General features: G+C 42.4%; 4 protein-coding genes across 5 annotated transcripts in view; 1 reads left to right on the top strand and 3 right to left on the bottom strand.

Moving 5' to 3' along the window:
* Positions 1 to 30202, top strand: part of LOC138946935 (dual oxidase 1-like) — a 42120-nt gene extending 11918 nt beyond the window's left edge. Inside the window, exons 9-33 of one of the 2 annotated variants that reach the window (XM_070318350.1) lie at positions 1295 to 1391; positions 1990 to 2053; positions 2391 to 2493; positions 3167 to 3354; positions 5588 to 5766; positions 6312 to 6448; positions 6803 to 6937; positions 7253 to 7381; positions 7665 to 7873; positions 10306 to 10494; positions 11198 to 11290; positions 11668 to 11803; positions 14244 to 14337; positions 15851 to 16026; positions 16621 to 16681; positions 16860 to 17098; positions 18502 to 18732; positions 19821 to 19961; positions 20562 to 20843; positions 22161 to 22393; positions 23910 to 24074; positions 24597 to 24752; positions 25089 to 25220; positions 26827 to 26916; positions 26992 to 30202. In XM_070318350.1, the coding sequence (XP_070174451.1) occupies positions 1295 to 1391; positions 1990 to 2053; positions 2391 to 2493; positions 3167 to 3354; positions 5588 to 5766; positions 6312 to 6448; positions 6803 to 6937; positions 7253 to 7381; positions 7665 to 7873; positions 10306 to 10494; positions 11198 to 11290; positions 11668 to 11803; positions 14244 to 14337; positions 15851 to 16026; positions 16621 to 16681; positions 16860 to 17098; positions 18502 to 18732; positions 19821 to 19961; positions 20562 to 20843; positions 22161 to 22393; positions 23910 to 24074; positions 24597 to 24752; positions 25089 to 25220; positions 26827 to 26916; positions 26992 to 27024 (3692 nt within the window). In that variant the 3' untranslated portion in view covers positions 27025 to 30202. Of the gene's footprint in view, positions 1 to 1294; positions 1392 to 1989; positions 2054 to 2390; positions 2494 to 3166; positions 3355 to 5587; positions 5767 to 6311; positions 6449 to 6802; positions 6938 to 7252; positions 7382 to 7664; positions 7874 to 10305; positions 10495 to 11197; positions 11291 to 11667; positions 11804 to 14243; positions 14338 to 15850; positions 16027 to 16620; positions 16682 to 16859; positions 17099 to 18501; positions 18733 to 19820; positions 19962 to 20561; positions 20844 to 22160; positions 22394 to 23909; positions 24075 to 24596; positions 24753 to 25088; positions 25221 to 26826 lie in introns of both variants that reach the window. The other variant, XM_070318349.1, reaches the window with a different exon arrangement.
* Positions 30203 to 35323: 5121 nt separating this feature from the next.
* Positions 35324 to 41829, bottom strand: LOC138946934 (uncharacterized). The gene is made up of 3 exons (XM_070318348.1): positions 41760 to 41829; positions 40092 to 40446; positions 35324 to 37989 (listed from the first exon to the last, which is right to left on the bottom strand). The coding sequence occupies exons 2-3, from the start codon at positions 40426 to 40428 to the stop codon at positions 37826 to 37828; spliced, it is 501 nt and encodes a 166-aa protein (XP_070174449.1). The 5' UTR covers positions 40429 to 40446; positions 41760 to 41829; the 3' UTR covers positions 35324 to 37825.
* Positions 41830 to 42744: 915 nt separating this feature from the next.
* Positions 42745 to 51949, bottom strand: LOC138946933 (perlucin-like). The gene is made up of 5 exons (XM_070318347.1): positions 51775 to 51949; positions 47340 to 47446; positions 45604 to 45760; positions 44560 to 44788; positions 42745 to 42947 (listed from the first exon to the last, which is right to left on the bottom strand). Exons 1-5 carry the CDS (start codon positions 51842 to 51844, stop codon positions 42914 to 42916), a joined length of 597 nt encoding a protein of 198 aa, XP_070174448.1. The 5' UTR covers positions 51845 to 51949; the 3' UTR covers positions 42745 to 42913.
* A 1275-nt stretch (positions 51950 to 53224) lies between these two features.
* LOC138946808 (solute carrier family 49 member 4-like) lies at positions 53225 to 62107 on the bottom strand. Its single transcript, XM_070318210.1, has 6 exons — positions 62093 to 62107; positions 59973 to 60104; positions 57100 to 57167; positions 56487 to 56605; positions 55999 to 56181; positions 53225 to 53968 (listed from the first exon to the last, which is right to left on the bottom strand). The coding sequence occupies exons 1-6, from the start codon at positions 62105 to 62107 to the stop codon at positions 53784 to 53786; spliced, it is 702 nt and encodes a 233-aa protein (XP_070174311.1). The 3' UTR covers positions 53225 to 53783.
* Between the last annotated feature and the right edge of the window lie 9107 nt (positions 62108 to 71214).

The raw sequence follows: 71214 nt of genomic DNA, 5'->3' as shown, positions 1-71214 counted from the left end.
CGATGTTGACCAAGTTTTATTTAGCCTAGACCAGCTGTGCTGCAGCAGGTCACTCAGAATTGTAGTAACTATGTTGTAAATGTGTATCAACATGCTGGAATGCAGGCGTTTTATCGACGTTACAGGAAGCGACTGAAGCTAACAGTCTGAGCGGATATATCCGTACCTGGTCAGATAGTCATATGAGTGGGTACGGATATATCCGTACCTGGGAGACAATGAGTTAAAGAACAAAACATTTGTTAATTATGGTGAATATTCTTTTCTCAAAGCAGCGCATGAATGAAGCTACTTGTTTTTAGTTTCATTTTGAGTAACAATACAGTCTTTGATATATATGTTGTTGGAATCTGTTGGGTCTACTTGGCAAGTGGTCGAGCCAGTGGGTGGATGGGTTGATTGGAATCTGTTGGGTCTACTTGGCAAGTGGTCGAGCCAGTGGGTGGATGGGTTGATTGGAATCTGTTGGGTCTACTTGGCAAGTGGTCGAGCCAGTGGGTGGATGGGTTGATTGCTTGGCTGGTTGATTCATTGGTGTACGGATTGAAATATTGCTTCGTTGGTGGTTGGGTTGGTGTATTGGATGATTGATTGACTGATGAAACAGTAGCTGCAGGGGTTGGTGTATTGGATGATTGATTGACTGATGAAACAGTAGCTGCAGGGGTTGGTGTATTGGATGATTGATTGACTGATGAAACAGTAGCTGCAGGGGTTGGTGTATTGGATGATTGATTGACTGATGAAACAGTAGCTGCAGGGGTTGGTGTATTGGATGATTGATTGACTGATGAAACAGTAGCTGCAGGGGTTGGTGTATTGGATGATTGATTGACTGATGAAACAGTAGCTGCAGGGGTTGGTGTATTGGATGATTGATTGACTGATGAAACAGTAGCTGCAGGGGTTGGTGTATTGGATGATTGATTGACTGATGAAACAGTAGCTGCAGGGGTTGGTGTATTGGATGATTGATTGACTGATGAAACAGTAGCTGCAGGGGTTGGTGTATTGGATGATTGATTGACTGATGAAACAGTAGCTGCAGGGGTTGGTGTATTGGATGATTGATTGACTGATGAAACAGTGGCCGCATGGGGAGAACTTACGTTCAGATTGATTTTCTGCTCTCGATTTAGTCAGGTTGTGTTTATGTCAACATTATTTATTTTCTTCTTGGTTTGATGTAGAATGTTTTGTTGTATTTGTCCTGTTTCTATTTTCTCCGTCCAGAAGTGGTTATTGCTACCGGAAAAAGACAAAAAGATTGTGTGTGTGTGTGTGTGTGTTTCAGGCTACAAACCCAGAGTGAACAGCGAAATAACGGATCTGTTTGATGCTGCAGCCATTAACTACATCATGACACTCATACCTTCTGCTGTCTACAAATAGTGAGTGCCTCTATGTTTTTTTTGGTTGTTTTTTTTGTATTTGCCAAGCACATCATTGTGGGGCTTTTAATCAATAACATGCATCCGTCTACAATGTATCATCATTCATCCTTCAACATGTATAATAAATATGTAAATGGCAAGTATACAAGACATATATAATTATACAACATTAGGACATAACAGACAGACGGACATATAACATACCGTTCGCCTACAAGTAAGGCCGGAGCATAACATAACATGCAGATTACAATACTGATAAAAAGAGAGAGAGAGAGAGAGAGAGAGAGAGAGAGAGAGAGAGAGAGAGAGAGAGAGAGAGAAAGAGATTGAGAAAGAGATTGAGAAAGAGATTGAGAGAGAGAGAAGAGAGAGAGAGAGAGAGAGAGAGAGAGAGAGAGAGAGAGAGAGAGAGAGAGAGAGAGAGAGACTGAGAGGTGTTTTTTTTTACTTGGGTGTTCCTGTCAGTGTATGCCTGTGTGTGTGTGTGCGTGTGTGTGTGTGTGTGCGTGCGTGCGTGCGTGCGTGTATTTATGCATATGGTGTGTGTCAGTGTGTGCGATTGCCTGTTTAAATGTTGTTTTCTTTATTCCAGTAATAGTTTCTGCAAGGTCATCGGGGAACCAATACGCCTGTGTCACACATACTGGAATGGAATGGTTAGTACTCACTCACACAAGGAACACTGCAATGTTAACCACCTCAAAACAATGTTAACCACCTCAAAACAATGTTAACCACCTCAAAACAATGTTAACCACCTCAAAACAAAACGTGCACGTTAATGCCCTAAGCATGTACTGCGTTGTGTTCAAAAACAGTTGAAGTAACTTGAAAAATGACTACTTATCACCGCGCAAGAACATGCTCTCTCTCTCTCTCTCTCTCTCTCCCTCTCTCTCTCTCTCTCTCTCTCTCTCTCTCTCTCTCTCTCTCTCTCTCTCTCTCTCTCTCTCTTATCCACTGGCCTGACGCAATTGCTTTTGTCTGTTACAGCAAATAGTTGATCAAACGCAGGATTCCGTGGAAGAAATATGGCGGGGAATGACGTCACAGCTTGCCGAAGCAGACGACATCTATGTGGTAGAAGACATTCGTAGTGAGTCCTCTCTTCCTCACCCCTCTCTTCCTCATGTCGCCAGCATCGCAAGTCTACACTCTTCTCCTATTCTCAAAACATTCATTTCTCATACTTCGTATTAAATGTAAATTCTTTCTTTCTTTCTTTCTTTCTTTCTTTCTTTATTTGGTGTTTAACGTCGTTTTCAACCATTCAAGGTATTAAATGTAAAGCTGAAAGTCAATTGTTCATTTCTATATTTGTTGTTTTCTCCGCTGTCTGGAGATTGGCTCGGCATGATTCTCACTGACCCTTGGTGCACATGTCCTATACATTTAGATCGCTTACGTCCCTTTGTTTCTTCGATATTGTTATGTCGCCCTGCATCATTGGATTGACAGTAACCTGCTGCTTTAGAAAAGTTAAATATGGAAAGAAGTTATATTTTGGAATATTATTGGAATTTGAGTTAAATATAAGAAGTACGTTTATGTGTTGTAGTATAAAAGAGTTAAGAATTTCATTCAAAACAAAAAAGGCAAGTGAAGAAGGATGCTCTCCGTCAAAAAAAAAAAAAAAAAAAAAAAAGCACAACAAAAAAGAAGAAACAACGGAATTAGGTCAAACAGATAGGGTGAAGCAACCTGCATGCAACTGAGGTAAAAAAAACAAAATCGTCTACAAGTTAATTCTGTCTGCCACCCTCTGCCAGGCAAATTCTACGGGCCTCTGTTCTACTCGCGTCACGACGCTGTGGTGCTGACCATCATGAAGGGGCGAGACTATGGCCTGCCCGACTACAACACCGCCAGGCGGGAGATGGGGCTGACCCCGCTCAACAACATCTCAGACTTTCTCGTCATCAACCCCGAACTCAACGAGACCCAGGCGGGACAAGATGTAAGTCTTTTCTTTATTATTTCCCTTCTTTTTCTCCGTGACGTAACGGTGGAAATTAGTTTTTGATGCTGCAAGCAATCTTAAGACATTCAGGTTTTAACAGGGAAGGAGTTGGGGGAAGTGTGGGGATCTGTATCGGGAGATCTGAAGATCAGAAGATTGTTACTCTATTGTATGTGTTTCTTCCTCGTCTATGACGCAGCAGCCTAGTAACCGCATCACGTACACAAGAGGAGTAAGTCAATTAAAGTAACCCGACCCTAGCCTCACAAGGAGTGCCTTTTTACCCAAATTGTATGAAGCTTTTAACCCCCCGCGGGTTAGGGGGAGCCTCATATTGATTAGGACGAGAAAGAATTTACCCGATGCTCCCCAGCATGTCGTAAGAGGCGACTAACGGATTCTGTTTCTCCTTTTACCCTTGTTAAGTGTTTCTTGTATAGAATATAGTCAATGTTTGTAAAGATTTTAGTCAAGCAGTATGTAAGAAATGTTTAGTCTTTTGTACTGGAAACTTGCATTCTCCCAGTAAGGTCATATATTGTACTCGATCGGTGCAACTGAATTTCACGCACTTTTGAATTTCACGCTATGAATTTCTCGCATTTCTTAACACATGAATTTCACGCAGGTTTCCAGTTATAACCTCTCCTTACTTGTCAGTTGAATTTCACGCACACGCATGCACACGCATGCACGTATCCCCCTGTCCCGTGTATAGACGCGTGAATACAAATCACAATTCAGCAAGACACGAATACATGGGAAATCCGTGGGAGTTTATACGTCACGACGGTTCGCTCACAACTCACAAATCACAATTCAGTTCAACTACACGGCTCATTTCGCCATGGCACAGCAAGAGACGAGCATCACGATAACAACAACCAACAGGGGAAATCCGGCAATTCTCAGCCGTGGGAGTTTATACGTCATATTCTTACATGTATTTTATTCTGATTTACAATTAAACTGTGATTATTTGAATTATTTTTCCTCTCCTTGATGTGTGTGCATGTGTGTGTGTGTGTGTGTGTGTGTGTGTGGACTGGGTGGCCTAGTGGTAACGCGCTTGCGCTCGGAAGCGAGAGGTTGCGAGTTCGACCCTGGGTCAGGGCGTTAGCAATTTTCTCCCCCCTTTCCTAACCTAGGTGGTGGGTTCAAGTGCTAGTCCTTCGGATGAGACGAAAAACCGAGGTCCCTTCGTGTACACTACATTGGGGTGTGCACGTTAAAGATCCCACGATTGACAAAAGGGTCTTTCCTGGCAAAATTGTATAGGCATAGATAAAAAGAATGTCCACCAAAATACCCGTGTGACTTGGAATAATAGGCCGTGAAAAGTAGGATATGCGCCGAAATGGCTGCGATCTGCTGGTCGATGTGAATGCGTGATGTATTGTGTAAAAAATTCCATCTCACACGGCATAAATAGATCCCTGCGCCTTGAGTCCGAGTCTGGAAATACGCGTGCGATATAAGACTTCATATATATATATGTGTATGTGTGTGTATGTGTGTGTATGTATGTGTGTGTGTGTGTGTGAGTGTGTGAAGAGGTACATGTGTATATTTGTTTTACTGTAAAAATGGCTTGAGTATGTGAAAGAATTGAAGACATGTGTCAGAACGATTCTTCATTCACCTCTTGAAGAATTTACCATCTCATCTAATAGAAAACTTAAATGTTTCAACTCATTTCAAGGTGAATTGAGACTCATCATCGGTCACGAGCAACTCTATCTCATATACACACACCCCAACGCATACACTACATGCGTGATTTTCAAAAGCCCACATGCGTGAATTTCAAAAGCCCACATGCGTGAATTTCAAAAGCTCACATGCGTGAAATTCAAACCACCAAATGCGGGAAAATCAAATGCGGGAAGACGAAAACATTTTTCAAATGCGTGAACTTCAAATGCACCCAAGGTAATATATTGTACTACGTTGCAAGCCCCTGGAGCAAATTTTTGATTAGTGCTTTTGTGAACAAGAAACAATTGACAAGTGGCTCTATCCCATCTCCCCCCTTTCCCTGTCACGATATAACCTTCGTGGTTGAAAACGACGTTAAACACCAAATAAAGAAAGAATGAAGCTTTTAAAGCATTACTGTATCTGCAACGCACAATCTTATGGCGTAACTTTGGAAGCGATCTAATACTTATAAAGACCTTTTTTTCTAAATCTGTATCCTTTTAACGTCTTTCTTCTTTGCGTGTGACAGTTGGTGAAGAGACTGGAGATGCTTCACAAGGGCCGGGTGGACCACATGGACATCTTTGTGGGAGGCATGATGGAGACGACCTCCAGCGGCCCGGGCCCTCTCTTCACCGCCATCCTGCTGGACCAGATGTACCGGGTTCGGGACGGCGACAGGTTCTGGTTCCAGAACAAAGACAACGGGTAGGTCTGCAGCACACTGCATTTCTTGAACATGTGTACAAAACGGCCATAGACGTAAACACCCACTCGTGAAAAAAATAAAAATAAATAAGTACCTCGGAGTTGCAGTCCATGAATGGAGCAGAAGACGTGACTGATGGTGGGAATGGGTGGGGAGCAGAGTGGAGGGGGGGGGGGAGGAGGGAGGGGGTTGCTGGTCATTACAAAAGAAACAACTGTTATAATGGTTGGAAGACGACTGCGGTGATGAGGGTGGTGATAATGATAATGACGACGATGATGACGAGGACGACTAAGATGATGACAACGACGATGATGATGATGATAATGACTACTACGACGACGCTACTGACGACGAGTCGCTGTAACAGAAGCAATACGATAATGACCTGTGTTCCGTGTGACTTTCAGCCTGCTGACGACGAGTCGCTGTAACAGAAGCAATACGATAATGACCTGTGTTCCGTGTGACTTTCAGCCTGCTGACGACGAGTCGCTGTAACAGAAGCAATACGATAATGACCTGTGTTCCGTGTGACTTTCAGCCTGCTGACGGACAAAGAGGTGGACACCATCATGAACACGACGGTCAAGGACCTCCTGATGGCGGTCACTGGCGGCATGATCAAGTCCATGAACCCTCCCAACGAGCTGCCCGACAACGTCTTCCTCATGGCGCACGGTCAGTTTTCATCTGTCTGTCTGTCTGTCTGTCTGTCTGCCTGCCTGCCTGCCTGCCTGCCTGCCTGCCTGCCTGCCTATGTCTGTGTACTGTGTATCTTCAGCAGTTCCGTCAAACTTTTTTTACGGGGAAGCTAAATCGCTTTAAACTTTGGACAATTTGGGAAAACTGTTAGGCCAAAATTGTCTTCGCGAGGTCTTTTTCCCGACAAATTCAGTGCCAAAGCTTCGTGCAGTCAGCTTCACAAAGTCGACTGCGCCCAGTTACTCACAGGCTTCAGGGCAATTTCGGCGAATTTGCTGAAGAACGTTATTTTCATCAACATCCTTATTAATACCATAACTGTATTTTCAGATCACGTCTGCGAGCATCAGGCGCCCAACATCAGCGCGTTAGCCCCGTGTCCCGAGCACGAGGGCTTTGACTTCTTCGCCGGCAGCGAGATCCCCTACATCATCATCTGGACATGCCTGGGACTGCTGCCGCTAGGTGAGAGGCAATAAGATGTAAAGATTGTGTGTGTGTTGCCGATTGCACAGGGGTGTTGGGGGAGTGGGATGGGGGTTTGGGCTAACGTTCTGTATGTGTATGTGTGTGGGGGGGGGGGGTAGGGGGTCGGAAGGTCTGTATCTGTCTTTGTTTAGTCAATTATTCCGAAATATATCGACACTGTATTCTGGATAGGCTACTAGCAAAGTGGGTACAATGGTGTTCCTGTGTACAAATGATAACGTATTAATTCATAGTAAAATTGGGTATTATCAGAGTGCCAAAAGCCTTACAGCTTCATGAATTGTGTTTCAGTGGTGATCTTGTGTGCCTACGTGTTCACCAAGTGCCGCCAGTGGCGCTACAACAGACGCCGCCAGGAGGCGCGCCAGGAGAAGGAACGACGTCGTATTCTGCGCAGAACTATGTCCAGCAGTATCTCGGGTGAGTCACGTGCTGCTCTAGAAAAAAACAGGACCTCATTCGTGTGAAATTTAGCTGCGTGATTTTGGATGCTTTGATACCTTCTTTGTAGTGTAAACGATCAGGTAACCTACTGAAGATCTAATGAGATAATAGCTGATAAAGACGAAAGTCGAAACTAGTCCATGTTCATTTGTTCTTGTTGCTGTTTTCTGATGAGTAAATTTGGATTATTCGAGAAAATAATCATTTGAAAATGACATCCTAGATGGTATAATAATGTTAAAAATGCCCGTGTTTTTAGTGATGGACGCCAAAGAGTGGCGAGGCAAGGAGGCCCCCCGGACCATAGAGCTGCACCTGACGACCAAGGGCACCCTGGAGGTCTTCACCACCATGGGCTCTCACCTGCGCTCCATCAAGCTGTCCGCCATGTCGGCAGTCAACGTCAAGCTGTCGGCCAACAAGAAGCGCAACACAGTGCTCGTGCAGGTCCCCCAGGAGTATGACCTGGTGAGTGCGGTTAAGGCCATATTGGCGAAGTGATCTAATAATAATAATAATAATGGAAACTTATAGAGCGCTTACCTAGAAGCTCCAAGCGCTTTACAATGACATTATTATACACATGTACAAAAACCAAAATACAAGCATTAAGACACAAAAAGAACAGGAGTACAAAAGCAAATTCATCGTTTAAATCCATGCAGTCACAAACACACGCGTGCGCACGCACATACGCGTGCGCATACACACACACATGCTATCACCACACACTTGCACAGATACACACAGACACACAGATACACATTCACACACACGCACACGCACACACACACACACACACACACACACACACACACACACACACACACACGCATACAGACAGGCAAACACACACATACACATACACTCACACATGAATACTAATATACCTACACAAATCTGCATACATGGCGTACACACAAAAATCGCAAATATAATCACATATAATCTATTCATGAGCGTTTGTGTGGATCCACAGCAGCATCTTTTTTCGGTGTTTTCTTATCAATTAGTTTATTATCGAGTAAAGCGTGCTTATTCAATGGCTGGATCTGAGGGGGGGGGGGGACTTGAGCCCCCACTCCCACCCCCTCCCTTTCCCGGAAAATGTACTTTTGTTTCCTCAAGGAGAGACTCAACATCCCTCTCTCAAATGCTAAATGTCAACGGCATCTGGGGGGGGGGGGGGGGGGGTCTTGATCTTTGTTGGACTGGGTGGCCGAGAGGTAACGCACTTGCGCTCGGTAGCAAGAGGTTGCGTGTTCAGGCCTGGGTCAGGCCGCAATTTTCTCCCCCCTTTCCTAACCTAGGTGGTGGGTTCAAGTGCTAGTCTTTCGGATGAGACGAAAAACCGAGGTCCCTTCGTGTACACTACATTGGGGTGTGCACGTTAAAGATCCCACGATTGACAAAAGGGTCTTTCCTGGCAAAATTGTATAGGCATAGATAAAAATGTCCATCAAATACCCGTGGGACTTGGAATAAAGTAAAAAAATTCCATCTCACACGGCATTAAGTCTCAGGAAACATGAATACACGCATGCAGGAAAAAAAAATATGGGTAGCGCCGTATGTATGGCAGCTCGCTTTCCCCGGGGAGAAAGCAGCCCGAATTTCCATGAGGGTAACCTCACTGGACTGTAAATCTTATCCAATCCAATCCAATATATTCCGGAGAATTGTAAAGCCGTGTTGTCCCACGACATCTCTACCTTTCAAGTGGTGATGTTCGTGAACAGATTATAGAGGCGGCTGCCTGGTGGGTTAAATGTGGAGATTTGTCCAATCTCACAGGTCAACTTATGTGCAGACCTGCTAGTGGATTATATATATATGTACACGCAAGCACAAGACCAAGTGCGCGCGGAAAAGATCCTGAAGTCCATGTCAGAGTTCGGTGGGTTATAGAAACACGAAAATACCCAGCATGCTAATACACGTAAAAATCCACTCGTGCAAAAAATATGAGTGAACGTGGGAGTTTCAGCCCATGAACGAAGGCGGAGAAGAAAAAGAAGCCACAAAAACCTTTGTCATTTCCTGCATATTGTCTCGTTTAGACTATTGTAATGCCCTGTTGATTGGATGTTCTTCGTTAGTTATCCAACCTCTCCAAACTGTTCAAAATGCTGCAGCCCGCATCATCTTTAGGTCAAAGAAAACACAGCATGTCACTCCCCTGCTATACACACTCCACTGGCTGCCGGTGGAACAGCGTATCAAGTACAAAGTCGCTTGTCTGTGTTTCAAGGTCTTCTCAGGAAGTGCCCCTCAGTACCTTTCTGAACTCCTGTACATATACACCCCATCACGCACACTCAGATCATCCGCTGACACCAGGCTACTGAAAGTTGAGCGCTTCAACAGGAAGCAGCACGGAGCAAGAAGCTTCTGTTGTGCTGCACCACCACTCTGGAACTCTCTTCCCTTCTCTGTCAGACACTGCACCTCTCTCAGCTCTTTTAAACAACAGTTGAACACTTTCTTTTTCACAGAATATTACACCAATCTGGCCTAATGTCTTCTTCATTCCATTTCTGCACATACTCCTCTCCCATAAAGTTGTTATGATTGTTGAGAGTGTTAGCTGTGTATGTTTGTATATATATAGTGTGTATTGCATATATGATTATTGTGTGAACAGTACATGTGGTGATTTGTGTCTGTATGATTAATTTGTTTTATGTAGGTTGTACTTTTAATTGTTCTATTCTGTATATATATATATGTTCTTTTGTAAAGGGCCTAGAGCCATAGGTTAGGCACTTAAAAATGTCCAGTTATTATTATTATTATTATAAGATCGTGCTATCCACTACCTTGCAGACCGCCCTGATATGGCCCTTCGTGGTCGGCTGGGCGTTAAGCAAAAAACAAACAAACAAAAAACTACCTTGCAGGTGGTGATGTTCCTGAACGAGGAGGAGCGCAACATCTTCATGGACTCCCTGGCGGAGTTCGTGTCGGGCTACGAGCTGGTTGACCTGGTCAGCTTCGAGATCCGCGAGACGGACCTGCTCAACCTCGCCACCACTAAGGAGAAACGCAACGCCATGCTGGAGAAGTTCTTCAAGACTATCTTCAAGGAGGTGAGAGAGATATATGAGCAAGATCTAGATGTGGCTTTTTCAGCACGTGTACGTGTACGGGTAACGTCATTAAATCTAGTTTTTACGTCATGGGTTTGCCAAGATCTGCAGTCTTGGTGGGAGCAAAACAACGTATGATTTGGAACATTGGAGAGAAAAAGTGAGTCAAGGGTGACGCAATATCTACACGTAGGCGTACAGGTCTTTGCCACACGTTCGATCATCTAGAACACTGTATAAACTGTTGGGTCACTGTCGCCTGTCATCAGTTTGGGTATCTGTCAGATCTTCCTCATATATCTGTCAAAAGCCAAATGGAAACTTTGCAATCTTGTCTGTGTCCCTGCCTGTTTCTATGCTGGAGAAGTTCTTCAATACCATCTTCAAGGTGGTTAGAGACAAGAAGAACTTGTGGTTGGGAGCCAAAACAAATATATGTGGGGGTGGCCATTTGTGCTTTTGATGAAGGGCACAAGGAGGCTTGTGTTTTTTCGGCTCATTAGGTGCAAGCACCAAAGCCGTGTATATGTGTGACTGTTTCTCTTTTTTGTCTGGTCATATTGAAGGGAACCGTAGGGTAAGCTATAGCTAGACATTTACCAACAGTGGCAGTCCTAGACCAACTTGACACCTAATGTATAATGGTTGTACGTTTGTACTTTTGTTGTGAAGTTGTAACCACTTTGTTTTTTGCTGCTTACAGGCGTTCCAGATGGACTATGACCCGGCCCTGGACAACGCTCAGCTGGACATGAGGAAACAGAGCAAGGAGATCCTGGAGATTGAACTGTCCAAGGTACGTGATGCTTCTTGTCGTCTGTGGCGTCTTTATCGTTGTCGTTTTCCGACTCACGTTTTGCTCCTCCTTTTTTTCCTCGTCTCCATCATCATCATTATCACCATCGTCGCCGTCGTCGCCATCATCATCATCATCATCATCATCATCATCATCATCATCATCATCATCATCTTGTTGTTCTTCTTGTTGTTCGTGTTACAACAATCCTATTGGTGACAGTGAATATCAAAATGTGGCAAACAATTCAAAATGGAAAGATTTTGCATCATACAAAACGAAGTTTATTAAACCTCTTCCTGCAACCAATGTAACATGGTTCATCCTTCATTTCCTTGGCATACAGAGTTTAAAGTCGTTTGTCTCTGACTTTACAGGAAGAGTTTGCCGAGGCGATAGGAGTGAAGGCCAACTCAGACTTCGTGGAGCACTTCTTCAGCCTCATCGACTCTGACAGGAACGGCTACATCTCTTTCAGGGAATTCCTCAACGCCGTCGTGCTCTTCTCCAAAGGTGAGGCTGGGCATGCTGTGACACCGTGAGCGGAGAACTGCCACCCCCACACCATCAACTGAAGGGCTCCACTCTTGAACACACTGGTTTGAACACACTTGTTTGAACACACTTGTTTGAACACACTTGTTTGAACACACTTTTCGTAAGCAGTTGTGAACATACTGACTGTGTAAAAAACTATGATTCTACTATACTAGCAAAAGTAGCGCATATGGTGTTTACCGTGTGTGCTACTTTTTCCATGAGAATGATATAGTTCGTCACACAGTCTTCACAACAGGTTACTACAAGTGTGTTTTCAAAAGTGGAACACTTCAGTTGACGGTGTGGGTGTGACATTTCTACGGTAGAGACTGTTTGACTGAATCTCAGCGCATGTTGGTTTGTTGTTTTTTAACGTCCCTTCCATCTATATGGCTATGCGAGACTCACTGATGCAAGTTTGTTGTTTTTAACGTCCCTTCCATCTATATTGCTATGCGGGACTCACTGATGCAAGTTTGTTGTTTTTAACGTCCCTTCCATCTATATGGCTATGCGGGACTCACTGATGCAAGTTTGTTGTTTTTAACGTCCCTTCCATCTATATGGCTATGCGGGACTCACTGATGCAAGTTTGTTGTTTTTTAACGTCCCTTCCATCTATATGGCTATGCGGGACTCACTGATGCAAGTTTGTTGTTTTTTAACGTCCCTTCCATCTATATGGCTATGCGGGACTCACTGATGCAAGTTTGTTGTTTTTTAACGTCCCTTCCATGTATATGGCTATGCGGGACTCACTGATGCAAGTTTGTTGTTTTTAACGTCCCTTCCATCTATATGGCTATGCGGGACTCACTCATGCAAGTTTGTTGTTTTTAACGTCCCTTCCATCTATATTGCTATGCGGGACTCACTGATGCAAGTTTGTTGTTTTTAACGTCCCTTCCATCTATATGGCTATGCGGGACTCACTGATGCAAGTTTGTTGTTTTTTAACGTCCCTTCCATCTATATGGCTATGCGGGACTCACTGATGCAAGTTTGTTGTTTTTAACGTCCCTTCCATCTATATGGCTATGCGGGACTCACTGATGCAAGTTTGTTGTTTTTAACGTCCCTTCCATCTATATGGCTATGCGGGACTCACTGATGCAAGTTTGTTGTTTTTAACGTCCCTTCCATCTATATGGCTATGCGGGACTCACTGATGCAAGTTTGTTGTTTTTTAAAGTCCCTTCCATCTATATGGCTATGCGGGACTCACTGATGCAAGTTTGTTGTTTTTAACGTCCCTTCCATCTATATGGCTATGCGGGACTCACTGATGCTAGTTTGTTGTTTTTTAACGTCCCTTCCATCTATATGGCTATGCGGGACTCACTGATGCAAGTTTGTTGTTTTTTAACGTCCCTTCCATCTATATGGCTATGCGGGACTCACTGATGCAAGTTTGTTGTTTTTTAACGTCCCTTCCATGTATATGGCTATGCGGGACTCACTGATGCAAGTTTGTTGTTTTTTAAAGTCCCTTCCATCTATATGGCTATGCGGGACTCACTGATGCAAGTTTGTTGTTTTTAACGTCCCTTCCATCTATATGGCTATGCGGGACTCACTGATGCTAGTTTGTTGTTTTTTAACGTCCCTTCCATCTATATGGCTATGCGGGACTCACTGATGCAAGTTTGTTGTTTTTTAACGTCCCTTCCATCTATATGGCTATGCGGGACTCACTGATGCTAGTTTGTTTCCTTTCTCAGTTTATACTCAGCGCATGTGAAGTCAAATGTATTATCGTTTAGCTTCAGTGAAAACTTTAAGTGAAACTAGAGGGTTGTTTTTGTTCCTACGTGGTCCAGACTCGAGTCACCAATATTCTGTAGGTTTTATTACCCCCCCGCGGGTTAGGGGGAAGAATTTACCCGATGCTCCCCAGCATGTCGTAAGAGGCGACTAACGGATTCTGTTTCTCTTTTTACCCTTAAGTGTTTCTTGTATAGAATATAGTACATTTTTGTAAAGATTTTAGTCAAGCAGTATGTAAGAAATGTTAAGTCCTTTGTACTGGAAACTTGCATTCTCCCAGTAAGGTCATACATTGTACTACGTTGCAAGCCCCTGGAGCAAATGTTTGATTAGTGCTTTTGTGAACAAGAAACAATTGACAAGTGGCTCTATCCCATCTCCCCCCTTTCCCCGTCGCGATATAACCTTTGTGGTTGAAAACGACGTTAAACACCAAATAAAGAAAGAAAGATGTAGGTTTTATTGTCTTTCTCTGTTTCTCCTCTTTGAAGGGTCAAAATGTGCCCAGAACGCTAAAAATGATGTTGAATGATGTTACTAATTTGCTATTTACCTTGAAGTCCCATTCCCAGCCAAAGAATCGTTTAACAATAGAGCAATGGTGAGGTGACAGTTACAGCAACTTGAATGTGTCTATTCATTTCAGGGTCGTGTCAGGACAAGCTGCAGACCATGTTCTACATGTACGATATCGACGGCTCTGGTGTGATGAGTAAGGCCGCCATAGGACAGATGTTCAGGTAGGTCACTTATCTCACACTGTCCCTTGCTGTTTGTTCCATCTCCAAGGTACACTTATCTCACACTGTCCCATGCTGTTTGTTCCATCTCCAAGGTACACTTATCTCACACTGTCCTATGCTGTTTGTTCCATCTCCAAGGTACACTTATCTCACACTGTCCTATGCTGTTTGTTCCATCTCCAAGGTACACTTATCTCACACTGCCCCATGCTGTTTGTTCCATCTCCAAGGTACACTTATCTCACACTGGCCTATGCTGTTTGTTCCATCTCCAAGGTACACTTATCTCACACTGCCCCATGCTGTTTGTTCCATCTCCAAGGTACACTTATCTCACACTGCCCCATGCTGTTTGTTCCATCTCCAAGGTACACTTATCTCACACTGCCCCATGCTGTTTGTTCCATCTCCAAGGTACACTTATGTGCAGACCTGCTATTCTCCGTCGTGTGTACATGCAAGCTCAAGACCAAGTACGATCGAAAAAGATCCTGCAATTCATGTCAGAGTTTGGTGGGTTATATACTAATAGAAACACAAACAGACCAAGCATGCACCCCCCGCATCAAGAGTATGACTGACTGAATGGCGAGGGAAACGGCCTTGCACGTCAAATCCCCACTCACGCCTACTAGTGTACGTGGGAGTCGAAGCACATGAACGCAGAAGTAGAAGAAGAAGAAGCAGAAGACGAAGAAGAATCAGAATAAGAATAAGATATGCTATTGGCGAATATTCCTTGATATACCCATCATCTGTTCCTGAGAATGCTGGACTCTTCTACGGATCCTTATGCTCATTATTGGAGCATCCCTTTGATTGATAACTCGAAAACACAAATCTATATGAGTTTGCTTGTTGGTTGCTGATTCTTTATTGATTGTTATTAAAGATTATCTGTTTTTATTTGTTGACATGACCGGCACGGGTGGCCTAGTGGTAAGGCGTCCGCCCCGTGATCGGGAGGTCGTGGGTTCGAACCCCGGCCGGGTCATACCTAAGACTTTAAAATTGGCAATCTAGTGGCTGCTCCGTCTGACGTCTGGCATTATGGAGTTAGTGCTAGGATTGGTTGGTCCGGTGTCAGAATAATGTGACTGGGTGAGACATGAAGCCTGTGCTGCGACTTCTGTCTTGTGTTTGGCGCACGTTAAATGTCAAAGCAGCACCGCCCTGATATGGCCCTTCGTGGTCGGCTGGCCGTTAAGCAAACAAACAAACAAATTTGTTGACATTTAGGTAAATGTTTAAACACTCTTTCTTGCGACTCTGTGATCCATGCGTACATTTTGCCAGAAGCATGCCCAAATGTGTTATAATGTTCTGGGTTTCTACTCGCTTTGTCTGAAAATTGCTTTTTATTTCATAGTCACTGCCTTGGATTGACATCCCAGCGTAGATACACGAAACTCTTGGTGTTAGCACATGTCCCTGCTATACTGCTTTCCGTGTTTCGAACTTTGGGATCATGCCAAAGTGTAGAATTCTAAATATGTTGATACTGTTACAGATCTCTGCTGGACCTGGCCCAGAGCAAGCCGGACCTAGACGAGGTTCAGAGACTGGTGGACTCGCTGGTAGAACAGGCCGGCCTGCAGCACAAACACGACTTCACCTTCGACGACTTCTGTCAGATCCTCGCCCCCCAGATGGACAAGCTGTGGAACGCCTCCTTTGACTGGAAAGGTACAGTAGAACCCCCGTTTTAAGACCCCCAGCTTAAGACTTCCTCCCTTTTAAGACCTTGTTTTGGTTGGCTTTGTGTTGACACCCTCTGTTAATCTACTCCCATGTTAAGACACCCCGCTTTTGAAGACTTGATTTTCTCACATGTTTGGAGGTCTTAAAAGGGGGGTTTTACTCTAGCAGGCTGCAATTCTCTCACTGTGTGTTTGTTTGTCAATATTTAGTTCTGGTAGGGCACGGTTTTGCCTAGTGGTAAGGCGTCCGCCCTGTGATCGGGAGGTCGTGGGTTCGAACCCCGGCCGGGTCATACCTAAGACTTAAAAATTGGCAATCTAGTGGCTGTTCCGCCGGCCTGGCGTCTGGCATTATGGGGTTAGTGCTAGGACTGGTTGGTCCGGTGTCAGAATAATGTGACTGGGTGAGACATGAAGCCTGTGCTGCGACTTCTGTCTTGTGTGTGGCGCACGTTATATGTCAAAGCAGCACCGCCCTGATATGGCCCTTCGTGGTCGGCTGGGCGTTAAGCAAACAAACAAACAAACAAACATGTATGTATACTCTCGGTAGTTTAATACTGAGTATTTTATGTCCCAGGTGTATCCAAACACTCCAAGGTAGCCACGCCGAAACCAACCAAGAACACCAAGAAGACGTCGTAAGTATATCAGTCAGACAATCTATTGTTATACACACATGCAATACATTTCGTGTGTGTGTAGAGTGTGCGTGTGAATACTGAATACGTTTTGGATGTTTGGTAGTAAATTTTCAAATTAAAATGAAACATCGAAGTATCTCTTTCAAAATCTGGTCACATCACGTCCACCTTCCAGATCTGAGAACAGCGACGCCCTACGTCATCGCACCCTGTCGCTAGGCAACGCCCTGGACGGTTCTGCCGGGAACCAGAGAGCCGGTGGTCTGCTTTTCGAGGCAGTGCGCGAGAGTTACTCTCCCCTGAAGGCGCGTGTGAAGCTGGTGAAACACTTCATTGAGAACTTCCGGCAGCACATCTTCTTCATGATCCTCTTCTACGGCATCGTCTTCGGGCTCTTCGCGGAGCGATTCTACTGTGAGTTGTACACTTTTCTTCTGTGTAGCATTTAGAGTGCAAGGCGAATATAAGAATCTTATTTAAATTTCTTCGATATGTACCCTTCTTTGCTTGTCTATATCTCGCGAGATATTGCAGCTGTGTAGGGCGGGGATGTAGCTCAGTCGGTAGCGCGCTGGATTTGTATCCAGTTGGCCGCTGTCAGCGTGAGTTCGTCCCCACGTTCGGCGAGAGATTTATTTCTCAGAGTCAACCTTGTGTGCAGACTCTCCTCGGTGTCCGAACACCCCCGTGTGTACACGCAAGCACAAGACCAAGTGCGCACAAAAACGATCCTGTAATCCATGTCAGAGTTCGGTGGGTTATAGAAACACGAAAATACCCAGCATGCTTCCTCCGAAACCGTCGTATGGCTGCCTAAATGGCGGGGTAAAAAACGGTCATACACGTAAAATTCCACTCGTGCAAAAAACACGAGTGTACGTGGGAGTTTCAGCCCACGAACGCAGAAGAAGAAGAAGAAGAAGCAGCTGTGTATCTTGAAAATGTGAATATCCTCACGAAATAATGTTCCTGGGGAATCAAACTTATCCAACAGATTTCTAACTGGAAGAAGTAAAATGTACAGTTTTACACGTAAGTTTTAGTTCTTTTGTGATTGCGACCAAAACTGTTCCATCATGTGCGCAGCAGGTGGTCGCAGTAAGACATGTGAGGGTATTCCTTAATTTGTTTCAGTAAATCAATCAATCAATGAGTCTTATATCGCGCATATTCCGTGGGTACAGTTCTAGGCGCTCTGCAGTGATGCCGTGTGAGATGAAATTTTATACGGCCAGTAGATTGCAGCCATTTCGGCGCATATTTACCTTTCACGGCCTATTATTCCAAGTCACACGGGTATAGGTAGACAATTATTAACTGTGCCTAAGCAATTTTGCCAGGAAAGACCCTTTTGTCAATCGTGGGATCTTTAACGTGCACACCCAATGTAGTGTACACGGGGGGAGGTTCGGACACCAAAGAGAGTCTGCACACAAAGTTGACTCTGTGAAATAAATTTCCGCCGAACCTGGGATCGAACTCACGCTGACAGCGGCCAACTGAATACAAATCCAGCGCGCTACCAACTGAGCTATATCCCCGCCCCAGTTTCAGTAAATATATCATTTTAATTTAAAGGCATATAAATTAGTGTTAGCCCTGGATCGATTTTTCACCCTTATGACTAAAACACTTCTTATTGTTAAGCAACAGACTACACAGTCAATGGCGAGCACAGCGGGCTGAGACAACGAACGAGTTACGGAATCAGCATCACTCGAGGGCATAAAGCAAGCTAAACTCACTCATTCAAATTGTGTCAGCTCTGTTCTTGGGATTTTACATTTGTGACTAAACCCCCCTTGATGATCCCACAGACTACACAGTGGAGCGGGAGCACAGCGGGCTGAGACAACTAATGAGTTACGGAATCAGCATCACTCGCGGGGCGGCGGCGTCAATGTCCTTCACCTTCTCCTTCCTGTTGCTGACCATGTGCCGCAACTCCATCACCTACCTGAGATCCACCCTCGTCAACCTCTTCATCCCTTTCGACTCTCACGTCTCATTCCACAAGCTGGTGGCCTGGACCGCTCTCTTCTTCACTGGTGAGTTATCTTGACTAAAAGACGATGATGGGAAATAACTCTGTCGCGTTTGTATGGGTTGTGAAAGAGTGAATACCCTTGCTTTCCCCTGACAACTAACTTTACACGTGCTTCTGTCCAACTGTTTCGGACACACTCCTCGCTGGTGATTGGCCCCTCCAATGTTTGTCCGAGTAAACAGCAAGGGCATTCACTCGTTCACAACTAATACAAACCCGACAGAGTTATTTTTGGAATTGGTCTATTCTGTTAACTCTTACTGCTATCAAGCCATCAGGTACGGGCTCTGCTATCATCAACAAATGAAAACTCTGTCATGGGAAACAACTGCTGAATATAGCCCTTTAAATTGCAGTAAGATGATTGCCTCCGCTCGATAGCATTTTCTCAGTTTTGGTCCCATCGTCATACCTTGAATGACTATGTTTTTCATTGAATTTCTTTTAAACTAAATTATTCTGGCAGTCAAGGTGTTAAGTTGTTCGCTGTTTCTTCAGGGACGAGACAGGATATATTCCCTCATATTCCGTAGTTTTCAGTCTTTGCCTTGTGTCCTGAAATGATCTATTGTTTTGGACTAATTCTTGGCGCTATGCTTGTCTTAAAAGTGGAAGGTATCTTATACACGGGGCATATGTAAAGCTGTCATCCACTGTAAAGTGCCTGAGTGAGAGCGTTTGAAAAAGGTTAAGACCCAACGAGCATATCTTGCTGCAGGTTTGATTTCAAAATTGCCCTGACGTTTTCCTGAGTTAAAACAATTTGTCAGGGAGTATTCAGCTCCACAGTTTTTGAGCTAAAACACACAATTTGAAATAAACTAGTTCCTCCAAACACATATTCAGAGCATGGACAATTCATTCAGCAAATAAGCGTAGACTAGCACTGAACTGTATATTTTATATGTGTGTCAAAGAAAATGTTCCATTTCAATGTATCATTTTAATGGACAATAAAGTGTTGTTATTGTTATTGTTATTGTTATTATTAAAGTGTGTGTGCGTCTTTCAGAACATTCAGAGCATTCAGAACTCCTCAGCAAAATAAGTCTAGATTAGCACTGACCTGTGTGTGTATCTGTGTTGCAGTGTTGCACGTGCTGGGCTACAGCTTCAACTTCTACCACCTGGTGACCCAGCCCACGTCCTTTCTCTGTATCTTTGAGAGCGTCGTCTTCAGGGCCGAGTTCATCCCCACCTTCCAGTGGTGGCTCTTCGGCACCATGACGGGTAGGGGCAATACTGTGCATCCTCTCTTTTAATACCCTGTATTATACACGACTTATATTATATACGACCTCATCCCCACCTTCCAGTGGTGGCTCTTCGGCACCATGCCAGGTATTTGCAATCATTACATCAAATTCACGGACGTTAGTTATAAAATCGGGGCCCAGTAATTTAGTTATCATCTAGAGCACTGGACTTGTGACGTCAGAGATTTCATTTCAAAAGAGATCAAAAAGAGACGTCTTGGTGTCGTGTGTTTTTTTAAGCGATATCTTATGTCTTTGATATATATCTTCTGACCTAAGACATCTTTCTCAAACCCATACGGTTTGCCGCTGATAACAACCTTGATATCTTGTGTAGACTCATGGATCGGCCCTCGTTCCCTATCTCCAGGGCGTTCTGTTAGGCTTTCCCAACCCATGGGGGTTGCCATTTGATTACAATCTTCACTAGACTAAAGCATTGCCCCTCGTTCTGTGTGTCCAGGTTTCACAGTCGTTCTGCTGGGATTTCCCAACCCATGTGGGTTGCCAGTTACTGAGAATTTTGTTATCTTCTGTTTACTCATGCATTACCCATCGTTGTCTGTGTGTCCAGGTTTCACCGGCGTTCTGCTGGTGGTAGTCCTGACCATCATCTACGTGTTCGCCACGCAGACAGCGAGACGTCACATCTTCAGCCTGTTCTGGACCACCCACAAGCTGTTCATCGCGCTGTACGTGCTAACCCTGGTGCACGGGGCGTCGGTCATCGTTCAGAAGCCGCTCTTCTTCGCCTACTTCCTCGGCCCCGCCGGCCTCTACATGATGGACAAGCTGGTCTCGCTCAGCAGGAAGAAGACCGAGCTCAGCATCCTCAGGGCGGCCAACCTGCCCTCTGGTGAGTAACTCACGCTTCGCTTACAGACACCTTTATTTCAGAGCAGAACAGAGAAATTAAAAAGGGAGGAGAAGATGAAAGAGGGAGGGAAGGATTACGATCGACAGTGTGATTGTTATGAGCGTTGGTTAGCTCGCTTTCTGGTGATTCAGTGTGGTTAGATCAGTGGAATGTCCGAAGTTCATATCCTGCAGGCAGCATCGGTAGTGTAAAGGTTGGGATGAGATCTTTAGAACCTCCCTGTTGTACACACACCTGGTTGTGAGAGATTGAATATGGTTGAGAACAGGGCTGTTGTGCACGAGACAGTTACCGTGGGAGTGAGAGCCAGCAGGGGGTTGGATTGATTTAAATCGTTTTTTTGGTATGATTTTAACCAATCCGACCCCAAAGCTAGCTCCCACCCGATTTGTATCTTGCTCCCATGGGGTCGCCTTCACGCGGCGGGAGTGTTTCCACAGAGCTACCCCACCCCTTTACTTCTCTTCTTTTGTCTTATGCATGCCTTACCAGTCCTTTCACCTATATTTCCTTCCAAGAAAACTCTCCCTACTATTCCCTGCAGTTTTCCAATTCTTTTCTTGTCTTATTTCTACCTGACTGGATCCATCACCTTTATTTCACTTACCAAAAGTCTTCTTTTCCACATCCTTATTTCTCTGCCCCCCGCATGTCGTAAGAGGCGACTAACGGATTCTGTTTCTCCTTTTACCCTTGTTGAGTGGTTCTTGTATAGAATATAGTCAATGTTTGTAAAGATTTTAGTCAAGCAGTATGTAAGAAATGTTTTGTCCTTTGTTCTGGAAACTTGCATTCTCCCAGTAAGGTCATATATTGTACTACGTTGCAAACCCCTGGAGCAATTTTTTGATTAGTGCTTTTGTGAACAAGAAACACTTAACAAGTGGCTCTATCCCATCTCCCCCCTTTCCCCTATCCCATCTCCCCCCTTTCCCTCGTCGCGATATAACCTTCGTGGTTGAAAACGACGTTAAACACCAAATAAAGAAAGAAAGAAAGATTTGTATCTTTCTTATGCACATCAGCACATCCCAAAGCGGCGTATGGCTACCTAAATGGCGGGGTAAAAACGGTCATACACGTAAAAATCCACTCGTGCAAAAACACGAGTGTACGAGGGAGTTTCAGCCCACGAACGCAGAAGAAGAAGAAGCACATCTGTTTCCAGTTAATGTTCCGGAAAATCACATGGCTTCACGTGGTACCATCTTCCAACCATCTTCCGAATAGTGTGATGTTACCAGATGTTTCCACTCGACAAATCTCTAAACTTGTACCAATCTTGTTCCATTGCAGACGTGACGATGCTTGAGTTCAAGCGGCCTCCTCGCTTCGAGTACAAGTCTGGCCAGTGGGTCCGCATCGCCTGCCTGTCTCAGGGCAAGGACGAGTACCATCCCTTCACCTTGACCTCTGCCCCACACGAGGACACGCTGAAGGTCCACATCCGGGCACTCGGCCCCTGGACCTGGAACATCCGGGAAACTTTTGACCCCGAGAACCTGGGTCCCAACACTCGCTACCCCAAGGTGGGTTTGGTTTCTTGTCTGGAGTTTGTTTGGTTTCTTGTCTGGAGTTTGTTTGTTTATTTGATGTCTGGAGTTTGTTTGTTTATTTGATGTCTGGAGTTTGTTTGTTTATTTGATGTCTGGAGTTTGTTTGTTTATTTGATGTCTGGAGTTTGTTTGTTTATTTGATGTTTGGAGTTTGTTTGTTTATTTGATGTCTGGAGTTTGTTTGTTTATTTGATGTTTGGAGTTTGTTTATTATTTGATGTCTGGAGTTTGTTTGTTTATTTGATGTTTGGAGTTTGTTTATTATTTGATGTCTGGAGTTTGTTTATTTGATGTCTGGAGTTTGTTTGTTTGATGTTTGGAGTTTGTTTATTATTTGATGTCTGGAGTTTGTTTGTTTATTTGATGTCTGGAGTTTGTTTGTTTATTTGATGTCTGGAGTTTGTTTGTTTATTTGATGTCTGGAGTTTGTTTGTTTATTTGATGTCTGGAGTTTGTTTGTTTATTTGATGTCTGGAGTTTGTTTGTTTATTTGATGTCTGGAGTTTGTTTGTTTATTTGATGTCTGGAGTTTGTTTGTTTATTTGATGTCTGGAGTTTGCTTGTTTATTTGATGTCTGGAGTTTGTTTGTTTATTTGATGTCTGGAGTTTGTTTGTTTATTTGATGTCTGGAGTTTGTTTGTTTATTTGATGTCTGGAGTTTGTTTGTTTATTTGATGTCTGGAGTTTGTTTGTTTATTTGATGTCTGGAGTTTGTTTGTTTATTTGATGTTTGGAGTTTGTTTGTTTATTGTTTGATGTTTGGTGTGTTGGGGAATTGTGAATAATGTGGGCAGTTTATGAGTCGTACTTCTGGGAGTAGCGTTTTACGAGTTTGTCATTTATTGCAGGGTGAGAAAGAAAACGTCATAATGCAAAACATGACGTCACGTAAAACATTGTGTTGCTTCTCCCATGGCCCAAGAATTGACAAAATATATCGAAAAAGAAATCTGTCTCAGTGACTTCTTGATTTCAGCAGAAGAAAATGAATCGTAAGGTGACCGCCAGGCTGTGCGTGTATCGGTATCGGATGTCATTAAACAGACAATGATGTCATTAAACAGACAATGATGTCATTAAACAGACAATGATGTCATTAAACAGACAATGATGTCATTAAACAGACAATGGTGTCATTAAACAGACAATGATGTCATTAAACAGACAATGATGTCATTAAACAGACAATGATGTCATTAAACAGACAATGATGTCATTAAACAGACAATGATGTCATTAAACAGACAATGATGTCATTAAACAGACAATGATGTCATTAAACAGACAATGATGTCATTAAACAGACAATGATGTCATTAAACAGACAATGATGTCATTAAACAGACAATGATGTCATTAAACAGACAATGATGTCATTAAACAGACAATGATGTCATTAAACAGACAATGATGTCATTAAACAGACAATGATGCGTTTGTTCTTAATTGCTCTTGTTCTAAGTTTGACCTATTGTGTTGTGTCCACAGCTGTACCTGGACGGGCCGTACGGGGCGGGACAGCAGGACTGGTACCAGTACGAGGTGTCTGTGCTGGTCGGGGCTGGTATCGGGGTCACGCCCTACGCTTCTATCCTCAAGGACTTCGTGCACATGTCCTCCATCAACTGTACCTACAAGGTCAAGTGTCAGAAGGTCAGTCACCCTCTCGTCTCGGCATTTGTAAAACGTATTAGGCCACACACAAAAATAGTCTGTTTACGGTATCCCGACCGACCCTATTTTTTTGCTCGGCCCTAGACTTTTTTTGGGCATTTGGGGGAGAAAAAAAAAGGTCTTTGTTTTTTGGCAAAATAACTTAAAAAATACGGTTGTTTTTGAAAAAAATTAAAAAAATCCCGACCTACCGACCCTATTTGTTTTGCCTATGTTACCTTAAACAGACTATATTTTTTTGTTGGCCTTACCATTAGATTAGTCCCTCTCATGGGCGAGGCCTGGATGTAAATTAGCACCTGTTTGATTATGCCATTACCCTTGTTAGCTGTACTTTATCTCGTTGCTTTTGTTCTACATTTCTGTATATTAAATGTGATTTCTCTGCAGCTGTACTTTATCGTGTTCTAATTGTTCTACATTTCTGTATGATGTGATGTCTGGACAGCTGTAGTTTATCTTGTTCCATGTGATCTATATTTCTGTATGATTTCTCTGCAGCTTTACTTTATCTGGATCACGGGCAGTCAGCGACACTTCGAGTGGCTGATTGACATCCTGAGGGAGGTGGAGGAGATTGACAAGGACGGTATGGTGGACATCGACATCTTCATCACGCAGTTCTTCCAGAACTTTGACCTCAGGACCGCTCTGCTGGTGAGTTGACATATGTAACACTTGGTGCCAAATACAATACAATACAATACAATACAATACAATACAATACAATACTTTGAGATTAACAAGGACATCTTCATCACGCAGTTCTTCCATAACTTTAACATTAGAACTGCTCTCTTGGTGAGTTTCTATGTATTACACTTTGTGAGCAGTACTGTTAAAGACAACACAGTACAAAACAATAAGTACAATACAATACAACTCAATACAACTCAATACAATCTGCAACCCCAAAAATTCAAATTCAAACAAAAAAATTTTGATTAACTAGACTATTATATGGTATTGAAAGTTGTGTACTTTGTGTCGCAGTACATTTTTGAGGAGCACTTCCAGAAGATGACCGGTGGTGTGAGTGTGTTCACCGGACTGAAGGCCACCACGCACTTCGGACGTCCTCAGATGAACAAGATCATGACTGCTGTGCACAAAGCCCATCCCTCGGTGAGCTTACACGTGACTAGTGTGTGCCAGCTACGTTTGGTTTTTGTCTGCATCGTGGCAGTCTGTGTATACAGATAATGGGGGGGAGGGGGTTAATGCAATGTTACATATTTCGAGACCAACGGACGATAGAAGATATTGTGTATACTCTCGGTGACAGTAATGTCTCTCCCTCCCGTTCTCTCTGGCACCCTGCCCCCGGTGTGTACTTGTTGTTGTTGTTGTAGTTTTGTTTTGTTTTTGTTTTTGTTGTTGGTGTCGTCGTTGTTGTTATGAAGTTAGGCGTAACAGACCGCCAGACAACCGTAAGCGCCCCATACCCTAGGGTATTCTAAAAAGGAAGCTAACATTATTGGCAGCAATTCATCCCCCCCCCCCCCCCCCCACCTATTTAAGCGTAAAAAATAAACCCCTTTGACCTAAATACTTGTAACCTTGCAAAATTATCATCCCACATCTCAGTTTAAAGGCACAGTAAGCCTCCCCGTAAACCATCACAGATACTGTTAGGCTTTTACACACAGTACAAACACCCTTCCATTTGAACGCTCACCGAACGGGAACATCCTAGGTGCCCTACGTAAAGAGCTAGCAATTTTCAAAGAATTAATTTTGCGGATTGTCTGTCAGACAATCGGACGGTGCTTTTTGGCGCTTTTGACCTAACTTTTGACATCTAAATAATAAATTGACAGCTTGTTACACAAACACTCTTAAATCATAAAAGAAATCTTTTTTCATCAAGACAAGATCAGAACAATTAATACGAAGTTTTGAAAGTTTAAAAAAAGATAGCCCGGAAGCAGGGTCACGCAAGGTCGTGGTTCTCGTAGCAGACGACGCTGCCTGGCGCCAGTTCCTCTGAACCGTTAACCGGCCACTGCTCTAGTTCGCAGCCGTTTGAATGTTGCATTTCAGATTCAAAGGTACACAATAACGTGCTATTGCAGATAAGCTTACAGAGATTTGCATTGAAATGACAAACTGGCAGCTAAATTGTGAAAAAAGGGAAACTGGATTACACGGATTAGCGATGGCTTAGAGGTAAGATAAACCACGCAAAAACAAATTCTTTGAAAATTGCTCGCTCTTAACGGAGGGCACCTAGGATGTTCTCAAGCGGTGAGTGTTTAAATGAAATGGTGTTTGTACTGTGTGTAAAAGCATGACAATATCTGTGATGGTTTACGGGAGGCTTACTGTGCCTTTAATGTACACCAAATATGAAGTAATTCGCTGAATTCATGTGGGAGTTATTAGCATTTTAGAGGGCGGCGTTTAGTTTTGGGGTCACACTATATTATGAACATAATTAGGAAGTCTAAGCACTGTACCGGCAGTTAAGTATTAAGGCGTTGTGACCCCCTCCCCGAATGGCAAAGGCTTGACAAACCCTGCCTTGGTTGAAGCGTGTTTTATTCATTTTTCTTTGATACACGTTTGAAACAATAACAACATTAAGAACGTTAACAAGCAGACTGTGCCTATGGACACATTCCAAAAATGATAATCAATACACATTCCGATAACAAAACATGGCGAACAAGTGATAACTTCAACACTTAAATAACTTTCATAATATTTCATTATTATTGTGTGTGTGCAGGTGAAGAAGGTGGGTGTATTTAGCTGCGGACCTCGCGGTGTCACCAAGGGCGTGGAGAGGGCGTGCATGGAGGCCAGCAAGACCACCAAGGCCCTCTTCGAGCACCACTTCGAGAACTTCTAAATGACGGACCTCTGATGCTCTATGGAGGCCAGCAAGACCAAGGCCCTCTTCGAGCACCACTTCGAGAACTTCTAAATGTTGGACTTCTCATGCTCCATTCCCAGAGTTCTTCGTCAATTCTGCGATCTACAGAACTAACTCCATCGGCAGACTTTCTGATATTTTGTTATCATTTTGGATTTGAGTGTCTTGAAATCTGGGGATTAGAGCCCTCATTTCTGCGATCTACTAATTTAATCTGAAGACTTTGTGATATTTTACGACCACTTTTTTCTGTTATGGACAAAGAATGTGTATGATTAAATTGTCAATATTGTGGAGCCATTGGCCAACAGACAGAGTGTCAATTGTCAATATTGTGGAGCCATTGGCCAACAGACAGAGTGTCAATTGTCAATATTGTGGAGCCATTGGCCAACAGAGAGAGTGTCAATATTGTGGAGCCATTGGCCAACAGACAGAGTGTCATTTGAATGTGGGCTGCTTACTCATATTCAGTCTTTTTGTTTCTTTACTTTTGAATGAATGTTTCTGAGAATCAGTTGCGTTAGGCTGGTTTCGACGACAGTGCATTTATGTGTGTGTGTCTGTGTCTGTGTCTCAGTGTGTCTGTGTCTGTGGGTGTGTGAATCTGTGGGTGTGCATGTGTGTGTTTCTTTTCTATCTATTTTCTCACTGTCTCATTTCTTATTGTTTGACATGATTATAAGCCATAACTGCCTTTCCTAACATGTGTAAGTATAAGCAGAGCCCATGTCTGGTCATGGTTTCCACTCGGTGTTGTGATTTTCTACATAGCGAACATTACAGGTCAGTTTTGGTTTTGCTTTGCTGGTTTTTGATTTGTTTCGTTTTTACTGAGCACGTTATTACTTAACGGCCTTAGCTTCCATATTTGGACTTATACTTCAAAGTGTTACACACAGAGTGTAATTGCATACAGATCTCACTTGAAAAGACAGGACGAAAGTTTGAGTACATCATGCAGTCAGTGAGATGGTCTCTTCGATATAATTATGCAAATCTTTTGCTGTATTTGTTTTTGTTTTGCTTATTTTGATTGAGTTTTTTCATTTTTGAAGTAACTATTTATACCCCTTAAGTGGTTCTCAGCAATACAAAATTGTTAATATTTACCGTGCCCACATTTTGTTTTAACGCTATCAAAGTATACATGTATATATGGTAACGTAACAAAACACAGAAATGACAGCACCACATGCTGTGTTCTACATTTTGTTTGATATATCTGTCCAAAATTGTTTCTTGTAATGAATGCGTAAACACGATTCCTTGTGCAACAGTGGTGAGTGCATGTTGTTCAAATAGCAACTGATTCCTGACATTCGGAACAGAGTAAGCCATTCCGACATTGACTTTTGTTTATGTTTAAAACGTTTCACGTATTGTGTGAGTTGCAGTGTATGCGACATGTCATATGCCTTTATTGGTTATGTCTTTTGGTAAGAGTATCATTTTTGCTGTTAGTATTTTTCATAGATTGTCATTCATTTGTCATTTATCATTTTTCCAAGTGTCTTATACAAGTTTACTGCAATACCATGTCAACAAATCCGTTGTAATTATCATTTTAGTTGTCCAGGTTTTGCAGATACACCCCTTTTCAAGTAAGACATAAAAACAAAATCTGAGAGAAACCAGATATTATAAAAGAGGGTAATGTACAGAGAATACGAGCCTAACACGTGAAGAAGCAAGGCATTAGAAGGGGTTGGGGGGATGGGGTGTCTATTGGGGGCCCGATAGCTCAGTTGGTGGAACACGTAACTTGTGATCCGCGGGTCAGGGGTTGGAATCCAGGCCGGGACGGACACAGGTCAACTTTATGTGCAGACTCAGAGACGGTATCCATGCCCCACACCCGTGTCACCACTCTGGCACGAAGAAGATCTCGGTTATTCTGCCAGAAGTGCAGGTTGTGTATTGTTGAACCGGCTACAACACAACACACACACTGAACTGGGTAGCGCGACTCTCTTGTTACACACACTGAACTGGATAGCGCGACTCTGTTGCTGCTTGCTTTCTACTGGGAAGAACTAGCGACTTAAATGTTCCAGCAAAGGGACCATAGAGCAATAGAAATGAAATGAAATGGGTTCCACTGTATATCATCATCTTGGACATGTACAGATCATGTCAACCTCCGCTGTACTGATATTGCAGTGAGGAGGTTACCTCTCACTCATCCCCCTCCCCCACCCCCCTCCCCTTATGTAACCACTCACCCAGTAGAGAAATCCATCCCCCGAACATCTCATTGTCATTGCCTTAACATCTCATTGTCATTGCCTTAACATCTCATTGTCATTGCCTTAACATCTCATTGTCATTGCCTTAACATCTCATTGTCATTGCAAGGCGTGTGTTTTCTTTGTGATTTTGCATTGTCATGTTTGTGTCCGTGGACATTATTGTTTTTGCAACTGTTCCAATATAAACAGCTTTTTCACCGCTATCTTTTTTGAATGATGTATAGTTTTCTTAATGTCCTTTGGACCCTCCCACCTCTCTTGCTCGACATGCATGGTGTCGGTGTCAGGATCCTCCCTCCTCTACAGTATCTGAGGATAACTGTTCATGTGTTTGTTTTGATATGCTGATCGCTAAGACGCGTTCAAAAACGTTTTTCTCTCAGTGGGTTTGGTTATTTCAAATTGTTCAATATTTGTAGATATTTTCTATAGCATTTACTAAATGCACGCACTCACACATGATTTACAGATTGATAACTACTATCGGCGTGCATAAAGAAGTATTTCCCTCACTAAGCGTTAAGCACAAAAACAGCTCCAACAGGTAAAAAAAACACCTCTTTTAGAATTATAAATCACTGTTAGTGCTTATGTTCTTTTTATTCAATCTTTTCATTTTCTTGCTCTTCAGGTATTTTTGGTACAAGGTGTTGAATACACACTTTCTATCTTGACATCAACGGTCCAACTCTTGTCGCCAATTGTTACAGCAGCTATATAGCCTGTATCAGTTTATGTTAATCAGTGTTACACCTAGCCAGCATACCCAATGTCTTTCCAACATGTGATCTGAGATTGTGTAGCTACTTAGAGTTATTAATGTGTTTATAATGTTGAAACTGTGTATGCATTGTGGACCATGTGACGGATCAAAATGGTGGCTGTAGTTACTGGCTTGTTGGTAGTTTCTGACTGTTCATGCACTGCACATGAGTCAAGAGTAGTTTTCTTTTGAAGTAAAAACAAAACAAAAATAATGTGGGAATAACTTGCTTTGTTCGTGTTCCTCTTTGTGTGGGTCACACAGTAAAATGTGGTTGCGTGCGTGTGTGTGTGTGTGTGTGTGTGTGTGTGTGTGTGTGTGTTAGTGTTAGCCTCTATTACTATGTGCGTACGTGTGTGTGTGTGTAAATGTTAAGTCCTTTGTACTGGAAACTTGCATTCTCCCAGTAAGGTAATATATTGTACTACGTTGCAAGCCCCTGGAGCAAATTTTTGATTAGTGCTTTTGTGAACAAGAAACAATTGACAAGTGGCTCTATCCCATCTCCCCCCTTCCCTCCGTCGCGATATAACCTTGAATGGTTGAAAACGACGTTAAACACCAAATAAAGAAAGAAAGTGTGTGTGTGTGTGTGTGTGTGTGCGTGTGTGTGCGTGTGTGTGCGTGTGTGTGTGTGTGCCTCTGTGTACATGTCTGCGTGGACAGATGTGTGTATACATATATATATGTGTGTGTCTACACGCATCTCTGTGTGTATGGTCTGTATGTTTCTGTGTACGTGTGTCTGTGTGCATTCAACTGAGAAAAGAAAGACTCTTGAATCAGTCCCGCACAGCCACCTAGGTTGAAGGGCCATTCAGAACGAACAACCAAACATCTGTGTCGTGCTTGTATGTCGGTTTTTTGCATATTAGTGGATGCCTCGTTGAGCGCGAGTATAGATATGTGCCTGAGTGCTTGTGCGTATGCCGCTGTAGATATGTGCCTGAGTGCTTGTGCGTATGCCGCTGTAGATATGTGTGTGTCTGCGTATTACAATGTCTGTGCACTTGTGTTAATGCCTGTGTCCAGGTAAATTCGTTGAAGTAAAGTTGTCCAATTCTCCAAATGTTCATAAAATGTGTCAATGTCCATAATTTTGCATTTAATTAAAACAAATTACCACAAGGAACAGGAAAAAAGTTGACTTTTGCAAGACAAGAGCCGAAGTCTTTTAGTTTGAGGGTCCGACACGCTACCAAACGGCTACGCCAGCTCCATACACAGAGTAGTGAAAATAAATCATATGAACGATTTGTGGTTCTCAGATCAGGAATATACTCATGTGAAAAAAGCTCACACCTGAACTGCAAAGGCTTAAGATCTGTGTAGGCAGTTTCTCTCTCTCTCTCTCTCTCTCTCTCTCTCTCTCTCTCTCTCTCTCTCTCTCTCTCTCTCTCTCTCTCTCTCTCTCTCTCTCTCTCTCTCTCTCTCTCTCTCTCTCTCATTCTATCTTTCTCTCTCCCCCCCCTCTCTCTCTTCCTCTCTCTCTCTCAATCTCACTCTTTCTCAAGCAATAATGATAATATTTTCTTTCTCTCCCTCTCTCTCTCGCTCTCTCTCAATCTCTCTCTCATTCTATCTTTCTCTCTCCCCCCCTCTCTCTCTCTCTCTCTCTTCCTCTCTCTCTCTCTCTCTCTCTCTCTTAATCTCACTCTTTCTCAAGCAATAATGATATTTTCTTTCTCTCCCTCTCTCTCTATCTCTCTCTCTCTCAATCTCACTCTTTCTCAAGCAATAATGAGAATATTTTCTCTCTCTCTCTCTCTCTCTCTCTCTCTCTCTCTCTCTCTCTCTCTCTCTCTCTCTCTCTCTATTCATACCAGTAACACCTCGTTAGAATCAGTAAATTCTTCCCTGAAGAACACTTTGGACGAAGTTGCGAAATGGTGCACATCAAATGCCATGATACTGCACCCAGAAAAAACTAAAAGCATTGTTATTACCACAAGACAAAAGCATCAGATAAGTCCTCTTAAATTACAACTGTCCTTAGGTACAACTCAAATAGGCTACAGCAAGTTAAAGAACATCGCATACTTGGTGAAACTGTCGATGAAGAAATGAAATGGCAAACACACATAAGCAACCTCTGCAAAGTGTTATCAAGGAATTTGTATTTGTTGTCAAAACTCAAACATTATGCGAAGTCTGAAACATTAAAAATGTTCGTTCATGCTCATATACTGTTCAAAAAAAGAAACGCATAGTTGCTACTTGCCAAATTTGTTTTATTTTTCGAAAAAATTAACAGAAAATCCAATATTTAGATTATTTGTTTGAAATTTGGTATGGACACAGTTGAATGCACACACAGTTCATTTGCATCTTCAAATCAATCAGTCAATCAATACGATTGGGTGCCGAGGCTGTCAAGTCAGTAGGGGGTGTGACTGCCTTGAGCAGCAACAACTGCCCGGCACCTTCTGGGCATGGACTGGATCAGATGCCGGATATCTTGCTGTGGGATGGTGTCCCACTCCTCCTGAAGTGCCTGCAATAGATCGCGGTGATTTGCCGGCGCTTCTTCTCGCCTGCGCACACGTCTGTCCAATTCATCCCAGAGGTGTTCTATCGGGTTCATGTCTGGCGACATGGATGGCCAGGGAAGCACCTGGACATGGTGGTCGGTGAGGAACTGGGTGGTGAGTCGTGCTGTGTGCGGGCGAGCGTTGTCCTGCTGGAATATGGCATCCTGGTCAGCCAGAAGAGGAAGGGCGTGTGGGCGCAGAATTTCCTCCACGTATCGCTGGGCAGTTATGCGCCCTTGGACGTGCACCAGGGTGCTCCTTCCAGCGGTATTGATCGCCCCCCACACCATGACGCCTCCACCACCATGAACGGGTGCCTCATCCACACAGTTGGGCGCGTAACGTTCGTTTACTCTCCGGTAGACCCTCCTCCGACCATCATGTCGCTGGAGCAGGAAGTAGGACTCGTCGCTGAACCACACGTGTCTCCAGTGATTCCGGACGGTCCAGCGAAGGTGCTGGTTGCCCCACTGCACTCGGTTCTGGCGATGGCGGCGGGTGAGGACAGCTCCTCTGTGAGGTCTGCGAGCTCTCAAACCAGCTTCATGCAGGCGGTTCCGCACGGTCTGGTCCGATAATCGGTGTGGCCCGGGGAGAGCCTGGACAGAAGATGAGGCCGACAGGAAACGATTCCGGAGGTGGCGGAGCCGTATGAAGCGGTCGTGAGCAGCAGTTGTCGCCCTTGGTCTTCCCGCTCGTGGCAAGTCAGCAACGGAGCCAGAGGCTTGAAACCTGACCCACAGTCTACTGATGGTGCTCTGGGACACGTGGAAGTGCCTGGCGATTGCACTTTGACTTTGGCCTGCTTGTAAACGACCCAATGCAATTTGGCGGTCTTCTCTGCTCAATCGGGCCATCTTTCGTCGCTGAATTGTCGTCTGATTTCTTTGTGGCGAACAATCCGCTTTTATGGGTTTTGGAAGACATGGTGAGAGCTCAATATTCCCCGAGTTTCACGAGATTACACTGAAGCATGACGAGTGGTCATGCCAAATGAGCAATTTTGACATTGTAGCCACTGATAACGCATGCGTCACGTGCAGAGCTCACTTGTGGCAATGGACGAAAGGTCGACGACCAGATAAACATTTTCTGCAGTTTGGTGGATATCCTTGTAGCCATATAACTAAATTAACCAAATATTACAAGCTATGCGTTTCTTTTTTTGAACAGTATATAATGCCTCAACATATTAATTTTGCTTCGACATTGTGGGATGGCTGCAGTGATGTTCACTTATTGAAACTCAATTCTGTGTACCGTCGTGCTGCAAAACTTATCCTGTATGAATCGCACATGTCTACAGAAATGAAGTTAAACAGCCTTAATTTCCTTCCCCTAAAAACCCACCTTGCATACAATAAGGCTGTCTGTATGTATAAATTAGTTCATGGTGATGTGCCCAGTTATGTGCAATCCTATTTTACACATGTTACGAAGAGGTATGGGTCTCAAAATTTACTTCCTCCAATTCCTCGTATAGATCTTTATAAATCCAGCTTAGCTTTTTCAGGATCATCTCTGTGGAATTCTTTGCCAATAGAAATCAAACGATCCGCATCCTTAAAGGCCTTTAAAAGGCAGTTGCACACACATTTGATCACACTATAAACTGCCCCTGATGTCCAGTTTCCATTGTGTACTCGGATAATGTATGCAATGCTCTTAAGTGGGTTTTTTATTTTAAATATTGTATATGTAGTTAATCTGAATGCGTAATCCCTCGTCCCCCTTCTTCTTGAAACTTAAGCTGCCTGTATATGGCCCTGTTCGGCAATACATTGCTGTACTTTTTTTAAGAAATTTAAAAAAAACGTTTCCGTTGTTTGTGTCTGGTCTTGTTTTTTATGACTTTGCGAGTCCAATATTTTTTATGTTTATACTCGACCATTATTTTGATGTTTTACTAGTTTAATACTTTGATGAGATACTGTTCATTTTAGGTATGAAATGATAGCATGTGCTGTATGTAGGTATGCTAGCGCACGCTCGCGCGCGCGAGCATGTGTGTGTGAGGGGGATGTGTGTGTATATGTGTGCATGTGTGTGTGTCTCTTCTTTGCATGTTTTTATGCCTACGGATTTTCAAATACTCTGCAACACATGTAACCCAAATTCAACATGTGCTCGTACAATACCGCTTCTTTTATGAAAACATTGCTTCGGCCATGTTGATTTTAATCAACCAATTTCTTGTGTCATTTCAGATCTGCTCGTATTCCAATCAGTGCAATTTTCCACTGCTGTGTTTTGCGGGCGTTTTGTGTGACCTATCGTGTTGAGAAAAACATCAAAATGTATTTTTGCGAAACAACTTAATACGAAAAGAAAAGAAAGCATGCAGAAGTATGTTTGGGTCTTTCAAGACTTTGTGAACAACGAAAATATTCTATCTTTCAAGTAAAGGGGCATGTCTGCTTGTCTCTGCTTCGAAGGTAGGGCTAGGGAGATTTTACAGCTTTAACGTCAAAATGGCAGTTGCATTTGACAAGCTTTTTGTTATTACTTTTTCTTTTAATTACCATAGATCATTAGATGTGTTCGTAAACACGTCCAGAGCTGTGAGGTACAAATTCGCTAAGAAATTTGATTGTGTGCTCCGGAACTGCAACGTCGATCGGTTCAGTAGTTTTCTCTCAATCTCTCTACTCATAGATACACTGACTCACACACAGACACCACCACCTGGATTCCCACCTGGATTCCTCGTCTATGTTAAACCATTTAGTCAAAACTTGACTAAATGTACAAAGTACATAATTATATACATGTACTCGTTTCACCACACTTCGCACAAGACCATATTTTCATTTTCACATTTTTATTTTGCATATGTTATATACAGTAAAAAATATATATAATATATGAACCATATTTTAATGGACTGCACTGCACAATCATCGGCACATGCTGATATGTTGCTTCAATTTTTTTCCACTTTCTCAAATAAACGTTTACTGGCAGTACATGCACAGAAAAAGCTCCAAAATGATATGTCAAAGATTTTCTCATTTTGATGTATACAACCTGTAACCAAAAGATCTGTAAACAAAAAAAAAGGTGGAATGTAAAACTTAAAAGAAATTAACTGGGCGAAATGTATCAAACATACTCTGACATAACAATGATGATTATTTACAAATGGCAGCAGATGACTCATGGAAAAAACGAAACAAACAGAGATCAAATAACCAAAGGGAAGTAAGCGCTCTAAATGCAAACGACATGTGTATTGGAGTAAGCGAGAGTTATACGGAACCAATCTCCTGGCACCTGAGAGAAAAACAAGCATTGAAATGAACAAGCGACTTTCATCCTACGCACATGTGGTATGCATTTAGAGCGCTAACTACTTCCCTTTGATTATTTGATCTCTAATTAGCGCTCTGCCTCATGTGTTCAAGATTGAAACAAACACAGCATAGCCTGTGCCCCTCAACACCCGATAAAGACCCGAAATTGAATTAATGTCGTAAGTGACCCCTATTGTCGCTGTGAAATTCCTACCCTGCATGAGCAAAATGCATTATGCTGTTGATTTGCCGGTATGTGTCAAAACGGAAGGATGGTCTTCTGACACGACGGACAGACGTTTGGTGCACATGATCACAGAGACAAGAAGGAATGTATCTCTAACTGTGGGAAACGTCAAGCAACCAGATGTACCCAACATTACAACCTGGCCACGATTCTGCTGGAACAGCACTGCATAGGAAAACTGCCCCCATCCTTCCACTCTGAGATAATCCGATCTGGCACTGAATTTAGCTTCAGCACATCCACAAAGGCTAAAAACTAATAATAAAACAAAGTTAAAAAATATTAAAAAGTAAAAGAAGATTAATAAAAGGTATAGGCACTACAGTTGCAAACAGGTAGGATATGAGGATGAATAATTTCAAATATATCCCGATTAAGTGATTTCATAACACTCTCTCAATCTCATTTACCCTCCATTCAGTCTGTGCACCAGATCAAGTATAATGAATCCACACAAAAACATGCATCTTGGCTAAATGGAATGTACATGTTTGCAAAGAGTTACAAAAGAAAATACTATGTACAAAATGAACAAAAGCATTATTTACAGTTAAACAGGAGATTAATTGTGTCTTTTCCATATTTCAGGAATGAAGTAAAAGCAAAAGAGAAATCTAAAAAAATAACCTGCCACAAACAAATCTTTTCTAAAAGATGTGTGCTGTCTCTATAGACCCTATCGGTATTCCAAGCTCTCGTAATCTCTCGCAAGCTTCAGAGCATAGCAAAGCATGCGGTACAGCGATCTCGTGCGAGCTGCACAAGCGAAGGTTTGAAGTTCTCGCGATGTTCAAAGCATAACAAAGAGCGTGTCTCGTGAGAGCTGCTCAGATACCGAAAAGGTCTATTACAGCCTGTTATCTGTACATCTCATAGTGCTCAAAAATGAGAGAGTGTACTGCTACTGTACTTGTCTTAAAAATAATATAGCAGTTTTTATACATTTTGAAAAGAGTCATTTGAAAGAATCTCTAAAACAGCACACAGTGTAAGGCTTTACTATTGCTCGTTTTGTGATTAAGGGGAAGTAATTCACTCAGTTGTCTGAACCATCGTTTACCAAAACTCTTCTGGTACTGTATTTAAAAGTTATGGAGTGTGTAACTAAAAAAAAATTAGGCATGTATAGATTCTGATTTTCAACAAGGGTCCTGTGTATATTGGTATACATTGTAACTTGTCAAATTCCATGTCTTTCAAGAACCAGAGATCGAAGGGTTTCCAACAACTTTACAACAAAGTTACATGCAGAAGCAAATCCTAACATCACTGAATTTTCCTAAAGCATTTTTAAACTCTTCATTATGATAAGCCAGCACTCCTAACCCACACAAGCAATCTTCTTCATGTATTATCTTTTTCAGTTTCATAAGCACTCACCCCACCCCCAACCCTAAAATCAAGTTCACAATGCAGTCCACTGAAATCCATTTTTCGTCGCAGTTCAGAAGATCAGTACCCAGTGTATCTAAAGTGATTCGACAGGTCCCAACCTATTTTCACATAGCCAAACCCTAAAATGAAGTCCAATCAAATCCAATTTGCGTGGCGGTTGAGAGGATCAGTGGCCGGTGTACCTGAAATGATTCCACAAGACCCATCCCTATCTTCAACCATGTAGTCCCCAACTCTAAAATTAAGTTTACAATATAGTCCACCCAAATCCACTTTGCCTTGCAGTTCCCAGGATCTTCACCCAGCCCAAACCCAATATCAAGTTCACAATATGGTCCATTCAAATCCATTTTTCCTGGTGGTTGCGGTGATCAGTAGCCGGTGTACCTGAAGTGGTCCCAGCAGACGATGGCAATGATGAGCATGAGGGTGATGACGGTGCAGAACATGCCGCCAGCAGCCGCACCCTTGGCGTACACCCCGTACTGCGATGCCTTCATGTAGTCACACTTGGCGTAGTAGATCTTGGATTGCTCTGCAAGCAAATGAATAGATTAGATAGGAAACAAGCAAATGAATAGATTAGATAGGAAACAAGCAAATGAATAGATTAGATAGGAAACAAGCAAATGAATAGATTAGATAGGAAACAAGCAAATGAATAGATTAGATAGGAAACAAGCAAATGAATAGATTAGATAGGAAACAAGCAAATGAATAGATTAGATAGGAAACAAGCAAATGAATAGATTAGATAGGAAACAAGCAAATGAATAGATTAGATAGGAAACAAGCAAATGAATAGATTAGATAGGAAACAAGCAAATGAATAGATTAGATAGGAAACAAGCAAATGAATAGATTAGATAGGAACCAAGCAAATGAATAGATTAGATAGGAACCAAGCAAATGAATAGATTAGATAGGAAATAATAATGAGAGAAAACAAAGCCCCCACCTCCAATGACTTACGACTCAACCAATAAATCAAATGAATCCAGAAAACAAAGCCCCCACCTCCAATGACTTATGACTCAATCAATAAATCAAATGAATCCAGAAAACAAAAACTAAGTGAGGTAGAGACTAAATAATAAGATCCAACAAACAAAGGGACATATAAAAGCTCTAAATTGATAGCCTTGAGGTGCACAAAGAGCCAGTAAGACTTAGGCCAGTAAGGCCAAAAAAGAAATAAATGTTGTTGGTTTAGGGAGCCCCCCGCGGGTTAGGGGGAAGAATTTACCCGATGCTCCCCAGCATGTCATAAGAGGCGACTAACGGATTCTGTTTCTCTTTTTACCCTTGTTAAGTGTTTCTTGTATAGAATATAGTCAATTTTTGTAAAGATTTTAGTCAAGCAGTATGTAAGAGGTGTTAAGTCCTTTGTGCTGGAAGCTTGCATTCTCCCAGTAGGGTAATACATTGTACTACGTTGCAAGCCCCTGGAGCAAATTTTTGATTAGTGCTTTTGTGAACAAGAAACAATTGACAAGTGGCTCTATCCCATCTCCCCCCTTTCCCCGTCGCGATATAACCTTCGTGGTTGAAAACGACGTTAAACACCAAATAAAAAAAAGTTGGTTTAAAACTTTTGGCTAACCTGACAGATCCTAATTTTCCCGCCAACCCAAAACTTTTTTCTATTTCTAAAAAAAAACCACACACCTTTTGGTACATTTTGAGAACCATACCGAGACTAAGGGAAGTAACCTCCTTTGAGCTTGAGACAAAATGGTGCTTGTGATGTTTTCATATTATTATGAGATCAACTAAATTTGAAGAAAAAAAGCCTACCTACCGACCCTATTTTTTGGGTCACGTTACCCTAAACCAACATTATTTTTTTCGGGGGGAGGGAGGGGGAGCTATTCTTCTGGAACATGAGAGAGAGGGAATACGTGTATTAAAAATTAAAATTTACAAGCGACTTCATCCTTATTCAATATTTGAACTTATCCGTAGCAACTTCCATCCTGATGAGTGACGTCAGCCACTGTCTGACCCAAACATACAGAATTTACTGACACTGGTTGCCGTGGTGTTTTCTTTTTGTTTTGAAGGGACTTCATCCTGAGAACCATGATGAACTCTTGTTGCATATGTCGGATGTGATTAGAGCGCTTACGTCCCTTTGTTTCTTACAAAATAATCGTATTTGTCACACTCAACACACAATAAGTGACAGATACACAGTGACACACAAACGCACAGTGACACACACAGTAACACACACAGAGACACAGTGACACACACACAATGAGTGACAGCTACACAGTGACACACACACGCACAGTGACACACACTCATTGATGCATACACACACAATAAGTGACAGCTACACAGCGACACACAAACGCACAGTGACACACACTCATTGATGCATACACACACACAATAAGTGACAGCTACACACAAACGCACAGTGACACACACTCATTGATGCACACACACACAATGAGTGACAGCTACACAGCGACACACGCACGCACAGTGACACACACCCATTGATGCACACACAGTAACACACACAGAGACACAGTGACACACACACAATAAGTGACAGATACACAGTGACACACGCACGCACAGCGACGCACTCATTGATGCACACACACAGTATAGATAGAAACCTACCAGCCAACAGAATGGCGAAGATGCCGAAGAGTGGGTTGAAGAAGACGGAACAGAAGGCGATGGGCCAGTTGTCCATGGGGCGCCGGTAGGGGTTGGGGGACTTGGTCATAACGGGCAGGATGTACGACATCCCCGACACTGTGTACGTAGAGTACAGACTCCGGCGACTCCCGTACAGCATCGACCTTGACCCCATGGAGTGCGCGCTGATGGAGGGCTGTGAGCCGTAGCGTTTCATGGGGATGCCGACCTCGCTAATTTCCGACATGCTGCCGCCTTTGGAGTCGCCGTAGTAATAGGCGGGGTACCCCGGATGGGGGGTGTTGGCGGTCGTCATCTTTGTGGTGTCTGCTCTCTGGAAATCAAAATGAAAAATGTGTTCTCAATCTCATTCAATTTTTATAACAAAAACATGCTAGTAACTTCAGTAAGGCTCACGCATCTCTCAGTCTCACTCATTCATCTGATCTACTGTTGTCTTCTTTCAGTGTGCTTACTTCCTTTTGTTAATGTTATTAAAATAGTACTTTACTAAACGCGCAGTCAATTGGTTCACCAGCTCAGATCTGGCCAAACTTTGGCATGGGATAAGATTCATGTATGTCGCCAACAAACTGTCAAACTGTCAAACTGTCAAACTGTCAAACTGTCACACTGTCACACTGTCAAACTGTCAAACTGTCAAACTGTCAAACTGTCAAACTGCCACACTGCCACACTGTCACACTGTCAAACTGTCACACTGTCAAACTGTCAAACTGTCACACTGTCAAACTGTCACACTGTCAAACTGTCAAACTGTCACACTGTCAAACTGTCAAACTGTCAAACTGTCACACTGTCAAACTGTCACACTGTCAAACTGTCAAACTGTCACACTGTCACACTGTCACACTGTCAAACTGTCACACTGTCACACTGTCACACTGTCACACTGTCAAACTGTCACACTGTCAAACTGTCAAACTGTCAAACTGTCACACTGTCAAACTGTCAAACTGTCAAACTGATAAAAAAAAGCCCTAATTATATCGTCATGTAGTGATGTAGTGCACACTACCCACCTTTCAGTTCAAGTTCACTGGTGAATCGTGAGTCATTCTTAAATCTTCAAACAAAAATCGGCCGTTCGTCATATATATTCTAACACTACTGAACTGATAAACAACAGGTTACAGTCTAACAATATATAATACAATAGAAGCTTCTTTAAAACTTTGTGTTCATCCATTTCTAATTCTAGACATGTATTTGAAATCAGTGTCAGTGTCACATTCACTGATTCAGCCTTTGACCCCAGTCATTGGGTACAAGTAGTGTTTAAAACCGATTAATGCAGAGGGCTAACTTTTGACCCCACCCTACTTGACGGGTGCCGTTTTCAAATCTATGTAGCTCGTTACCTAATTGACCTATTTTAATTTAATTACTACCGTTGTCTTTGTCTTTAAAATACCTTTCCAATGATATATATATATGCCTATTTTGAAAAAAAATTAAAAATGGCCTGACCTAGCTAAGCCTACCTGTCGAACGCATGGAACGCTTGAACGTGATTACTTTTGCTTTGCAGAGGCAAAAAGCTCATTCAGTGACGACTAAGGAACGCATAATTAGTCCATCTAAATGACCATCTAGAAGAAAGGCGACGCAATAATCAAAACTTACCTGTCTGTCAACTTGTCACCTGTTCGCGTCCGGATCTACAATCGGAAGTAGGAAATGAAAATAGCTAAGTGCGCATGTGCGAAGCAGGTGAAACTGTCAAGAAAGACAACCGCTGTAGGTAGAATGTCTTTTTTGGTAAAAGTTATTCCCCTTTACAGTTGAGTCGCTACTTCATGTGCCTTGTCCTTGCGGGCCAATTAATAGTTATGCTTTTTTTGCATCAGGGATTCATATTTGGAGATTGTATCTATGCTTGCAAGCTTTAATTATCTAGTCGTTTGAATTGATTGTACTCCCTTTTTTTTTTTTTTTTTTTTGGGGGGGGGGGGGGGGGGGGGGCATGAGTCGCGTTTCTCAATGTTTTTCCGCTGTGACTTGGACTGAATTTTCTCTATGGTTTCAGTGTTTCAAAAGGCTTTATTTTTGAGACGACGGCTCAGCCCTCGTTTTACTCTCACTAAAGTCTCTGTTTCTCTATTTTCAGTGTTGACTTGGTGGGTCGTCAGTCACACATAATTATGAAGGTTGCCTGCAAGTAAACGAGAGAGAGAGAGAGAGAGAGAGAGAGAGAGAGAGAGAGAGAGAGAGAGAGAGAGAGAGAGAGAGAGAGAGAGAGAGAGAGAATGACTGACAATGACAATGACAAATTCTTTATTTACGAGGGTAGTGGCATAAGCAAACAGGTGCTTTTTTACATCCAGCCCTCGCCCATGGGAGGGAGCGAGAGAGAGAGAGACTGACAGAGACTGAGACTGAGACAGAGAGAGAGACAGAGCGAGAGACAGAGACAGAGAGTCAGACTGAGATGCAGAGACAGAGAAAAGGAAAACTGACTTGAAAAGACAGACACGCTGACTGAACTCAGTGATGGACAGACAAACTGAGACACAACACAGACAAACACAGAGTAGACACAGTCATTAACTAACCCGATAGCACACAAAAACACAGACCGAGTCAAAACACAAATATATGGAAAGCTATATTTATTTGAATCATCATTAATTCTCACACACTGAGGCAATCACTGATGATATTGATGGTTTGCATAAGCCCCCATATCGCCTGCACCGGCTTCCAATGATACAATAATTTGAAGTTTCCATTCAGTTACAATTATACAATAGTTTGAAAATGTCACTTGTGATGGTAGCTCATCCAACAATGGGGCCATTTGTGTCTTGCAGACTGAAACATAACGTGTTTTGATTGTTATTTGTAGTCGTGATTTTTACATAGTTAAATTGTAATTAATTCTGAATACGGCATTAAAGAACTTCTCTAACTCACACAAAAACACAAACGTACATGGACGCTCGCACGAACGAACGAACATACACGTGGCACGCACGCATGCACACAGATAAACGAACACCACCAGCACCACCACCACCCATACCACAAAACACAATACAACGCAGGGTTGTTTTTGAAGTTAACGTCGATGGTCAGCAGAACGCGGGGCCGGACACTGATTTCAAATCGCCGAGAACTGTTGACATTGTGAGAGAAGCACGGCGGACTGCACACGGTGTCCTCACAATAACATTAAAAACACTTTATTGTCCATGAAAAGGAATAAATTAAAACGGAAAATTGCCATCGACACGTCTAACCTAAGAGACCGACTGTATATTGTGTTATTGTATTTGTCAGACTTGATTGTACCAAGTCCCTACACATGTTGTAATGCGCTTAGAGCCAAATATTTTTGGTTTTTTTGTAAGGGATAGGCGCAATATAAATACACTTTATTATTATTTATTTATTATAATTATTAACCTGCCTGTCAACGATTATAAAATACACACCTGAATTGAATTACTGTACAAGAACAAGAACATTCAAAAGAGTCACATAAAACACATATAATTATTGTATTAAGAATATTGCACAATACATGTTTACTTCATCATCACATGCAGCTGTTACAATAACATGGTCTGTGTACAGTAGAACTCCCTTTAAGACCTCTACACATCTGAGAAAATTGGGTCTTAAACAGGAGGAAGTCTTAAAGAGGAGGGAGTCTTAGAATAAGGATGAATTGACAAAGACTTTGAGCAGAAAGAAGGAGAAAAGAGACAGGGATGTCATAGAGCGCGTCCCTGTGTCCTGTACGCACTAGAAGCCGGAAACACGTACTAGAAATGTATGGAAGGGGTCCCTGCAGGACGCACTAGATTTTAAAAGAGGGGGTCCCTGGACGCACTAGATTTTAAAAGAGGGGGTCCCGGGACGCACTATACTTTAAAAGAGCGGGTCCCGGGACGCACTATACTTTAAAAGAGCGGGTCCCGGGACGTACTAGACTTTAAAAGAGCGGGTCCCGGGACGCACTAGACTTTAAAATTGCGGGTCCCGGGACGCACTAGACTTTAAAAGAGCGGGTCCTGGATTGTCATGTCCACCTAAAATATTCCAAGGAAGAATACACTTCACAGTACACAATACGTGACCACAATGTTTTATAAGTACACTGGGACTTTTCGGCTTTTGGACCCTTAGGACCCTCTAACATTCTGCTGTGGGGGTCCATGGACCCTCTAAAAATTGAAAGTGGGGGTCCCGGGACGCACTAGAGGGGCGTCCGTGGGGAGCCCTGAAGGTCCAAAAAGGGAAGGAGTCTTCATTTCGGGGCGGGGGTCTTATTAGGGGGGTCTTATTAGGGGGGTCTTAATACTCCACACTCAGGCTATGGTGACACCAAAGACTGCCTACATTTTTCTTTTAAACTTAGCGAAACTTGTATGGCCATTTCTGTAAATGTTCTCCAGGAAATAAGTCCAAGCTCAAATACCTGGCGATACAAACGTAATCCATGTGCTGCATGCAAGGCATTGTAGTCCATTTTAAATCCTGTTCCCTGTCGAGTGCCATGCACGTGACCTGACCTACACGGCTCTTCATTGGCTGACCTGGCGCCCAATTTGCATACGTGACGTCATCATGATGTTTATTCATCCACACAAAAAACCCTTGTTCGAAGTGGTCCGACCCCAGCATCCAAATGTGGCGAGAAAATGGACCTGGTGACAAAGGAAAGAAAGTTGGAAAGAGAAAGAATGGAACAAAGAAAGAAAAAAAGGAACAAACAAACAAACACAAACACAAACACAAACAAACAAACAAAAAGCTGCGAGTTTAAAAACACAACAGAAACTATCCACATTAAATAAATAAAAAATAAATAAAATGTTTGGCTCGATCGTTTTATGAGTACCTAATCAAACAGCACATGATTTAACATTTTAAGAAACGTAAAAGATATCTTGTTCAAGTTGTTTCTTCGTATGCTTGTTCGTTTGTTGTTCTATGATTAAGTCATCCTAAGCTAAGCTAATTCAGAAAGAAGAGACCGACACAGTTTGAGGAGAAGGAGGATATTAAAAGGGTGGAGGGAGAGAGAGAGAGAAGGGGGGGGGGGGGGCAGGGCCGGATCTTAGCAGGGTGAGGGGGGTTTTGCAATTGTGGATGGGGTACATTAGTAGTTGAGGGTGTGAACCTCCGAACCTCCAAAGAGGGGGCGGGGGGTGGGAGTTGAGAGACAATTTTTGAAATCCAGATTAAAATATGTGCAATCTGGCGCATTCTGGGAGTATTTGTCATGAGTTTTAAAGGCAAAACAAAATGAAGGAGGTACATGGTCAGGCCAGGGGGGGGGGGGGGGGGCGCGGGGGGTCCGGGCAACAGGACCCCCCCCCCTGGATTCGGCCCTGGGGGGGGGGGGGGGTCAGACAGACAGACTGGCAGGCAATCACTCACACACACACACACACACACACACACACACACACACACACACACACACACACACACACACACTAAAATCAATAAACTGTACTGCGTGTAGGTTGAATCGGGACGTCGGGAGGCAGAGTGCTTGTCGTCCCAGTCACGACGTTGGCTGAAAAGAAGCTTCTCAGATATCCCTGCAGACGGCGTGCGTCTTCTGACGTCACCACAGAGACCAGCTCAGTGCCCATGGCGTCACAGTAACCCTTGGAAACGTATCCTTACGTCAAAACCTACATCTGTATTCACTCATTAGAAAGGATATTGGATAAGCCTCCAAACGGGAACACTTGAAACATTAAAACAAGAACATAATACCTTTGGGGGAAAAAAGTTAAATGCGTCACAACTTGAATCTACACGAATCCGATTGACAAGGATAAGATAATTACATTTTCATTTCATTTCATTTCATTTCATTTTCATTACTTTATTGTCCCATCGCTGGGAAATTCGGGTCGCTTCCTCCCGGTGGAAAGCTAGCAGCAACGGAGTCGCGCTACCCAGGTGTCTGCGTGTTTAGGTGTATTCAGCCACCTGCACTTATGGCAGAATGACCAAGGTCTTTCACGTGCCATTGTGATGACACGGGGGTGGGACATGGCTTCCGTCTCTGGGTCTGCACATAAAGTTGACCCGTGTCCGTCCCGGCCCGAATTCGAACCTGCGACCTTCCGATCACAAGTCCAGTGCTCTACCAACTGAGCTATGGAATAAGCATCAAACCCGGAATACTTACAATGCTACAGCACGGCCACTTTACACAGTTAATGTATTTATTCTAAGTGATGTGTGGAAGGCAGGCAGCGGACATTACGGAGATTTAATAAACGAAACGTCGGGACGTTTCGTTTTGAAGTCGTGGTAAACGTCATCATTTCGGGAGTCTCTCGCTGGAAAGGTGAAGGTCAACTGAAACGGAACGTGGAACGTCAAAACGCAGTCACGTTTTCCACCCCCAAAAAACGAACAATATTTCGTCAACTTTTGTGAGTATTTTTGCACACTAACAGTTTTATTTGTTGGCCATTTTATGCATTGCTAGATTCATCAACCCTTTCACAGTCTTTCAGCGCTGAGAATGTGTTCATTGGAGGTAGACAACTGTTGTGAACTGAAATATTTTGAAGGGTGCTGATCCTGGTACATTTATCCAACTTCATGGTGAAGAAAGCAAATGGCGAAGCAGAAGTAGGTCATCGCATCGAATTTTTATTCTGGCTTCGTATGTGATTTTGTATAAACAAAGTCTGTGTGATTTATTTGGACTGAAAATAATCAAAGTATGCCCGATTCTGGACCACCTCCTAGGGTTTTTTTTCCCCATTCTGATCGAGGACAGACGTGATAATTTCACTTGAAGATTTATCGCCCTTCCTTCATTCCGAAACGAAACGTGAATACATCTAAATCTTGTCTGTGGCCTATGCCGTCTCGTTTCACGTTCCGTTTCGCGGGGTGACTCATTCACCAAACGAAACGAGCTGCAAAACGAAACGTGCTGTCTCTTGAATCTCCCTAATGACAGTCTTTTACGACACCGAATGATGTTACTCAGCGCAGCATACAAGGTGTGTTCTCGGTTGTATGGCACATTTGCAATATCATTGAAACCATACTTGGCGATTTGAACAAAAAAGCTTTCCGTTGACAAGCGTGGCTTGGGTTGACATCCGAGTTCAAATGTTTCTAACTTCAAAAGTTATTAAGACGAACCCCCCCCCCCCCCCCCCCCCCGACTAAAGCCTAGCCACAACACAGAAGGAGTGAAATTTGTCCAGCTACCCTTGCTTCCAGCCATGTTGCGCCCTGTGCGAGGTGTCGGTAGCACGACTGGTCAACCCTGGTGAAACCACGTGGACATCGCGCTGTGGACTGGGCCGCCTCGCTCACTGAAAGTATGATTAAATACAACATACCATGATGAAACGGAGGTTTTGAACACCGTGACTGCATGATCACGCGCGTATGCATCCACTCACACACGAACGCAGACAGACACAGACAGACCGACAGACACTGACAGACAGACACGCAGGCACGCACGTACACACACACACACATGCACGTGCGCATACAGACATAGACGCTCGCACGCACACACATACGGGCGGTAAGGGGGGACGGGGGGGGGGGGGGGGGGGGAGGCAGGAAGGGCGGAGAATAAAGATCGACGAGGCTTAAAAAGTCATGTTTTTTTCAACGAAGACCGCGCTTTGTCGATGTTTGTACATCTTTCTTCTCGTGTAAACTTCCACAGGTCCATCCGGGCTTTTACAGCGAAGAAAAGCTGTCTCCTATTTACACACACATCAAACATTAACATTCTGACTACTTGCTTCGCTCGGTGGATTACATCCAACATTAACATTCTGGCTACTTGCTTCGCTCGGTGGATTACATCAAACATTAACATTCTGGCTACTTGCTTCGCTCGGTGGATTACATCAAACATTAACATTCTGGCTACTTGCTTCGCTCGGTGGATTACACCAAACATTAACATTCTGGCTACTTGCTTCGCTCGGTGGATTACATCCAACATTAACATTCTGGCTACTTGCTTCGCTCGGTGGATTACATCCAACATTAACATTCTGGCTACTTGCTTCGCTCGGTGGATTACATCCAACATTAACATTCTGGCTACTTGCTTCGCTCGGTGGATTACATCCAACATTAACATTCTGGCTACTTGCTTCGCTCGGTGGATTACACCAAACATTAACATTCTGGCTACTTGCTTCGCTCGGTGGATTACATCCAACATTAACATTCTGGCTACTTGCTTCGCTCGGTGGATTACATCCAACATTAACATTCTGGCTACTTGCTTCGCTCGGTGGATTACATCCAACATTAACATTCTGGCTGCTTGCTTCGCTCGGTGGATTACATCAAACATTAACATTCTGACTACTTGCTTCGCTCGGTGGATTACATCCAACATTAACATTCTGGCTACTTGCTTCGCTCGGTGGATTACACCAAACATTAACATTCTGGCTACTTGCTTCGCTCGGTGGATTACATCAAACATTAACATTCTGGCTACTTGCTTCGCTCGGTGGATTACATCAAACATTAACATTCTGGCTACTTGCTTCGCTCGGTGGATTACATCCAACAGTAACATTCTGGCTACTTGCTTCGCTCGGTGGATTACATCAAACATTAACATTCTGACTACTTGCTTCGCTCGGTGGATTACATCCAACATTAACATTCTGGCTACTTGCTTCGCTCGGTGGATTACACCCAACATTAACATTCTGGCTACTTGCTTCGCTCGGTGGATTACATCCAACATTAACATTCTGGCTACTTGCTTCGCTCGGTGGATTACACCCAACATTAACATTCTGGCTACTTGCTTCGCTCGGTGGATTACATCCAACATTAACATTCTGGCTACTTGCTTCGCTCGGTGGATTACATCCAACATTAACATTCTGGCTGCTTGCTTCGCTCGGTGGATTACATCAAACATTAACATTCTGGCTACTTGCTTCGCTCGGTGGATTACATCAAACATTAACATTCTGGCTACTTGCTTCGCTCGGTGGATTACATCAAACATTAACATTCTGGCTACTTGCTTCGCTCGGTGGATTACATCCAACATTAACATTCTGACTACTTGCTTCGCTCGGTGGATTACATCAAACATTAACATTCTGACTACTTGCTTCGCTCGGTGGATTACATCAAACATTAACATTCTGGCTACTTGCTTCGCTCGGTGGATTACATCAAACATTAACATTCTGGCTACTTGCTTCGCTCGGTGGATTACATCCAACAGTAACATTCTGGCTACTTGCTTCGCTCGGTGGATTACACCCAACATTAACATTCTGGCTACTTGCTTCGCTCGGTGGATTACATCCAACATTAACATTCTGACTACTTGCTTCGCTCGGTGGATTACATCCAACATTAACATTCTGGGTGCTTGCTTCGCTCGGTGGATTACATCCAACATTAACATTCTGGCTACTTGCTTCGCTCGGTGGATTACATCCAACATTAACATTCTGGCTACTTGCTTCGCTCGGTGGATTACATCCAACATTAACATTCTGGCTACTTGCTTCGCTCGGTGGATTACACCAACATTAACATTCTGGGTGCTTGCTTCGCTCGGTGGATTACATCCAACATTAACATTCTGGCTACTTGCTTCGCTCGGTGGATTACATCCAACATTAACATTCTGGCTACTTGCTTCGCTCGGTGGATTACACCCAACATTAACATTCTGGCTACTTGCTTCGCTCGGTGGATTACACCCAACATTAACATTCTGGCTACTTGCTTCGCTCGGTGGATTACACCCAACATTAACATTCTGGCTACTTGCTTCGCTCGGTGGATTACATCCAACATTAACATTCTGGCTACTTGCTTCGCTCGGTGGATTACATCCAACATTAACATTCTGGCTACTTGCTTCGCTCGGTGGATTACACCAAACATTAACATTCTGACTACTTGCTTCGCTCGGTGGATTACATCAAACATTAACATTCTGGCTACTTGCTTCGCTCGGTGGATTACACCAAACATTAACATTCTGGCTACTTGCTTCGCTCGGTGGATTACATCAAACATTAACATTCTGGCTACTTGCTTCGCTCGGTGGATTACATCAAACATTAACATTCTGGCTACTTGCTTCGCTCGGTGGATTACATCCAACATTAACATTCTGACTACTTGCTTCGCTCGGTGGATTACATCAAACATTAACATTCTGACTACTTGCTTCGCTCGGTGGATTACATCCAACATTAACATTCTGGCTACTTGCTTCGCTCGGTGGATTACACCAAACATTAACATTCTGGCTACTTGCTTCGCTCGGTGGATTACATCCAACATTAACATTCTGGCTACTTGCTTCGCTCGGTGGATTACATCCAACATTAACATTCTGGCTACTTGCTTCGCTCGGTGGATTACATCCAACATTAACATTCTGGCTACTTGCTTCGCTCGGTGGATTACATCCAACATTAACATTCTTGCTGCTTGCTTCGCTCGGTGGATTACATCAAACATTAACATTCTGGCTACTTGCTTCGCTCGGTGGATTACATCAAACATTAACATTCTGACTACTTGCTTCGCTCGGTGGATTACATCAAACATTAACATTCTGGCTACTTGCTTCGCTCGGTGGATTACATCCAACATTAACATTCTGACTACTTGCTTCGCTCGGTGGATTACATCCAACATTAACATTCTGACTACTTGCTTCGCTCGGTGGATTACATCCAACATTAACATTCTGGCTACTTGCTTCGCTCGGTGGATTACACCAAACATTAACATTCTGGCTACTTGCTTCGCTCGGTGGATTACATCCAACATTAACATTCTGGCTACTTGCTTCGCTCGGTGGATTACACCAACATTAACATTCTGGCTACTTGCTTCGCTCGGTGGATTACATCCAACATTAACATTCTGACTACTTGCTTCGCTCGGTGGATTACATCCAACATTAACATTCTGGCTGCTTGCTTCGCTCGGTGGATTACATCCAACATTAACATTCTGGCTACTTGCTTCGCTCGGTGGATTACATCAAACATTAACATTCTGGCTACTTGCTTCGCTCGGTGGATTACATCCAACATTAACATTCTGGCTACTTGCTTCGCTCGGTGGATTACACCCAACATTAACATTCTGGCTGCTTGCTTCGCTCGGTGGATTACATCAAACATTAACATTCTGGCTACTTGCTTCGCTCGGTGGATTACATCCAACATTAACATTCTGGCTACTTGCTTCGCTCGGTGGATTACATCCAACATTAACATTCTGGCTACTTGCTTCGCTCGGTGGATTACATCAAACATTAACATTCTGGCTACTTGCTTCGCTCGGTGGATTACACCAAACATTAACATTCTGGCTACTTGCTTCGCTCGGTGGATTACATCCAACATTAACATTCTGGCTACTTGCTTCGCTCGGTGGATTACATCCAACATTAACATTCTGGCTACTTGCTTCGCTCGGTGGATTACATCAAACATTAACATTCTGGCTACTTGCTTCGCTCGGTGGATTACATCCAACATTAACATTCTGACTACTTGCTTCGCTCGGTGGATTACATCAAACATTAACATTCTGGCTACTTGCTTCGCTCGGTGGATTACATCAAAAAAATACAGACATAAACACGCCGAGCAGCACTTACCAAACACACGGTGTGTCACAGTTAACATCAGTAGCCAGTGCACGTGAGCATCGAACCTGTTTAGCTGCATGTTGAAGAATACCAGCGTCGTAGACTCCAGAAAAAGATTGATTACACCATGTCCTGTAGTGGATTCTTAGACGAAAAACATCAAAATAAGAATTCTCTATGTTGACCTACTTATACCATTAACGTAGGTTACAATAGTGTCCGTTATCTAAAACAGAGTTAAAGTACACTGGTCGCAGAAAGCATAAAGCGATATTGTTTGCGAAGTGCTAAAGGTTGATAGAAACGGCGAGCTGGACTGAACTATCGCTCACATTGTCAGACACTTATATTTGAAGTCGTTTGACAAGACCGCGGCGGGGAATGAGCTTTGAAATAGAGCCAGAAGAAATAACAGATTAAAAGCAAATAAAAACTTGTCAGGTTCAGATCTCTCCGAAATCTCGTATTTTCGTAAGAAAACGCATTCGATTCAATATCGCAAAAAAACTGAGAGACTTCCAATACCAAAGTATAATCAGTTGCTCCGCAATATCCTTGCAGTTTTTTTTTTGTCGAAACAAGCACGTCTCCCGGTGGGTAATGTCGTTTTAACAGTGTAAACTTTATACCTAAGAAATCTCCGCGAAGCTCTAAAACTGGAAAATGATGATGAGTCAGGTTATCTGCCAAGTGTGTGTGTGTGCGTGCGTGTGTGTGTATGTGTATCCGTCCGTGTGCGTGTATGTGTATCCAAGTGTATGTGTATGCCAGTGTGTGTGTTTGTGTGTGTGTGTGTGTATGTGTGTGTGTGTGTGTGTGTGGGGGGGGGTGTGATGTGTGAGTACGTTTGTGAGTATGTGCTTGTGTGTCCGTGCGAGCGTGCGTGTTCGTTTTCGGTGACACGCGTAAAAACTGAATAATTTTTCAGCGACGGACAACACAAGACAAAGACGTGTACCAAGCTTCATTCGTACGATAGCACACGAAGTCTCATAGACCTGCTTCTATGTAAATGCTTTTAATAAAATGTTCTGCTTATCAGGCTGCTAGAGACAAAGAGAAGTAATCTCTCTTTATGTAAACACAAACAGTAAGTGACAATCTCCTGGCACCTGAGAGAATAACAAGCATTAAGGCTGGAGTATACACCTGAGAGAATAACAAGCATTAAGGCTGGAGTATACACCTGAGAGAATAACAAGCATTGAAATGAACAGGCGTCAAGCGACTTTTATCATCAAAAAAGGATGATCATCGCGAAGCTCATTTATTCCTCGTTGTCCAAGGCCTTCAACCTTACGCAAAGTTACACTTCTGATTCTGTATCCACTGTTGCTCTGACTTTCAATCGATTCCGCCTGCATGAGAAATTAAGCATTCTTCTCTCGGGCCTAAAATGAACACTGTGTGTACGCCTTAATATCAAATACCTGTATGATTTACACTGTGTGTGTGTGTGTGTGTGTGTGTGTGTGTGTGTGTGTGTGTGTGTGTGTGTGTGTGTGTGTGTGTGTGTGTGTGTGCGTGTGTGTGTGTGTGTGTGTTTGTGTGTGTGTGTGTGTGTGTGTGTGTGCGCGTGTGTGTGTGTGTGTGTGTGCGCGTGTGTGTGTGTGTGTGTGTGTCTGTGTCTGTGTGTGTGTGTGTGTGTGTTTGTGTGTGTGTGTGCTTGATGGCAATTTGTGTTAATGGTGTCAAGAAAAACCCCAAGGCAGTCATAAGGAAATAAACCAAGGCAGCCATATTCAGTCTTCAGAGGTCTGCATGTCTACGTCTACTCACTGCAGTTGTTGGTCTGGTTTGATGGCAATTTGTGTTAATGTTGCCAAGGAAAATCTCAAGGCAGTCATGAGGAAAAAGCCAAGGCAGCCATTTTTAGTCTTCAGAGCACTACATGTATACATCTACTCTCTGCAGTTCTTGGTCTGGTTTGATGGCAATTTGTGTTAATGTTGTCAAGGAAAATCTCAAGGCAGTCATAACAAAAAAAGCCAAGGCAGCCATATTCAGTCTTCAGAGCACTACATGTATACATCTACTCTCTGCAGCTCTTGGTCTGGTTTGACGATAATTTCCGTGTTGATGGCGGCCATTGAAGGGTTGATCTCATCCACGGCCAGACGGTTGTAGTTCTCCTTGAGGAAGACCCACATGGGGAGACACAGACCCAGGGCTCCCACGAGGGTCCAGTTCATCCACAGATAACCTGGGAGCAACAACACAATGGTTTTGTTAACGATGTTTTAAGTCACACCTGGATGAACTAAGAATTTCTGATATGTCTCACGGTACAGACAGTTTGTTGCTTTTATCAGTGTTCTTCGTATGTTTTCATGTTTGTTGTTTAAGAGCAGACAACCCGCACTTTTCCATCCATTGTTTAATTGTATGGACAATAAATTATCTTATGTCTTACGTCTTCTGTAGGGACCTAAATAAAACTGAAAATGTAAGGAAACTTTGTTTTTAAAAGAATGTCTGATCCGGAAGCATGAAGCATGTTTTATTTGCGTTTACATTTCAAACAATTTATGTTTCCTATTGACGATCTGTGTTGCGCTTGTCTGTTCCACTTATGTTCAGTTAGGCCAAATAAAAATATATGTTGGTTTAGGGTAACCCGACCAACCCTATTTTTCCCGCCGACCCTAAAACGTTTTTGTCATTTCTCAAAAAAACAAAAAAACATTTGGCACATTTTGCGAACCATACCGAGACTAAGGGAAGTAACCTCCTTTAACATCGACTACATTTAAGAAGAAAAGAAAAGAAAAGAAAAGCCGACATACCGACCCTATCTTTTTTGGTCACGTTTCCCTATAAACCAACATTACCTGCTATTCAGACTTGGTCGTGTGACAGACGTTTACTTCCATACGAGATTACGTTGATTGTCTAACGAAGCCGTCAGGCTGAGTTAGACATCAGCTAATCGAGTGTGGAAGAAAACTCTGTCACACGACCAAATCTGAATAGCAATTATGTCTCACAGCTTCAACAGAGGAGAGAACAAACACGTTTTGCGTACTCACGCTTGACAAATCTGAACACAGGGGCAGCCATTGTGGAGAGATCTACTTTTTGACGGAAGTAACCGAACTATGAATGACGTCTCGTATGTGTGAATGACGTCAGAGTCATCGTCATCGTCTGTATCTTTTGAAGCTTCGCATTCTTCATGACGTCTTTCTGTGTCTACATGGTCATGCGCGAAATGTTTGTTCTTTTCGGGATCTTTGTCATGTCTGTTCATAACTCTGTCCTTCTAGATTCATACCAACAGGCCTCCTGAGCTAGCCACTTTCCAATGGCAGCTAAATTCGCGTATGGAAACAGTACTGTCGTCTAGGATGCCGTTTTCAGTATTCTGAGCGTTGAAGAATTTGTAAAGAGAAGAAACGATAACAGCAGGAGAAATGAAAGTCGTGTGTGCATTTTGGGGCTTTTGGAGAGACGATTTCGAGTTTGAATCTGTTCTCGCACATGCTCCAAAGCGTGTAACATACAATCTTGCACACGTTTGCTTTAGTAGTGGTAAAGAAGGAAAGCCTGTGACATATATTTTTATTTGGCCTCATATAACATATTTTGCTGCTGTGGACTATCAAAAGTTAAACTTGAGCACTACAGACGTACACATACGTCACACAGTATCCCCCTCCTCCTGTAAGACCACACAAAACAGAGAACATCCGGTCATACAAGGCAGGGAGTCTTAACAATGGAGGTGGATTAAAAGAGCATATGAACAGCAAGACTAAGACAATCAGGGTCTTAAGGGGGTTTGTTTGTTTGTTTGTTTGTTTGCTTAACGCCCAGCCGACCACGAAGGGCCATATCAGGGCGGTGCTGCTTTGACATATAACGTGCGCCACACACAAGACAGAAGTCGCAGCACAGGCTTCATGTCTCACCCAGTCACATTATTCTGACACCGGACCAACCAGTCCTAGCACTAACCCCATAATGCCAGACGCCAGGCGGAGCAGCCACTAGATTGCCAATTTTAAAGTCTTAGGTATGACCCAGCCGGGGTTCGAACCCACGACCTCCCGATCACGGGGCGGACGCCTTACCACTAGGCCAACCGTGTCGGTTCCTCTTAAGGAGGTGGAGTGCGTTTTTGAAGGGTGTGGAGTGTATTATGAGGGACACAACCGTCGAACGCCGAAGTAGAAGAAGAAATAGGGTGTGGAGTGATTCTAAAATAGGGAGGGGGGTGGGGGTTTACTGTACCTATATTTGGAATCATTTCAACGAAAAGAAAGAGCAGCCCGCCAATGTTGCAGATGGTGGTGAGCACGACGTTGGTAGTTCCCTCCCCTGTGGGGAAGGCCAGCTCACACGCCAGCTCGAAGATCAGCGGCACCGCTGAGGTCAGTGACGTCATACCACCAATGATTGTGACGTAGAAAATCACTGAAATTGAAAAAAACCACCCAGGGAATTTTGGAGAAAAAAGAACAACCACGAAACATCTGGGGTTATCATCTGGAAGAATTCACATACACAGTTTCATAATCATCTGTCCAGAATCGCTCTAAGTGACACATACGCACAGACAGACATACTTACACTATTGGGTTGCTCTCAATCCGAGTCTATCGGAAAATATTGACTTAATGTGGTGAGTACCAACAAAGAAGAATAAATAAACCAAAGAAGCTAAAGAAATGTGAGATTTTTTTAACATAATCTACGATTTCTGCTCATTATCAACTTACCCGTGTATGAGGGAATGATTTTTATGGCGGCCAAAGCGAAGATGATGAAAAAGATGGTAGAGGTCAAGTAAAGACCAATGATAAACTGTTTCATCACTCGTGCGAACGTATCTGCGAACCTGTGAAGCAAAGTCAATGCAAGTAATATGTTTTCGTTATACGATTCGGTAGATAATGTGCCGTTGTAATTGTATATTTCGTAAAAAAAACAAATTCGACTTCTCAAGTGCAATGGCAGCCTATAAATTAAGTGTTGAACAACGTTTGTATGGGTGTTTCAAAGACCCCACACTATAACAAGAAAAGATTGCTAAGTCTTTCATTTGTTGTTGATGTTGTTGTTGTTGTTGTTGTCGTTGTTTTGTTGTCGTTGTCAAAAATGTGATGACTGTAGCTTTTACAATATCTCTGACTAATGTCTTGCTTTGGTCAAATTCATTCAATAATACGAATATAAACTCTCGTCTCGATAGCCAGTAACTTAAATAATATGATGTTGAATATTACTATTTGATGCTCATCTCGTGCGAGAGTATGACGTTTTAGACATTAACGTCAGAAGCTGCAAAAAAGTGACGTCATTCGATACAATCATCCCGTTTTTGCTACTGACCTGGCAATCATCAAACATAGAACGCAGCCAGCGAGGATGGCGTAAAACCCAATCCAACCAGCCTCTTGCTGAAAAACAAACCAAAACAAGAAAGGCACATTATCCAACTTATAGGTCTTTTAAAGAACGTTAATCACAGATATGTATCATATACATCACATAATCACATGTATGTCCATGGTAAAATGGCAATGGCAATAACATAATACTAGCTTTGCCTTTGACCAAAATGTATTCTCGGTATTAGTAAGCTTATACGATTTTAGTCGTAGCTGTCTATCAGTTTTTAAGTGTGGTCAGTTATTTCTTTGCACTTAAATAATCAACCCGTTCAATTCGTCACATTTAGAGTGTGCGCTGCCAAAAGTGTAAAAGACTAACGGTTTTGTAATTTTGCGGTTGTGCTTTCATTGCAAGTTATCCAGTGACTTTGGCGAATGAAATTGTTCCTGAGCACTCGTGTATATTTATTTCTCAGAACAGGGAGGTTCAAGATTATCGGCTAATTCATATTACCCACCTTACCTTGCCAGTTTTTATAACAATAGTTGAACAAAATCAGTATTAGGTTTAGATGTCAGGATCATTTTGTTATGGTTTATTGTTATGGTTTATTGTTATGGTTTATTGTCAATTTAAAGGCACACTCCTTCAAACATTTAGGCTCACCATCTCATATCTGGCCAAACTTATACATAGAATAAGACCATCCTTCCACTTGGTCATATGCCAAACTTATACATAGAATAAGACCATCCTTGCACTTGGTCATATGCCAAACTGACTGCCCTGATTACTTGCTGATGTGAGTTGGACATTTATTTTTTTAATTAATTTCTTAAAAAGCGTCCGGTGGCTTTTACAAAATAAATTCGAGAAAAAAATTCGATTTTCAGTGTGCACAAAGAGCACCTAGGCTGTTGTCCAAGTGAATGATGGTTGATCTCGTGTTGTCCAAGTGAAGGATGGTTGATCTCGTGTTGTCCAAGTGAAGGATGGTTGATCTCGTGTTGTCCAAGTGAAGGATGGTTGATCTCGTGTTGTCCAAGTGAAGGATGGTTGATCTCGTGTTGTCCAAATGAAGGATGGTTGATCTCGTGTTGTCCAAGTGAATGATGGTTGATCTCGTGTTGTCCAAATGAAGGATGGTTGATCTCGTGTTGTCCAAGTGAAGGATGGGTTATCTCGTGTAAAAGCCTGTTGTCCAAGTGAAGGATGGTTGATCTCGTGTAAAAGCCTGTTGTCCAAGTGAAGGATGGTTGATCTCGTGTAAAAGCCTGTTGTCCAAGTGAAGGATGGTTGATCTCGTGTAAAAGCCTGTTGTCCAAGTGAAGGATGGTTGATCTCGTGTAAAAGCCTGTTGTCCAAGTGAAGGATGGTTGATCTCGTGTAAAAGCCTGTTGTCCAAGTGAAGGATGGTTGATCTCGTGTAAAAGCCTGTTGTCCAAGTGAAGGATGGTTGATCTCGTGTAAAAGCCTGTTGTCCAAGTGAAGGATGGTTGATCTCGTGTAAAAGCCTGTTGTCCAAGTGAAGGATGGTTGATCTCGTGTAAAAGCCTGTTGTCCAAGTGAAGGATGGTTGATCTCGTGTAAAAGCCTGTTGTCCAAGTGAAGGATGGTTGATCTCGTGTAAAAGCCTGTTGTCCAAGTGAAGGATGGTTGATCTCGTGTAAAAGCCTGTTGTCCAAGTGAAGGATGGTTGATCTCGTGTAAAAGCCTGTTGTCCAAGTGAAGGATGGTTGATCTCGTGTAAAAGCCTGTTGTCCAAGTGAAGGATGGTTTATCTCGTGTAAAAGCCTGTTGTCCAAGTGAAGGATGGTTGATCTCGTGTAAAAGCCTGTTGTCCAAGTGAAGGATGGTTTATCTCGTGTAAAAGCCTGTTGTCCAAGTGAAGGATGGTTGATCTCGTGTAAAAGCCTGTTGTCCAAGTGAAGGATGGTTGATCTCGTGTTGTCCAAGTGAAGGATGGTTGATCTCGTGTAAAAGCCTGTTGTCCAAGTGAAGGATGGTTGATCTCGTGTAAAAGCCTGTTGTCCAAGTGAAGGATGGTTGATCTCGTGTAAAAGCCTGTTGTCCAAGTGAAGGATGGTTGATCTCGTGTAAAAGCCTGTTGTCCAAGTGAAGGATGGTTGATCTCGTGTAAAAGCCTGTTGTCCAAGTGAAGGATGGTTGATCTCGTGTAAAAGCCTGTTGTCCAAGTGAAGGATGGTTGATCTCGTGTAAAAGCCTGTTGTCCAAGTGAAGGATGGTTGATCTCGTGTAAAAGCCTGTTGTCCAAGTGAAGGATGGTTTATCTCGTGTAAAAGCCTGTTGTCCAAGTGAAGGATGGTTGATCGCGTGTAAAAGCCTGTTGTCCAAGTGAAGGATGGTTGATCTCGTGTAAAAGCCTGTTGTCCAAGTGAAGGATGGTTGATCTCGTGTAAAAGCCTGTTGTCCAAGTGAAGGATGGTTGATCTCGTGTAAAAGCCTGTTGTCCAAGTGAAGGATGGTTGATCTCGTGTAAAAGCCTGTTGTCCAAGTGAAGGATGGTTGATCTCGTGTAAAAGCCTGTTGTCCAAGTGAAGGATGGTTGATCTCGTGTAAAAGCCTGTTGTCCAAGTGAAGGATGGTTGATCTCGTGTAAAAGCCTGTTGTCCAAGTGAAGGATGGTTGATCTCGTGTAAAAGCCTGTTGTCCAAGTGAAGGATGGTTGATCTCGTGTAAAAGCCTGTTGTCCAAGTGAAGGATGGTTGATCTCGTGTAAAAGCCTGTTGTCCAAGTGAAGGATGGTTGATCTCGTGTAAAAGCCTGGCCTGTACATCTGAGACAGGGATCACGAGAAGGAGTGTGCCTTTAACCTCAAACAACACTGTTGGTGTGTAAAGTGTTCGAACCTCACTGATGCCGTGGGGACTGAGGCTGATGTTGAGCACACCGGCCCACGAGTTGACCACTCCAAACGACACGCCGTAGACCAGGGCAACCACCCAGAACTGTTTCTGGCTGCACGGACAACGATAAACGCACTTGTCAAACAAGGGTCTTTGTCGATATATATCGACAGGGGGCCGACTAATGGTTTAAATGTGAAATGTGTGTATAATAATGGGTGTGGGTCTGAAATGAAGTTAGGTAGTAGTTAACATTTGTTTTGAATAATTATTGGTATTTTGACAATGTGGGTAGCATGGAAATGTAAGCATTTGAATGTAAGTCTTAGGTACCATTGTACCCAGGAAGAGAGACGAGAGATAGGAGTAGGTTGCAATAGCTTGTGTGGTCTTTGAGTTTTGTTTTTGGAAAGACATTGGTAAAGAAAAAGAAGACAAGTACAGTAATGCAATATCTATTGTGTAAACCAACGATTGTACAAAGAACATGTGAGGCAACATTATGTCTATGATGGTATGAAGAAAATTAGTTATGATTTATACTATTATTATTTAGACTTGAGACTGAATAGCAAAAGGCGAAGTGTATGTTTTGTGGTGTGAATTGAAACAAAATGAAAAGTGTAAATATCTGGGAAATTGTGGTTAAAAGACTTCGTTATTTCTTGATTGTTATTTACTATTATATTGAAGTGAATAGCAAAACGCTGTATTTGAAAACAGCATGGGATTTATATATATGTTTTTTTTGTATCAGGTAATGCCCTAGTTTTTACAAATTGTAGCAAAGTCGATTAACTTTACTATATACGATGTTTGCTTGCAAATTACAACACAAACGCGAAAAACTTAACTATTTGTAGAGTTCTAAGGCATTGCAGACAAAGCAACTGCAAGAAAGTCAAGTTTTAGCAGTGTGAAAATCCGCTGAAAACGGTCTTATATCCCTTCCGTTAACATGGCTTCGTCCGGCCATACGTGTAGGCTCTTATGACAATGACCCTGAGCTGACCCTGAGGCACTGAAAAGCTTTTCACGGAAAAATTCTCTCGAAGAACCAAATGGGTTCGGTGCATTTGTCAGTCTGTCACATGTTGAAGGGCCCCATACGGGTTGAGGTACTGTCGTGTTTTTTTCACAAACCAAGTGCACTACCGTTCTCACGAGATAAGTTACTTCTGTTTTGTTCCGAGGTTTTTTCCAATTGACACCATGTGTGAGAGATAAAACAGAAAAGCCTGTTGTGAAAATGCAAAAATTTTGAGGAAAAAACGAAACAAAACAAAAGTAACTGTTCTCATGAGAACAGCGAACAACGACACATGTTCACCGCCCTCAGCTAATTCAAGAAATCACCCCCCCCCCCCCCCTCCTGCTAGGTACACGTGCACTCAAGTTAACCTCTGCTTTGAGACACATGTTCACCGCACTCAGCTAATTCAAGAAATCACCCCCGGCCCCCTCCTGCTAGGTACACGTGCACTCAAGTTAACCTCTGCTTTGGCCTGTGTGGCAAGAGTCAGATGAGAGAGAGAGAAAGCGAGAGCGAGAGAGAGAGAGAGAGACACACACACACACACACAGACAGACAGAGACAGACATAGAAAGACAGAAGCGGAGAGACTCAGAGGGAGACACAGACAAAGACATACAGACAGACAGACAGAGAGAGAGAGAGAGAGAGAGAAAGAGAGAGAGAGAGAGAGAGAGAGAGAGAGAGAGAGAGAGAGAGAGAGAGAGAGAGAATGTAACTGATCTCGTGAGAACGGTTGAGGCCTTGCAAGGTTTTGACGGCAACAATAATTATTGTAGTTCTCTAAGACTTTATTTCTGTTTGATTTGTGATATGTTGGGAAGACATATTTATCAATTGATCAACAAAATAAAACGCATAATACAAAACGACACAACATTGTTAAAATCATTATTGGCCAACTTTGAACGTTCACGAAGGCCTCAATCTTCCCGCGCCGTAGACCAGATTAATAGGTGCTTGATTTTGGTATTTTGATTTACATAACATTAAACCTTTCTTGGGGTTCATGGTCATGGCAACAGCCATAATAATATTATATCATGTATAATATTACATTTCAGCATATATGAATTACATGTCATCATACCAAACTGTCATACATTTTTATTCCCACATTATTCTCATTGATCACAACCAAACCTACTATCAGTGGACAGTGACATCCAAATGCAAGCGCCTGTTCTTGACAACTTGCCACTGATCTAAAAATATAGATCAGTGCAACTTGCTGGGTCCTTTGCCAGAGACACTGTTTGGCCTGTAGGTAAAATGTACAATGTATTTTGTGATTTGTGCACACAAGCTTTTTTTTTTTTTTAACATAACAATGTTTAATGTCACTGTATGTTTAAAAGACCATGGTCACATTTGTAAAACAAATCTTAAATTATAAAATAAATAACATTTTGGTTCATGAGTTTTCCTATACCTGCGCTGAAAATAAGAAATAAAATGTTGGTATATAAGTCACTCAGATGCAGTGTAGTATGAATGGTTTGAGTTTGTTGCGGTTGACCCTGCACATTTAGGCCTATGACTATGATGATACCTTCGTTTTTGTTGAACAATTTTGCCTTCACCCATCCCATAGGGTTACGTATTTCACAACTTCCTGTGTTACACAAACTCAGTGATGACCAATTTTGCCTTCACCCCTCCCATAGGGTGACGGATTTCACAACTTTCTACTGATGAACAATGTTGCCTTCATCCCTCCCAAAGGGTGACGGATGTCACAACTTCCTGTGTACACAAACTGATGACGTATTTCACAACAAAATGGCGCTGACCATGGTCACCCTCGAAACTAACCGTATAAATTTAAAGAAAATCAGATATTTGCACGTCCATGAATATATAATCTATAGATAATTGGTTGGACTTTCTACTTGTTTGCAAAGTTGCCAAGTCTTATTCTTCTCGTTCGCTAAAGTTGCCAATGAATCGAAGTTATGCCTAATCTAAATTTTCTTAGATTTTAGTGTACCTAATCACGTTTTTGTCCGGTCGATTCAGTTGGAGGTAGCCTTATTTGGAAGGCGATAACGTGACCACAGTAAAACAAAAATTGATGTGAAAAGTGTGCCAGACAGCCAAATTCAGTGCCTTAAAAGGTTTAGAAAGTTTAAATGAAATGACACGGGAACGAATATTTAAGTTGGGGTACGAAAATGGGTGCTATATTTTTTTGGCCGAGATTAGTACTTAACACTACTTCAGTTGGTAGTAGACACAACAGTTGGTTGAATGATTAATTGATAGAAACGACTTTAAATTAATATACATTTTTATGATGATTTTGACTTGTTGTTATTGATCTTATTGAGTTTTTTTAATTTTCTGTCAATGTGTAAGCGTGCACGAATGTTATACCCATGACACCAGGACAAATACTAACGGCAGTTATTCTACATGGCGAAATACGTAGAGGTTACATGCCGAGTCTCAGTGATTATCAAAAATAATGGTCGAAGTTAGCGGATTGAGACCATTATTTTTTATAATCACTGAGACGAGGTGTGTAACCTCTTTATTCCTCCTTTCTTCAGTTATTCAAAGAAAAGAGGAGTTTTTTTGCGAAAGTTTGATCGAATCCTATTCTCTCAACCAGTCAACCTGCGCAGGCGATCGATTAATGCGCGGTTGTATAGTTCCGTGCAAATCATTCCATTCTGTTAACACTTCTTGTCAGTTTTCCTATTTTGGGCTAAAATCAAGTACACAGATATGCTGTTATTCTGCTGTGGCGGCAAAGGCAGATATTGTGTGTTCTGTATATGTTTTGGTATCGCTTAGAATAATGTTTTTTCGTCAAATGGGACTAGCAGACGAACTTTTGCACCCGTGTTCCAACGTTAAAAACTGTATGAAGTTCAGTTTTCTGGAGAAAATAGTGTATGAAACCCCTTTATGTTGTTTAAATTGATGAGATGTGTGCATTTGGTTGCGTGTGATCTGTTTATTAAATGAAATATTGTTGAAAACTGACCGTCGGATTGCAGTCTGTTGTCGAAGGAACTGAGTGAAAAGAAGGGGAACTACTCTTGTCGCTAGACAAAGTATGAGTTACTTGCCTTGGGAAATTGCTTGTGATGAACGGCTTGACGGCACGGCAGATGAGATTCAGAAAACAACCAAACTCATGGATTTTATATGGAGATTCATGTGTTCAGGCCTGTAGTTGTTAATTTAAATGCGGTATGTTTGTATTGTTTGCTCCAGAGATGTATACTTCGTACATTAGAGCGTTCGGAACTTTTCAGTCGCAAAAAGTAGTACCGAAACAGAACAACCTCTCAACCCATTGCACTATCGAGGATTCAGGCTGTTGCTGGGTCGTTATTTGTTTGGTTGCTGGGTCATTATCGAAAAATAACTACCCCTACAAGTTTACAGAGGTAAAGAAGCAGAGGGGGGAATAAATTCTTCTTCTCCTTCAATGCGTGCAACGAGGATAAGACCGAAGGGCGGAAACTGGGGATGGGGGGGGGGGGGGGGGTGTGGGCTAAGGTAAATAGAGAATTATCTGTGGAACACAAAAGCTGCTTTGTTAACCGGTAGAATCTACCAGTGGGGAACTTTTCTACCAAGTATTTTGATCAGCCAGTGACTGATTGTTCTGGTAGGTAATAATCCACCGGGTATTGCAAGCTCCTCTTGGCCCAATGTATACAGGCATTGTTAAGAGAGCCAATCGCTTAAGTGCAGAAATAACCGGTAGATTTCGGAAGGATATCGTAGATTCTATATACCGGGGGGAAAGTCAGCTTTCGCGGACCACATCTTACGCATACGTTATCGGTGTTGGGGTAAATCAGGGCGAGGAGGAGCGGGCTAAGGAAAGAAGAGTATTATAGGTTTAAATAATTGGTAAGAATATAAAAACTATAAGTATATTAAAAGTAAATGTCACCAAAGTGGCCAAGAGCAGCAACCTTAGTTAACTCGTGGCCAAGAGCAGCAACCTTAGTTAACTCGTGGCCAAGAGCAGCAACCTTAGTTAACTCGTGGCCAAGAGCAGCAACCTTAGTTAACTCGTGGCCAAGAGCAGCAACCTTAGTTAACTCGTGGCCAAGAGCAGCAACCTTAGTTAACTCGTTTGTGTTCATTTGTTTTTTGGGTGCTTTTAGTTGCTTGTATTATTTCTCTCCCGTCTGCCACTGCACACTCACCATCAACAAAATGCTGCTTATGGTAAGTGCAGAGGGGAAAATTCCGTCACGCGTATTACTCATGCTACTAATTTGTATATCCAATGACCATTAACATATCAAGGTTTTTATTTTCGGCTCTAGGCCCATCAGTAGGGCGTTTAAGCAAACAAAAATACACAGTTAAGTCACACGCACAATGAGAGTGCACGCAGGCACAGAAAACAGTCGGCACGGTTGGCCTAGTGGTAAGGCGTCCGCCCCGTGATCGGGAGGTCGTGGGTTCGAACCCCGGCCGGGTCATACCTAAGACTTTAAAATTGGCAATCTAGTGGCTGCTCCGCCTGGCGTCTGGCATTATGGGGTTAGTGCTAGGACTGGTTGGTACGGTGTCAGAATTGATGTGACTGGGTGAGACATGAAGCCTGTGCTGCGACTTCTGTCTTGTGTGTGGCGCACGTTATATGTCAAAGCAGCACCGCCCTGATATGGCCCTTCGTGGTCGGCTGGGCGTTAAGCAAACAAACAAACAAATAAACAGAAAACAGTGATTTTAATTAAACAACAAAAGAAAAACAGAACACACTAAGATTCAAAAACCACATCTTCATCAACTAGAGCACTTATCGACAGGAATAGCCTCCTTTATGCTTGTTTTGCTACGCTAACACACACATACGGACGAGGAGCACCTTAGGTACCGGTCATACGCAGACGGATCTGTGTGACTTCTGTACGTACGAAATCCACATTAGGTACCGTTTGGCTATACACAGTGTGTAACCCGTACGGACGAAGGCGTTAAGTACCTGTTTCCTATACACACTGATGGTTGTGTATAGTGTCAGTAAAGTGTGAATAGGTGAGGATGGAACTTTAACCGTCGATCACTTTACATGTATATATGTTGCATGTTTTGCTTTTGATTTGTATGTTCCTTACTTTGTCATTTTGTTGTTTATGTTTATTTGCTTGTTTGCTTACTTGTCGATTGTTTGCTGGTTCGTTCGTTTACTTTGTTTATTTGTCATGTTGCTTTACTTGTTTATCATTTATTAGACATTTGTATTAGAAGTAAGGACCGGTTGTAAGAAAAGGCGTCACCTTAAACCTCTATCCTTGAAAAATAAAGTTCCATCATCATCATTATCATCTCTCTCTCTCTCTCTCTCTCTCTCTCTCTCTCTCTCTCTCTCTCTCTCTCTCTCTCTCTCTCTCTCTCTCTTTTTACATTTAGTCAAGTTTTGTCTGTGCCGGTGTGCGTGCGCGTGTGTCGAGCGATTCAGAGTAAACTACTGGACCGATCTTTATGAAATTTTACATGAGAGTTCCTGGGTATGATATCCCCGGACATATTTTTCTTTTTTCGATAAATGTCTTTGATGACGTCATATCCGGCTTTTTGTAAAAGTTGAGACGGCACTGTCACACCCTCATTTTTCAATCAAATTGATTGAAATTTTGGCCAAGCAATCTTCGACAAAGGCCGGACTTCAGTATTGTATTTCAGCTTGGTGGCTTAAAAATTAATCAATGACTTTGGTCATTAAAAATCTGAAAATTGTAATTAATTTTTTTTTTATAAAACGATCGAAATTTACATTCATCTTATTCTTCATTATTTTCTGATTCCAAAAACATATAAATATGTTATATTCGGATTAAAAACAAGCTCTCAAAATTAAAAATATAAAAATTATGATCAAAATCAAATTTCCGAAATCGATTAAAAAACAATTTCATCTTATTCCTTGTCGGTTCCTGATTCCAAATCATATAGATATGATATGTTTGCATTAAAAACACGCTCAGAAAGTTAAAACGAAGAGAGGTACAGAAAAGCGTGCTATGCAGCACAACGAAACCACCACCGCGCTAAACAGTCTCGTCAGTTTCACTGCGTTTTGCGCGAGCGGCGGACTACGGTCACTGTAAAAAAATGCAGTGCGTACTGTGAGTTCCACAGCTTGACTAAATGTAGTAATTTCGCCTTAAGCGACTTTTTTTTCTTTTTTTTTTAAATTGGAGAAAACCTGTTTCTTTTTTTTTCTCTTTTTTTGTGGTTTGCATGGTTGTTTATACAAAAAGCAATTGAGGAGCCATACATGGTTACTTTTTTTCCTCCTTTTTTTCCCCCTTATTCTCGTCCATCCGCTCCCTCCCACCCCCCTCATAATATTCACAAACGTCATATATCACTTCACCTCATCTCGACTTATACATTACTCACATACTTCCAATGTACATTTCATTTTCCAATATACTATTCAAATCGTATCTATCACCATACTTATATTTACTAATACACATTTTTGCAATCAAAATAATGTGATTAAGTACCTTATTATTTTGGCATATATTACTAGGTTGATAACCAAACAAGACATCGTGTTCTGAGAGGTGCACATTTGATCCTGTATTTCTAAAAATATAATGGACATTTTCTCAAAAGCTCGTCAACTTCTCACATTGCCCAAAAAAAGTGTTCAACATAATCAATGTGTTTACAAAATGTACATAATTTTGTTTCTCTAATTTTCATTTTATTTAATAATATATTCGTGGGATAAATATTATGTAATATTTTCCATTGTAACAATCGCAATCTTTCTTTTTTTGTACATTTGCTTGCTAACAGCCAATAACTGTGATCTAGTTTAACCTGATATTGATGTAACCAAAATGTAGCAGCGCAAGGCTCGCTCGCTTTATCAGCATGCGAAACTTTCTCGCGGAGGGGTTAATGATCACCGGGTTCCGTGTGTCAAGGTCATTATTGTGTTCGTCTGCTCGCGGGCTGGCTGTGTTTTTGCGAAGTGCAAGCGCTCGCACAGCAGTCTTCACTGCGCCGTACTCAAAAAATCTAGAGGGACTGTATCTTATCTTTGTGCACAGCTGGTTAAAAGGAATCATATCTCCGTTAACCCAAATATCTTTCACCGTATCTAAGTGCGCTTCTATCCATTTTTTAAAATATAAGCTTTTATTTTTATAAACCACTTTTATATTGTTCCACAAACATTGATCGCCAAAGCGATCTTCTCTCTCATAAATCAATGCTTTATTATGGATTCATTTTAAGAGAACTTCTGTCCAAAAGTTTGATCGAATGCATTCAATACCTTGGAACAGTTTTAGTGGTGTTGTGGCTTTAAAACAAAGTAAATTTCTTCCCAATACCTGATAAAGACTTAATGGAATCGTTGTCCACGGTTCATGTTTTTGTTCGGTTGAAGTTTTGCTGCCCATGTGAGTAAAAAAGAAGTCTGCATATCGTGGACGTTTATCATGTTAATACCACCTTCTTCCACCACATTACACAATACATGTCGGCTTTTGTATTTGAATACTTCCTTTTCCAGAGAAACCTGAACAAAATAGTATTCAACTTATCGAGAACTTTAACAGGGGCAAGAAGCGCCTGCATAACGTAAACAAATTGTAAAACTAAGAAGGACTTAATAATACATAATTTGCCGCTTATACTTAAATTTCTTCTTGACTATCTGCAAATGATTTGTTCAACTTTTTCAAGTCTTTTGGACCAATTTTCCATAATTTCAGAGGCCGGGATGTCATTTTTAAAACTGACTAATTCCCATGATTTTAACCTTGGTATTCCATTTAATATCGCAATATTTCTCTTGACAGTTTTTACGCGATCCCAACCACATTGCTTCCGTTTTACTTTTATTTAATTTTAAGCGAGATATATTGGAGAAATCATCAATGATTTTCAAAACCGTTTCCATGTCGTTTTTATCTTGAAGTAAAACAGTTATGTCATCGGCGTACATAGCCAGTTTCAAGATACGCGATGTTTGTTCTGCAAAACCTACATCTGGTAAGGCAAATCCTGTAATATTGGGGTGACTTCGGATTTTGATTGCTAATAATTCTACAGCAAGCACGAAGGCCAAATGTGAGAGGGGACATCCCTGACGGATTCCGGAATTCACACTTATTTCTTCCGAAATCCAACCCATATAATTTATGCAGCTCGTGGTGTTTGTCATTAAAACTTTAATCCATTTAACAAATTTTTCGCCAAAACCAAATTTGTTAAAGGACCAGACCACATAGTCTTTTGAGATGGAATCGTAGGCTCGAGCGTAGTCAAGGGCAAGTAATAAATTACCTGCTTGATTTCTTTCATTAGCGTAATTAATGACATCATCAATTAATCTAATCAAGTTACTTGCCTTTCTTCCCTTAATAAATCCTGTCTGATCTTCTGACACGAGGTCAGAAATAACACCAGATAAGCATTGCGATAAACATTTTGCCAGCATTTTATAATCTGTATTGGTTACAGATACGTATAGGGTCTCCAATTCTTAAGGCTATCTCTCGGCAAATCTTTACCCTTATGGATCAACGTGATAACTGCTCTTTTCTGAGTATGTGACAATTCACCAACTCTAAATGCACTTTGAAGGGAATTAACCACCATCATTTTTACTTTAGGCCAAAAAACATTCATGAAACTTGTACTCAATCCGTCTAAACCTGGTGACGAACCATTTTTTTTTAATAAAGACAGCGCCCTGCCAATTTCTAACACGGTAAAATCAGTTTCCAAAACATATTTTCGTTCGTCATTTAACTGAGGAATATTTAAATTAAGAACTTTAATTTCAGCATCCTCCTCAACAAAATTCCCATTTTTATCAAACACGTTATTGTAAAATCTCACTTGCTCCTGTAAAATTCCTTTTTGCGTCGTTATTGAGAGCCATTTTCATCAATTAATCTGTCCATACATTTTAAATTAGCTTTCATTTTTTCCATATTTAAAAAATATAATATCCCTTCACATGCAAAATTCTTTATAACATATTACAACCAAATACAATAGCAAATAAGCAAAAAAACATGGTTTGAAAGGGTAGCTTTATTGGTTTTTTTTTCGAACGATGTAAGGATCACTATATCCCGCCAAACCGCAACACGGTGGCCTAGTGGTAAGGCGTCCGCCCAGTGAGCGGGAAGTCGTGGGTTCGAACCCCGGCCGGGATACCCAAGACTTTAAAATTGGCCATCTAGTGGCTGCTCCGCCTGGCGTCTGGCATTATGGGGTTAGTGCTAGGACTGGTTGGTCCGGTGTCAGAATAATGTGACTGGGTGAGACATGAAGCCTGTGCTGCGACTTCTGTCTTGTGTGTGGCGCACGTTAAATGTCAAAGCAGCACCGCCCTGATATGGCCCTTTGTGGTCGGCTGGGCGTTAAGCAAACAACCAACCAAACAAACAAACAAAATATATCCCGCCAACTAGAGTTATTACGGCTTGTTGATTTTGCTGATATAAAAGTCATTGTTTCCCACTTCATTGGTGCAAACAGTGTAATTTTGTGTTGTACATTTTATTGTTATGCAATGGTTGTTATATTGTTATATTTGTAAGCATAAGAGAGAGAGAGAGAGAGAGAGAGAGAGAGAGAGAGAGAGAGAGAGAGAGAGAGAGAGAGAGAGAGAGAGAGAGAGAGAGAGATTTTTCACTCCATCAAAGTGTCTCCTTTTGAATGCTAAATATAAGTCAGGGAATACGTCTAAAAATGGCATCCAAATTCCAGGAAATATGTATATTACCTGGATATTTTAGGGAATATATATATTCATTGAGTGAAACAGGGAATACGTATAAATCAAATCTCTTATATTATTAAAAGCTGCATCAAAAGGTTTGCAACATTGATATCGGGACTACACAAAATAGAATGTTTATATAATGGGTGGTGGTGGATAATGCTGTCTGGATTAAAATATAAAAAGAGGTAAACAGGTGGCGAACTGTATTAAGTTTCACTGACGGTCTAGTCTTCAGTGACAGTGCAAATAACAAATCAGAGGTGATTCTTGCTAATCATCAAGCTTTTATTTATCCGTATGAATTTAGCAATGAAAAACGGATTGACAATTAAGGTTAAAGAGAGAGGAAGGGAGAGAAAGAAGGAGGGGGAGAGAGAGGGAGGGGCGAGAGAGGGAGGGGGGAGAGAGGAAGGGCGAAAGAGAGGGATGCGTGGGGCTGGCGGTGGGGGTGGGGGGCCGTGGAAAAG

Source organism: Littorina saxatilis, linkage group LG14, assembly GCF_037325665.1.
Source record: "Littorina saxatilis isolate snail1 linkage group LG14, US_GU_Lsax_2.0, whole genome shotgun sequence".
Lineage (NCBI taxonomy): Eukaryota > Metazoa > Mollusca > Gastropoda > Littorinimorpha > Littorinidae > Littorina > Littorina saxatilis.
Note: the sequence above shows the minus strand (reverse complement) of the source record. Positions and strands in the feature narration are given on the sequence as shown.

Coding starts and splice junctions, on each gene's coding strand:
- LOC138946934 (XM_070318348.1), bottom strand. CDS start 40,428: ATGACGACCGCCAACACCCCCCATCCGGGGTACCCCGCCTATTACTAC. Junction 37,990..40,091: donor CTTCGCCATTCTGTTGGCTG/GTAGGTTTCTAT, acceptor ATTTGCTTGCAG/AGCAATCCAAGATCTACTAC.
- LOC138946808 (XM_070318210.1), bottom strand. Junction 57,168..59,972: donor GTCCCCACGGCATCAGTGAG/GTTCGAACACTT, acceptor TTTGTTTTTCAG/CAAGAGGCTGGTTGGATTGG. Junction 53,969..55,998: donor TGAAATGATTCCAAATATAG/GTACAGTAAACC, acceptor TGTTGCTCCCAG/GTTATCTGTGGATGAACTGG.
- LOC138946933 (XM_070318347.1), bottom strand. CDS start 51,844: ATGCAGCTAAACAGGTTCGATGCTCACGTGCACTGGCTACTGATGTTA. Junction 47,447..51,774: donor TGTGACACACCGTGTGTTTG/GTAAGTGCTGCT, acceptor TCATACTTTCAG/TGAGCGAGGCGGCCCAGTCC. Junction 45,761..47,339: donor CAACATGGCTGGAAGCAAGG/GTAGCTGGACAA, acceptor TACGTTTCCAAG/GGTTACTGTGACGCCATGGG.